Genomic DNA, 60,948 nt, shown 5'->3' on the forward strand with positions numbered 1-60,948 from the left:
GCAGAACACGGTCCCTGGCGTTCCTCCAACAGTGTCCCAGCGTTACTACAACACCTCCTACAGCGAGAGGGAGGAAGAGGAAGGGGAGGTGCGGCTCTTCTTCTGGCGGCTGGACAGCCAGTTTACAGGTGTGTTACCGCCAGCGCCATCTACTGCACCAGAAGCTTGGTTCTGGTTCTGGTTCTTCTTCTTCTTCTTCTTCTTCTTCTTCTTCTTCTTCGCGGTTTTACGGCATCCAAAAGTTGCATTGCTGCCACCTATGGTACTAGCACCTTAGTGCTCTATACTCTTCTATACAGCCCAGTGTCTTTTAAGAATCTGAAAAAACAGCTTTTCCCCTCCTGCTTGATCCCACTTCCAAAATACTTTTAAGAGATACTTCTTTTAATCCAATTTTTCGCAATTCTCTTAGAAGGTCTTGTCTTTGGCGGTCATATTTTCTGCAAGACATCAAAACATGTTGTACTGTCTCAGGTTCCAGACAGGAACACAAGCCACTCTGGTGTTTCCCTAGAATAAACAAAGTGCTGTTCAGATACGTGTGACCAATTCTCAATCTAGAAATAATAACCTCTTCCCTACGTCTTAACCCCCCTCTTTTGCAGATGTTAACTGAGTCAGTTACCCTACTAGATAATGCGAATAGGTGCCTTCCTTTGTTTTCTTGCTCCCAGAGCTGCTTCCATTTTAAAATGGTTTCCTGCCACACTATACGTTTACCCTTTAGAGCAGCTTCCTTGGCCAACTTATCAACCTTTTCATTTGTTGCAATACCGACATGAGCTGGGACCCACAGAAATGATATTTCTACCCCTCTCCTTTTCACATCTCTTATTGCCAGAAGAATGTCATATACAAGGTCTTGACGACTCTTTGATGATCCTTTCCCAACACTATTGATAGCTGACACAGAGTCACTACATGTCAAAACTTTATGGTTCTGGATCTGCTCTGTCCATTGCACTGGCATCAGGATTGCGTATAATTCCACTGTGAACATGCTTAGGAAATTTGAGGTTCTCTTAAAAGATTGGGCATTCCATCCCTGCACAACGAAAGCTGCTCCTGTAACGCCTGTTTCTGGATCCTTTGAACCATCAGTGAAAAATAATATGTGATCTTAATATTGTTCTATTATATGTCACTGGAAGTGATGCACCAAATTTGATTCAGGATTATCTGATTTAATCTCAAGTACCTCTAAGTCGATCTTTGTTACCTCCAGTTCCCATAAATGAACTGATGACCACAGTACTCCTGTACAAAAGTTCCTGTGCCACTGCCTTCCCGGTCCATCCAAAACTTGGGAGTCTTGCCACCTCTCTCTCCCAGCTTTCCTGTATTGTTACTTTAACTGGGTGGTCATCCCTTTGACCCATCAAGCTGACCCAATAGTTAGCCTGAAGCTGCTTTCTTCTTAGACAGAGTGGCATTTCTCCTGTTTCTACCTGCAAAGAGCATACTGGAGAGGATCGCACAGCTCCTGTACATATTCTAAGTGCCATAGCTTGAGCTTTATCTAATCCAGCTAAAACTGATTTGGCTGCAGATCCATAAACCAAACACCCATATTCAATTCTTGCTCTGATTAAATATACATACATTTGTTTCAAAGAAGTTATATCTGCTGCCGAAACTGTTTCAGCAAGACATCTCATTAAATTCATTACTTTTTACATTTATCTACTAATTTTGATACATGATCCCTCCATGTAAGTCCTGAATCAAAAAACACACCAAGAAATTTAAAACTTTTAACCCTCTCCAAATTCCTACCATACAGCTCCAGTTTTATACTGTCATCTATTTTCTTTCGAGTAAAAAAAACAAACCTTAGTCTTCTCAATAGAGAATCTAAAGCCCCATTTCCTTCCCCAGTCCTCCACTAGTGTTAGAGCTTCCTGTACCTACTTCAGGGTGTACTTTATATTTTTCCATAAGCTACCATCTTCTGCAAATAGTGATTTTCCAATACCTGGCTGAACATTAGCAAAAATATCATATTAATATTATATTAATATTAATAGGCCCTCTACCCATAGCATATCATATGCTGTTTCTACATCTAAAAATACTGCCACAACAGTCTCTTTCTTTACCTGTGCTTTTCTTATTTCATCCTCAAGACATGTGACTGAATCAATAGTACTTCTCCCCTTTCTAAAACCACTCTGACAACTAGTCATCACCCCCCTTTCTTCAATAAAGTGCATTATCCTTCCATTCACCAACCTTTCCATTAATTTACCTAAGTGAGAAGTTAGAGCTATTGGCCTATAATTAGCTGGATTACTAGCATCTTTTCCTGGTTTTCTCATTGGAATAATAACTGCCTCCTTCCATCCTGCGGGAATCTTTCCTTCTTCCCATACTTTATTAAATACATTTAAAACCTTCTGAATTCCTGTATCACTTAAATGTCTTAACATGCAATAACAGATTTCATCTTTACCAGGAGCCGAGTTCTTACACTTATCCAAAGCGTTTCTTAACTCTCTCAGTGTGAATGGAACATTATATTTATCCTTTATTTTGTCTTTCTTTTGAATAATCTCAGGATATAGACTCCTTGTTTCTTCCCTATCCCTTCTTTCTTCTTCTGATAAATTACTTGAACTGTACCTTACTCAGTGTGTTCACCATCATTTCTGCTTTCTCTAGGTTTGATATAGCCTACTGTTCTCCATCTGACAGGATTAGATAATTCCATTCTCTTCTATTACCTTCCATTTTCTTGATCATTCCCCATACATCATTCATATCAATAGTACTTCCAATTAAGGTACAATAATCTCTCCAGTATGTTCATTTACTTTGCCTTATAGACCTTCTCACTACTGCCTCTGCTTGTTTATAATCAATCACATGTTGACAGTTTCTAAATGCTCTGTTCGTTTCCCGAACTGCCTCTTCACATTTAACATTCCACCATGGAACATCTCATCTCATCTCATCTTCATCCGCTTATCCGGGGTCGAGTCGCGGGGGCAGGAGCTTTAGCAGGGGACCCCAAACTTCCCTTTACCAGGCCACATTAACCAGCTCTAACTGGGGGATCCTGAGGCGTTCCCAGGCCAGTGTGGAGATATAATCTCTCCACCTAGTCCTGGGTCTTCCCAGAGGCCTCCTCCCAGCTGGACGTGCCTGGAACACCTCCCAACAGTGTATTATGGGCCTTAAAATCTCCACACCATACAACATTATCTCTATCCTGACCTTCTATTTCCTCTAGTTCATTTAATGCTAGCTGTTAACAAGGGTTATAATAATATATAACTACTATTTTCTTTTTATCTGCCCATACTTCCACTACCACATATTCTTGTTCCTTCCCTGTACCAACACCCTATAGGGAACACCCTTCCTTACAAAGGTAGCACATCCCCCACCACTTCCTTGTTCTCTGTCGTGTATGATGAAAGTATAGTCAGATAAAACAAAATCAAATCTAGGTTTTAACCATGTTTCTTGAACACACATTATTTCTGGTTTTATACTCCCACTATCTATAAACCTTTTAAAATCTTGACCATTTGCCAACAGACTCCTTGCATTCCATTGTAAAATGAACATATCATCATTTCCCTACTTCCTGGTTTGAGTGCACAGCAAGACAGTCCCTTACTTCTTCCCATTTTAGGTCTACCATGCCCAAATGTTGAGTTGCTGCCTTTGTAATGATTTGAAATCCTTTCAGTTTTAGATTTAACCTCAGCTGTTGCATTGATTACCCCAGCAATAAAGATAACCAAGTCCCTCTTTTCCTCCCTCTCCTTTTTCTCTCTGAAATGTTCTTGCCTCTGTATCCAGACATTTCTTGTTGGTATTTCCCCTCTAACATTTCCTTCATTATCCTTCTTTGTTTGTTCCACTCTTTTAACTGCTTCGGCATAAAGAACTCTTTTCACACTCTGAATCTCAGTCCCCTTTCTCATTACTTCGCACCCCCAGTAGGCCGCACTGTGTCCCCCTCCACAATTACAGCATTTAGGTCTTACCCCCTCTCCACATTCTCCATAGTCATGCTCCCCACCACATTTCGCACATCTTTTTGTCCCTTTACATAGTTTTGCTACATGACCAAACTTCTGGCACTTGTAGCATCTTATTGGCTTATGAGTGAACACTCTAACCATGTAACTCATAAATCCAGAGTATAGCTCTGCGGGCAACTCTTTTATACTGAACTGTATCAGAACTGACTCAGATTCTTTTTTCTCACCTCCCTTGGTTAAGCGCTTTGCACTCTGAACAGCATCACACTTTACTTTAAAGTTCTTTACCAGCTCTTTCATCTCAATTGCTAACGGAATTTGTAGCTGTATCGTAGCTGCTATTGCCACTACTCATCATTGATCATGTTTGCCACCATAATTATTATCATTTTCATATTCTGTCACCTTAGCTGTGCTTGTTTCTACTATTCTGTTGTATTAACTGCCTTAACATGTACGTTATATTCACATTACTATAAATATTATAGTTACTGTTAGGCTTTGCTTGCATCTCTGGAAGTGTGTCTGTCTGTCTCTCTCTGTCCATCTGTGTGTCTTTTCTCTCTTTCTCTCTCCTTTTCTTCCTCCCCAACCGGTCAAGACAGATGGCTGTCTTCCACAGAGCTGGGTCTGTCTGACGTTCCTGCCTGTTATAGGGAAGGTTTTCGTTGCCACCGTACTCTACAGAGGAATTGTGGGGTCTCTGTAAATCATAAATAAGTCATTGAGTGTGGTCTTTACCTACTCTGTAAAGTGTCCTGAGATAACTTTTGTTATGATTCGACACTATAAATAAAATTGAATTGAATTGAATTGAATCCCATAAGAGCTCTTCCAATCTGCTCTTCAGAGTTACATCATATTAATAAATTACCATCATTAAGAATTCTTGCATATTTAACCTCGCCAACCTGATTCTTAATTATTTTTGTCAGTTTTATTGGATCCAAACTCTTCAAACCTCACCACGACATTCCATTTCTCCTCACTCTCTTTCACTTCCCTAGTCCGCTTTGCTTTATTTATCCTCCTTGTCTGCCATACCCATCGTCTTGTTCCACTTCCTCCATACTACAGCAACTATCTTCCTGATTTTCTGCCATGGTAGAGAATATGTTCACGTGTATCGTATACCGGACCTATACAGGTCGTTGGCCGATACTCCCGCAAAATACTCTCTCCACTTAATCTATTCTACTTCTACCTATCCTTGAAAAATTATTGTGACTTTTATTTGAACAAAACAAAGCAAAGCAATGCAAACTTTCTCTATTTGCTGAACTCAAAAGCATACACCGCCCCTCCCGGAAGTCCTCTCGGCGGAACGAGCCCAGAAGCTTGGTTCTGGCTCTGCTTCTCTTTTGATGTTGTTGTTGTTGTTGTTCCTCAAGATGTGAAAAGTCTTTAAAGCCTTTTCGTTTTTAAAATACTTTACAAACTTTTACCACTGTTATCCCTTATCGCTCCGTATAACTTCTTTAGTTTGTACTTATTTTATTTCAATATGCTGCTAAACTGCACGGTGCATATTGTTGTATATTGTATATACCTACATTTAACCACAATGTCCGTTGCACTCTGTCACATTTCGTTAATTGTTTGATTTATTTGATGTTAGCTTTATTTTGATTTGATTTATGTTTTTATGCTTATTGTCACTCTGACCCTTTCCCATCTTTGTATTGAAACTGTTGCACAATAATTTCCCTCGGGATAAATAAAGCTTCTTGAGTCTCGAATCTTGAATTGACTGTCTTGACTATTACACTGCTGACACATACCAGTTCCATGTTTTCATATTATTTTAAGCATACTTCTTAACCCAGTTTGCCCAAATCTCATCTGGAGATGAGGTCCTCTTCCTTTTTTAGGTACTCCTCCTTCCTTTTGGACGCTGAACAAAATAGTTTCTCTGTTCCGTTGTTCCCGCCACTTCTTTTTCATTTCTACCTTAATTATGCTTTAATTATACTTCAGCCTTACTATAATTAACTGCCATATTTACTTCTACTTTTTTGTCGCACTTTATGCATATTTGCCATTTCATCTCTGTCTACACTGATATGAGCTTGGATCCAGATGAACTTCACTATTATAAACTACGGAATTTGTGGCCATAAAAAACACCATCAGTGGTATGTCTCGCTGTGTCGTAGCTGCTGTTGCCGCTGCTCATCATTGATCATGTTTGCCACCATAATTACTATCATTTTCATATTCATGAAAATGATAGTAATTATAACTATTCTGTCACCTTAGCTGTGCTTGTTTCTACTATTCTGCTTTATTAACTGCTATAACATATGAGTCATATTCACATTACTATAGATATTATTATAGTTACTGTTACTTTGTGGTTGCTTGCATCTCTGGGAATTTCTCTCCGTCTATCTTTCTTTCTCTCTGTCCATCTGTCCGTCTCTTCTTTCTTTCTCTCTCCTTTCCTTTCTCCCCAACCGGTGCAGACAGATATCCGTCCTCCACAGAGCTGGGTCTGTTCAACGTTCCTCCCTGTAATAAGGAAGGTTTTCGTTGCCACCGTACTCTACGGGGGAATTGTTGGGTCTATGTAAATCATAAATAAGTCATTGAGTGTGGTCTTTACCTACTCTGTAAAGTGTCCTGAGATAACTTTTGTTATGATTTGACACTAAAAATAAAATTGAGTTGAATTGACTTGATATTACTGCTGCCTAAACAGAGCTATCCCCAGCATTTTATCCTATCAGGCCTCTGACTGCATGTTTTTGAAACTGGTTTATGAACTTCTAGAATCCGACCCTATTTACATTTTGTTTGGTTTACAATCTGAAAGCAACTCAGCAGTTTATCAGTATCGTTCTTTGAAGCATCAGTATATATTTTAATAAACCCAATATAATGTTCCTCTAGATAATGTTAACCTTCCATTTTAACAGGTGCATTATTTCACCCAATAATCAAGGTGGGACAATAGAGAATGGTATAGTAGGGCTCAAGGTTCAATCCATTACCCTCTTTGGGTGCTTGTGGCTCAGAGGTAGAGTGGGTAGTCATCCATTTTAAGATCAGTGAGTCCATCCCCCACTCACATGTTGGCAAAAAACTGAACCCCGATGGGCAGATAGATGGGCGCTACATAAGTACAAGTCCATTCACCAATGACTGCATCTCCTATATTGTCCAACCACAGCTCTTGACCTGTTGTTTTTCCTTCTCTTGGCAAACTGTCCTTATGGCCCTTTAAGTTTTCCCAGCGAGTGAATGATGGTTCCACCTGATGTGTAACGGCAGTTCATTCATTAATATTTTCATACTTTCTTTCTTGTTCCATATTTCAATAACTCTTACTTCTACTTCTTGTATTATATCTAACCTTCTATAGTTTATACCTTCTTTAATAAATATTGCACCCCCCTCCTCCATTTCCATTGTTTCTATCATTGCGTATTGTAGAATACCTTTTTATAATAAAATCCAGAGTTGTTTGGAGCCATGTCTCCTGAATGCAGATGATATTTAGTTTACTTCTAACCTGTGTATCCTCTTTCCCTTTCATATTCATGAATTTAGCTGCTGCCTTAACTTGTCACAGGGTCACCTGGGTAGGGACTGGTTTATTTTGTTTTACCATCACTACCTCTCCTGTCATTGCAGATCCACCGTCGGCTGCCCTGCAATCACCTCATTGCCTTTACATGTGCTCCACCGCCCACTCCCCCACCTGTGCTCCACCGCCCCCTCCCCCACCTGTGCTTCACCGCCCCCTCCCACACCTGTGCTCCACCGCCCCCTCCCCCACCTGTGCTTCACCGCCCCCTCCCACACCTGTGCTCAACCGCCCCGTCCCACACCTGTGCTCCGCCGCCCCCCACACCTCCCACACCTGGCCCTCATTATCCTCATCAGCCTCCCGTCCTGTCTCCCATTCATTAACGACCCATTCTCATTCACCCTCTGTCAGGTGGTCATGCCACGTGCCCAGCTCTCACCCTGTAGAGGTTTGCTCTGCCTTTCACCCAGACTGCTGCAAAAGTTGTTGTTTTTGGCCTCTCTCCCTCAGTTTAGTTTGCTTCCATTGTTTGCTGCCTTGTTTAATCCGTCTCCATATCTTCATCCTCGACAATCCACTAATACTTGCCATCCCAATCCAGTCACAAATCAGATTATGCCACAAACCACCATCACCCTTCGTATGCACTGGGTCAGCTTTTATCAGGAAACATGACAACTGTGAACATATGACATAAACTGTGAAATACAACTGAGAATGTGATGCGTTTGAACCTTTTTTAAGCAATGCTATGTTTTGATCCTTTCGACTTGCTGCTAGTTTCATCATACCTATCACTACACACATTGTGTCACTCAGTTGTAGTTCCCCTTAAAGAGTTTATGGTTTGTGGAAACGAGGAGCTCTTCAGCGTCACTATGTTGATGACTTGACCAGTGATGGAGTGTTGACCTTATCTTATATCTATTGATTGCAAAGTCACATCAGACCTGATTCTTTTTTTAAAAAATCTAATGTTATCCTCTTGTTGTTGGTCATGTCCGACACTTATTTTGGGTTAGATTTTGGTCATGGTTTATGATTAGTTAAGATTATGATTAGATATCCTATGGGCACTGGGATCAGAGGGGTTCAGACACATACAATTTAACATCAACATCCCTGGTTCAATTCCAGCTGGGGACCTTTTTCTTTTATTGCAATGACGGTGGATACGTATGGGTACCATCCGCCTGTGGATATAACGCATTGGGAAAAAAAACCTAAGTAAGTAAGCATAATATGCAATTCTTGTATGAGGCAAGCAGAGCAGGCTTGCTGGATCTTTACACTTGATGATTAAAATAATAGTGCTACATTAACAACCTTAAATGGACTTGTACTTCTGTAGCACCTTTCTAGTTTTCTGACTACTCAAGGTGCTTTCACACTACTTGTCACATTCACCAAGACGGAAGTGGACATCTACATACCATCTAATTTAACCATTCACACCACTTCGGGGTTCAGTGTCTTGCCCAAGGACACTTCAACATGCAGACCGGGGGAGCAGACCACCGGTCTCTCAAAAGAAGGAAAACCCACTCTTCCACAGAGCCACAGCCACCTTAACTTCTCTTTCATCATCTTGTGTTCAATATCCACCTATGAAGCTATATGGACAGCAACCAGATTGCCCTCAGTGATGCGGTCAAACCAGCAGTGGATGCCTTTAGGAGAGGATGGTGCCTGGCACATGCAAAGAACACCGTTGTTCAAAAAGAAAACTGTGGTCATTAAACAATGTATGTTCTAAAGCCCATAGTTAATGAGGACTGAGTGATTAACTATAGGGTACCTATATCTGCGTTGTCAAGTGTGTTTCTATGTCTGCATGCAACATGAAAAAAAATTTAAACTACCATGTTTGAATAGTCAATAGTCAAAACGGTGTTGGTATGTAACTGATTGTGTATTGCATTTAATAATCAGTCCTGATTCATGTGAATGCATAAAACTCTTTTATATATAAAATAATTGTATTTGTTCAACAAATAAAGGGATATTCCACAGAGTAGTATTGCACTTCCATAAAGGGGCCAAGCTCCAAAAACGCTGGATACACTCCAACTCATACTGCAACTGAATAGAATGATCTGCTCTTAGTGACAACGTAAGTTTACAAACAGGCAAGACAGACTCACTTGTCCCCAAGAATAGGCTCATGTAGCTAAGATTGGTGGAATGGGAAAGCCCCATAGAATGGCCCTTAACATCGTAAAGGCAGGGGTGCAGATCTGATGTCAGGACTGAACTGTTATATTAGTAAATCATCATTTACTGAACTATTATATTAGTAAATCATCATTTTAACTGTTATATTAGTAAATCATCATTTTACTGAACTGTTATATTAGTAAATCATCATTTACTGAACTGTTATATTAGTAAATCATCATTTTAACTGTTATATTAGTAAATCATCATTTTACTGAACTGTTATATTAGTAAATCATCATTTTAACTGTTATATTAGTAAATCATCATTTTACTGAACTGTTATATTAGTAAATCATCATTTTAACTATTATATTAGTAAATCATCATTTTAACTGTTATATTAGTAAATCATCATTTACTGAACTATTATATTAGTAAATCATCATTTTAACTGTTATATTAGTAAATCATCATTTTACTGAACTGTTATATTAGTAAATCATCATTTTAACTGTTATATTAGTAAATCATCATTTTAACTGTTATATTAGTAAATCATCATTTTACTGAACTGTTATATTAGTAAATCATCATTTTAACTGTTATATTAGTAAATCATAATTTTACTGAACTGTTATATTAGTAAATCATCATTTTAACTGTTATATTAGTAAATCATCATTTACTGAACTGTTATATTAATATATCATCATTTTACTGAACTGTTATATTAGTAAATCATCATTTTAAAATCATCATTTACTGAACTGTTATATTAGTAAATCATCATTTACTGAACTGTTATATTAGTAAATCATCATTTTAACTGTTATATTAGTAAATCATCATTTACTGAACTGTTATATTAGTAAATCATCATTTAACTGAACTGTTATATTGGTAAATCATCATTTTAAGGGTCTTTACGGGGCATGTAAAGTATTTTCTCCCAGTGTATTGGACTACTTTATGCATGATTAACTGATATGGATGAATATGAAAATGAAGCCCGTTTTTTAAAGCCTGCTTATGCCTGTCAACATTTGTCAAACATTATTTCTTCCACCATTTCAGTCATTTCTTTTTTAGATGTGAATTTAAAATGTGAAGAAGGTGAAGTCTGAAAATACAGTTGTTCAATTTGAAATAATGTAGGGTCTTTTTATTGGGGGTCAATAAATGTTTTTCAGAAATGTCAAAAAAGAACCATGTTCATATAGTCTGCATTCTATCCTACACAGCCTAAGTACAGTAACTACGGAAAGAATAAGCCAAAAAAGGGCTTGAAGGGTGTTTCCTGTCCCAACAAATGAATATTTGACACATCGATGATGGATTATCTTTTACTAGTTTGCCATTGAATACTTTTTAGCCAAATCAATCTAACCTCCATACTTTCAGGCCCAAAATTGTGCAGAAATCCTGTTGTGAGTGATTTCGTAGTTACTGCACTTAGTCTTTGTAGGGAAGCATTTAGTTCTTCATCTGTAACCCTACTGCAAATTCAAATAACGTCCGACTTGCACTTCACTTAAAGTAGGTTGGTTTCAATCTTTTGTCGACCCTGTTCCCCAGAAACAAGAAAGACCCTCATTTTGCATTTATATAGAGATACAACAAAGCATGCTTCATTTCCTTGAGCTAAGCTGTACTGAAAAAATAACCAGGTGCCACTGACGAGCACGCTGTGTTTGTGTCGCGCGGATAAATTCACGCACGGTCTCGAACCGCGAGCGCGCCGCAGTGGTGACAGTCGCCATTTTATTTTGAAAATCAAAGTGAAGTGGAGGCACAGAGACCCTTCCATTTCGTCAAGTTTGCTGTGCGAAACAAGAAGCGATGAACATCTGAATTACCTTCTTGGGAGCACGGTGAGAGTTCTGATATATTTGGCAAACAAGCGTCGACACATTTATAACACAGGAGCAACGATGTTGATAGGTAGGGTGGCCGTTAGCCACCAGTGCGGGGGAGATCTATTTGCTGAAAAGCAGCTGTCATATTGGTCACATGAAAAAGTAACAATTCTTTAATTTAGCAAGGTTTCTCGTGCAACGGGGGTAACATAATTATATAGTGCTACGTTTGTTCACGTTTTTGCTGGAGACGATATCGGCTTAGACTTTGTAGCATTTGCGCGTCGTAAACAAGATAGTTAGCATTCGCTACTAGCATATAATGTTAGCACTTCCATGGATTAGCCAGAGCCCGTAGACACAAGCTAATATAACAAGGTGAATGCTAACGTTAGCTGGCACGATCGCGCAAAATCCATCCGCAATTCTTGCGGCCTTCACGCTCACGGACAAGGCATGTGTTACGGCGACAAAACCTCAATCTTTTCGCTAACGGTAGTCAAAGCGGCTATTAAAACAGTCAGCAAACAAGGAAACAAAACGCAGTGTTCATTGGTTTTGCCGATTCATACACGCCAGCTTTAGACGGGCTCACGCTGCTAATGTTAGCTTCACGTAAATGCTCATTTGATAGCATTAGCTTGTAGCTAAAGGGAGTTGGTAACATTTCACAGAGATTAATGTTAGTTAGATATTTATCACCGGTGACTGAAGTTAATCTGGTTAGTATAGAGATGGATAAAGTATGATTAATGAATCCACGGTGTCTAACATAACTTAATATTAGCGCTAGCTGAATTATCCAGTAAACATGTTGGCTAACGTTAACTTCAACTTCTGTAGCAAGTGTTTATCAGCGTCATGGTAATGTTAGATTAAGGAGCCAGGTTTCCCCACTTGCCAGGAATATTGTCTCCAAAAGGTTAAAATTAATGTTCAAACGTAGCCTGAAAGCATTGAGGTTGTCTGGTAAAGTAAATGTATGACTGCTAAACGGTACGTATCATGGAAGGTTAGATCGCTTGCAAGTAGTATTTGCTAACTTCGATTAGCTTGCTCTTTGTTTCAATGGGTGATTTCTACCTCTGTCCGTTAGTCATTAGAAACCCCGTTTAAATGTTTTTAATGCCACGTACTTGGAATTGGTTTATAAAGCAGCGGTAGTCGTTGCTCTGTGATTGTAAACGGAAAAGTTGGTCAGTTCGGTAAACGACTAACGTTAGCTTTGAAATAGTGTGCCAGATATTAGGCTACCATCGAGGCCTAGTACAGGCTACTGGCACGGCAAGTTTATATAACCATACACTATAGCTATGAAGGTAGCGAACTGAACCACTTAGCTTTGACTCACATTGGCCGTAGCTTGGAAACGTATTAACAATGAAATGCACGGGCAGTAGACACTAAAATACATTTCACTTCTCCTGAGTCTTGTTCTGCACATAGGCCTCAGAGCTTGTCACAAAATGTTGTGTTGTCAATTGATTGTAAATATTGTCCTGCTGAAAGTAAGGCTACAGAGTTTAGTGCTGCTCACAAAGAATAAACTCATTTTGACCACTCTTTAATTGCTATTGTAAAACATTTTCTGTGTGTTTTAAAAAAATAATAATTTTAACTTGTTGGTCCTTTCTTTACAGATGCTGAACTTGATTTTAAACTGAAGGACTCTACTTAGCACCGGGAGCCACTGATTGGAAAACTTATTTGGAAGCCAACATTTTTAACACCTTTTGGGGGGGGGGGAGCAGAAGTAACCTATCACTGAAGTGATTAAAGGGGAATAATGGTGATTTTGCGCCGTGCTCGGCCGCCTGCTTCCGCCCCAACCAGCAATGAATCTTGACTCGCTCTCGCTGGCTTTGTCTCAAATCAGCTATCTGGTGGACAATTTAACAAAGAAAAACTACCGAGTCAGCCAGCAAGAAATACAGCATGTAAGTGGTAGTGAAGACACAAAGTACATTTTTGTACATTTGTCAATAGAGTTTAGAGTTAGTCTATGAAGTGTCCTAAAATATGTAGTTGTTACACATGTTCTGGATTTTTTGTCTGTGCTTTCCCAGATTGTAAATCGTCACGGCCCTGAGGCAGACAGGCATCTACTACGCTGTCTCTTCTCCCATGTGGATTTCAGTGGCGATGGTAAAAGCAGTGGCAAGGACTTTCACCAGGTAATTTATGATAGGAGACAGATATAATTTTTTTTCCCCAAACATCTTTGTCAGTAGTGTTGCTGCATTAGTTTTGACACTACTACATATACACTACATTGGTTTTCTTAAAATGCGCTCTCAAATTCTGAACATTACTAAATTGGAACTGCTCTTCTTGGAAGTCAATTCATTGGCCATTTTACGGGTCTCTCATTTCACAGGATCTGCAGGCAGCAAAGCACTAGAAAATGCATTAATATAATGTTCAAGTGTTTAGTGTTGGCTTTTTAGAAGTAAATTAGTTTAAGACAGTCATCCTTGCATTCCCACAATATTTTCACCACATGCTTCATGTTGATAGACAGTGGTGAGATCGAGCCAACGTAGAATTCCAGTGCAAATATCAGCTTATAGCAGTCAACTGCTTCATGTTTTCCGTGTTGAAGGAGGTCTGCATGAAGTAGATTTTCGTGATCTTCCCTGCTCGCAAGGACCCTTCTGGATGTCTGCAGTCCAAACTCTGTGACCATGCAGACTGTCATTGCTAGCGTGCGCATTGCTCATGCTCCAGATTTTTTTTTTCTCCATACTGCTGGCCAGTTGGTGGCGTATACACACCTTGATGGTTTGCCAAGAAGAAAATGACAAAATGGAATGTTTTGAAGTAAGTTTGTGTGAGGAGATCCGCTGTTACCCACATTTATAAAACTTCTTTAAAGGAGTACAAAGACAGCCAAATGGCATTGAACTGCTTGCGAGAAATCACACTTGGAGAGATAAAATGCCTGGAATGAAGTCGGGATTGGGAAATGGGCAGGTGTGGAACGCCAGACTGACGCGCACCCTCAATTATAGTATGAATGGAACCACGTGTGTATGACCGGTACAGCTCCACAGCGCTCCATGGAACATGGAAAGTATATCTGAGCCGTCCCCTAAACAGGATTATTAAATGATTTCCTTCAAGTGATGAGAAGTAACCGATCCCTGTTGAACTCACTTGATATGGGGTAAAAAGTATTTCTCAGCTCTAAAATGATTTGAACCATTCCTTAAACTCAAGAGCTTATGTATTAATACCATCACACGTGTATGAATAATGAAAAATTACTAAAAAATAAGGGCTTTACAGAAACAAAAGATACTACAGAAAAAAGGTCAAATTTCCTTAGATCTGTTTTAAACTACAACCCCATTTCCATGAAGTTGAGTTTTGTAAAATGTAAATAAAAAACAGAATACATGCATATATTCAAGTGAATTCACTACAAAGACAAGCTATTTAATGTTCAAACTGAAACTTTATTGTTTTTATGCAAATATTCCCTCATTTTGAATTGATACCTGCTACATGTTCCTAAAAAGCAGGGAGTTCTAAGGACACTAATTGTTGAAGCTTTATAGGTGGAATTATTTTCCATTCTTGCTTGATGTATGACTTCAGTTGCTCATCAGTCTGAGGTCTCCGTTTTCATATTTTGAGTTTCATAAAGCTCCACACATTTTCAATGGCAGACAGGTGTGGACTGCAGCAGGCCAGTCTAGTACCTGCACTCTTTTACTACGAAGCCACGCAGCTGTAAAACCTGCAGAATGTGTCTTGGCATTGTCTCGCTGAAGCAGGGACGTCCCTGAAAAAGACGCAAGTTGGCACATGTATGAGCACAAGCGTGTGTACGTGCACAAGCATGAGGCCTACGGCGGTTCTGACGTCATTTTATGTGCGCCTGTTCGGACATAGGAGAAAAAAAAGATGAACCATTAAAACAATGACGGCGAAAGGTTCACGTTGGTGTGAGGTGGAGTGTTTACTGCAGATTTGGTTGGATGAAAATATTCAATGACGGTCGGACAAGACGCACAAAAACTCAGAGGTCTATGGAAAGATTTGTAAACAAAGCGATGCATCGCGATGATGTCATCAATGTGTGTGACGTGTTACGGCGTGATGACGTATAGGCAGCAAGAAGCATTCTGCCGAGGCCCAGGTAGTGTGTACAAACGGGCCTGGGCCGGGGGGGACAAGTACCCTAAAGCACGGGGCACGGTACGGATGGACAGAGTGAGTGCGCCCTAACACCCCCCCATACCATCACAGATGCTTGCTTTTGAACTTTGCGCTGGTAACAATCTGGATGGTCCTTTTCCTCCTTGGCCTGGAGGACTCAACGTCCATGATTTCCAAAAACAATTGTAAATGTGGACTTCAGAGCACAGCACCCTGTTCCACTTTGCATTGGCCAATCTCAGATGAGCTCGGGCCCAGAGAAATTCTGGGTGATTTACCTTCATATAGTAGAGTTTAACTTGCACTTGTAAATGTAGTGATGAACTGCGTTAACCAAACAATGGTTTTCTGAAGTGTTCCTGAGCCCACGATGTAACATCCTTTACAGAAAGATCTCAGTTTTTAATGCAGTGCTCCCTGAGGGATCGAAGGTCACAGTCCTTCAGTGTTGGTCTTCATTCTCGTCACTTACGTGCAGAGATTTCTCCAGATTCTCTGAATCTTTTGATGACATTATGGACTGTAGATGATGAAATTGAGCCATATTTGCACAGTTATTTCCATTTAACAGCAGTTAAAAGCCTATGTTTGCTGGTTTGAATAAATACTAGTTTTGTAAAATTTAACTTGACCCCCCCCCCCCTTTTCTGCCCTTGTTTACACATACATCTCCAAATGTAGTCACAGGGAAACCTGTAATTCAAAGTGTATAGTACCCTATCTAAATTGGCGTATTTGATATACAGTCTTAAATGTCGATTTCTCATTGTGATTATGGTAGAATTTTCATAATTATGAGGACATGAGAGAATACCGCATATTGATTCTTTATTTACTGTTTTATCTTATTCTTCACCTGCCTCTGTTCTCTTTACTCTCTCGTTCTCGGTACATTTTGCTTTTCAACTTGCCCAAGACACAGTTTCTAATCCAGGAGTGTGCATCGCTGATATCAAAGCCAAACTTTATCGCTACTCTGTGTTACGCCATTGACAATCCTCTGCACTATCAGAAGGTAAGAGGCAGATGCCAGAATTTCTGAATTACTGTGGTAGCCTGAATGTATGATATCTGTATTGATGATGACTTTGGGTTGATTAAATACAAACTTTTACGTTAAAAGCAAGCAAGCAAGAAAAAAAAATCATTGGTTACAATTGGCTGAATAAAAAATGTTTTTCAGTTCTACAGCTCTACAAAAATGCACTGGCTTTCAGTTGACGCATCGACCTTTAAAAAACTTAAGCTGCAGGCCTCATCTCAAATCTGAAGTTTCTCTTAAATTTTGTCTGATTTTTGTGTTGAGAGAAAACAACTCAAGATGCACCAAACAGTCTTAACCCTCAAAATCTGCTTTTACCCAGGTGAACTGAACTATGAATCCCACTGGATTATAATTATTTATTAGCATATGGTAATGCCCTCCTAAACACTATGTAAGGACAGGTGGTGTGTTGTGTGCAGACAATTGCAACAAAAGAATAAAGCCGGAGGAAGAACTTCAGTAGGATACACTCCTGCTGAAGTTCTTCAGTGTGTTAAATAAACTAGAAAACCATGTGTTTACTTTATTTCAGAGTGTCAGTTCTGGTGAAAATCAAATGCATTAATAAAACATAATAGTTTATTATATACACTGAGGATCAAAATTGGAGAACAAATGACTTGATTTCCGCTCTGGCTGTACAACTGCTGTACTAGCATGTTGTGTTTTTATGACTTAACCAAGGCACTTCAACAAAAACCTTTTTTATTTAGTGAAAAAAAACGCATAACTATAACCACTGTGTTAGAAGAGAAGATTTCAACAATGTTTCCTTCTCTAGGATTCAAAAATGAACAGGAAGTGTAGAGGCCACAACTTTGAATAACTTCAGCACATCTGCGCCCACAGGACATCACTAGTTTCTCACACTGCTCTGGTTTGATCTTGGTCCATTCTGACTCACTCTCTTCCACAGTTCACTAACTGGAGTTCACTTACTTTGTTACCAAGGATTTTCCAGAGATTCACTATGGGGTTTAGATCTGGACTCTGGCCATTTCATTTTTTCAATATTCTTAGCTTCAATGAACTGCTTCACCTGTTTTGACATTGCTAGCTAAAGTTCAGTTTATTTGGGTCTGATGGGAAACATTATGTTGGCATTGGACTGGGGAAAGACTGACACTTCTTCCTCCAAATTGAGGAAGATCTTAAAACACTTTGGGTTCAGAGTCCAGATCTAAACCCCATAGAGAATCTCTGGAAAATCCTTGGTAACAAAGTAAAGTCTAAGAAACCCACTCCAGTTAGTGAACTGTGGAAGAGACTGAATCAGAATGGGCCAAGATCAAACCAGTGTGAGAAACTAGTGATGTCCTGTGGGCGCAGATGTGCAAAATGAGTCGAAGAATAGCACTACTGAATTATATAATTATAGGTCTAAATATTAACACAATAAAATATATACATTTTTGTGTCGATAGTATTTGCAAATAAACAGGAAGTTGTGTGTGCCTCTATCTGAATGTATTTTATTTTTATTATGGTGTGACTTAAACTGTCTTTCAGAGTTTAAAGCCATCGGCCCACTTATTCACTCAACTGAGTAAAGTTCTTAAGCTCAGCAAGGTCCAAGAGGTAAGCCAGCTCTGCAATAGGCTTGCTTAATTGTGAATAATAATGTACATGGTTTACTGGAACTGAGGTATATCTTAAATGGGGAAAGCATATTAGAATTGATTTTAATTTATGAATTGATTTCTCAGGTGATCTTTGGACTTGCTTTGCTCAACTCTAGCAACGCAGACCTTCGCGGTTTTGGTAAGTTATATTAGTATTGCTTGAATCATTTATACTTGTGGCAAGGATGACATTCGCCTCACAGCAAGAGGGTTCCTGGTTCGAATCCCGGCTGGGGCCCTTCTGTGTGGAGTTTGCATGTTCTCCCCGTGTCTGCTTGGGTTTTCTCCGGGTACTCCGGTTTCCTCCTTTAGTCCAAAGACGTGTATGTGTTCGGCTCATTGATGACTCTAAATTGCCCGTAGGTGTGAATGGTTGTCTGTCTCTGTGCGTCTATGTGCCCTGCGATAGACTGGCGTCCTGTCCAGTGTGTACCCACCCCCCCACGACCCCGACCAGGGACAAGTGGTTGAAGATGAATGAATTTATGTTCCCTGTGACGGACATTTAGGGCGCAGTCACACTGTCCGTCCGTACTGTGCCCTGGGCTTTAGGGTACTTGTCTCCCTCTCCCCCGGCGGGCCAGGCCCGTTTGTACTGACACTACCTGGGCCTCGGCGAATGCTTCTTGCTGCCTATACGTCATCACGCATTGATTGACGTCATCGCGATGCGTTGCTTTGTTTATAAATCTTTCCATGGACCTCAGAGTTTTTGTGCGTCTTGTCGACTGTTTTTGAATCTTTTCATCGACCAAATCTGCAGTAAACACTCCACCTCCGCATCACACCAACGTGAACCTTTCGCCGCCATTGTTTTAAATGTCCGTGCATGGTCCGTTTTTTTTTTTCTCATGTCCAAACCGGCGCACATAAAATGACGTCAGAGCCGCCTTACTGTGCACTCGCATTGCTCCAAATGATCTGTGCCAAGGAACAATTTCTTCTTGCTTTTACGCCTATATACCTTCTATACTCATGCTTGTACTTATGCAATCAGCACAGTTGCACTCAAACTGGTAAAACAACCTAGACTTGAGTCGTGGATCATTCTTCGGCATGGTATAAATGCAGAGTGTGAGGGTGCCCTAAATCACCTGAAGTAGATTTATGGATGACCACATCACTTCTAATTGACAAAATTGTGGTTAATGTTGGCTCATCAGTACAGTGAAAATTGCACAAAAGCAAGTCTAAGCATTCTTATCATGTTTTTAACCGTTTCTCAGCTGCGCAGTTCATCAAGCAGAAACTTCCGGACCTCCTGCGGTCCTACGTTGACGCAGATCTCGGAGGAAATCAGGAAGGTGGCTTCCAAGACATTGCGATAGAGGTCTTGCAGTTACTGCTCTCTCATCTACTGTTTGGTCAGAAGGGAGCCAGTGGGGTAGGGCAAGAGCAGATTGACGCCTTCCTGAAGACACTTTGCCGAGGTGTGTGGGATCAACACAAATTTGTTTTTCAGGTCCTGAAGCATATGATATCGACAGTCAATGATGCATGTGTCAGACTGAATAGAATGGTACAAATCCTGTCCCAAATTGTTTTTCATTGTTGCTGTGCCACATTTGTTTGTGTTGTATTTCAGATTTCCCCCAGGAGCGCTGCCCTGTGGTGCTCGCACCACTGCTGTACCCTGAAAAACGGGACATTCTCATGGACAGAATCCTGCCAGACTCGGGGGAGTTAGCTAAGACCATGATGGAGAGTTCTCTTGCAGAATTCATGCAAGAAGTTGGCTATGGCTTCTGTGCAAGGTGAATTTATGTTTAAGTTATTCTAAGCTACATCCACAACTAATACCTTCAAGTTATATATATTTTTTAAAAATGCTCGTGTTTACAAATCCTCTTTTGAGGGGTGTATGGTATAAACAACAAAGACAATAGGAATTTGCGCTACGGTATCGATTTTGACTTTACCATGTAACCGGCAGAGCAGCTCTGACGTAATGACAGATGCACAACTTCAGTGTGGTTAAATGCCAGGGTAAATCAACACCACAATGTTTCTTTCTACTTTGAAAAAACAAAAGACTGATACAGATAACGGGCAATTCAACAGAGAATGGATATAGGCTTTACAGTGACGGTTAAACAAATCCTTCTATGTGTTTACTCTGCAACAAGTGTAAATTAACTATTTAAAGATAAATTAATATACTGTGGCAAAATACGTTACCTTCTTCATATTACATGTATATTATAATATTAAATTTACACCATACCGTACAGCCCTACTTTGAACCATGGGCGCAATACACAACTGCGAATGTTTCTAGAATCATGCTTTGGAACAATAGAAGTGTCTGGAATCTTAGAACTATGAACAATGGGCCCAATTTGGGTTGAATCTTTTGATCTCTAATACAACAAGTGTGATCTAATTGATTTACAAATGTTCAAGATAATGGTCAGCACTGACCTGTCCTTTTGTTGTGTCTTCAGTCTGGATGAGTGCAGAAACATAATCCTCCAGTATGGGGTGAGAGAGGTGACTGCCAGCCAGGTAGCTAGGGTCCTGGGCATGATGGCTCGCACCCACTCTGGCCTAACTGATGGCATTCCACTACAGGTGAGTTGCTTTATGTTAATGTAAGGGCCATGAGCTGCCAGAAGTCTATGTCCATGATGACTACTTTAGTTTACCTGATAAGAGACCAAAGGAAAAGACAACATACTATTTCAGTTTAGTTGTAGTGGAGATTTCACTATTCCACAAGTTTCTAGTCTTTTTTTTAAAGTCTAGTAGATGAAAAATAAACTCTCAAAAGTCAAGAAAGGAAATATTTTTACCTCCATCTTCCTTTAAACAGAAAAATACAGCCAATATCTAAGTCTTAATTGCCATCGAAAATGCACTGCATCTAAACTCGACAGAAACATGAAACCCACCAAACCCCTCTTGGTTAGTCTTTCCACTGTTTGGTCAAATTAACCCTTCATTCACAGTTACATGTGAAAACATGTTGGCTCTACACAATTTTTACCTGCTGTCTTTCTGCTGTTTCCCACTGAGCTTTGGCTCTAAAATGTTCTTCAGGGCCAGACCATTTAATTACCAAAATAAAATGACTAACTTCAGCAACCTTAGTCACACACACACAATCCGCCAAATGACATGTAATTAATCATTTTGCGTCATCACACTCAAAAGTTTCAGCATGTCTCCCATGCTTGGAGGCAGGCCAAACACTGTTCATCTGAGCACAATGCCCACATTGCCATGACACTGAACTAAATTAAAATGGATACACTATCTCTCAAAATATATCAAATATTGTTTAATGCAGGTTGAGTTTACTGGATTCTTATCATTTCAGCACAAAAGGGCTTAAATTTTCTATTCTTGTTTTTGTTCAGTCCATCAGTGCTCCAGGAAGTGGTATCTGGAGCGATGGTAAGGATAAGAACGATGGCTCACAAGCACATACGTGGAATGTTGAAGTTCTGATCGACGTTGTTAAAGAGGTGGTAAGTGAACATGTCAACTCATCAACATTTCCATAAATTCTAAGGCATTTCACCTACACAATGTTAAATTTAAATGATCATGAGTCTGATCCTCTTTTCACAGTTAATTCTTTCAAAGTCTTAATATAGTCCCAGAATAATACGCAGAACTGTAGGTTTGTGTCCCGCAGTATAGTGTCATCTGCATCAGTACAGGTTGATACATGCACTAGCGTGTCATAAACCAGACACTGAAGGTTGCAGAAATTGTATTTTTGTACAAGATTACCGTGAAACTATCGCATGTTTTTTTTTGTTTTCTTTCATCTGTGCCTTAGAATCCCAACCTGAACTTCAAAGAGGTAACATACGAACTGGACCACGCAGGCTTTATAATCCGGGACAGTAAAGGCCTCCATATTGTGGTGTATGGCATTCAGAGGGGGTTGGGCATGGAGGTCTTTCCTGTGGATCTCATCTATAGGCCATGGAAACATGCTGAGGGACAGGTAACTAACGAATATCTGCTCCATCAGGATGATGTGATTTAATCTGTTAAATTGTAATGACAATATTGATTGCATTATGATTCTTCGTAAAAATCCCTTCAAAGTAGGAATTGACCTGACGTGTAGACCGTATGGTTGGAGTGGCTATGGTTGCGCCTTGTATTCCTTCTTTAAATGTCTGATTGCTTTATTTTTCAGCTGTCATTCATTCAGCACTCCCTGATGAGCCCAGAAGTGTTTTCCTTTGCTGACTACCCTTGCCACACCGTGGCCATTGACATCCTTAAGGCCCCACCAGAGGACGACAACAGGGAGATTGCCACATGGTATGGAGCTTGTTCCCTGGTTGCTGTGTAGAAAGGTGTCGCAGTTGCCTATATCTCCTACTGGCTTTAGTTTTGAAGTATTTAGGCTTTGAAACTGTCCACTTTTTCTCTTTGCCTGCATGACACTCAGCTTGACATTTCAATGCAATGCTTCACCTAGCACATCAATATAAGAATGTATCACAATAAAAATCCCCGTTGTCAAACATAAATAATCGGTAGTTTATTGCTATAATATGCTGTGGGAAAACAATTTGCTATTTAACCTTCTGAATGTGGTTCAGTGTGATTTACTCAAGAAATGACATGGTTGATGCCGTAATGAATCTACAGTGTGTTTGACTGATTGCTTTGAACTCTTCAGGAAAAGTCTGGACCTGGTGGAGAGCCTGCTTAGGCTGTCTGAGGTGGGCCAGTATGAGCAGGTGAAGCAGCTCTTTAGCTTTCCAATCAAACACTGCCCAGACATGTTGGTGCTGGCATTGCTGCAGATCTCGACCTCCTGGCACACACTGCGACATGAGCTCATCTCTACCCTGATGCCCATCTTTCTGGGCAACCACCCTAACTCTGCCATTATCCTGCACTACGCCTGGCATGGACAGGTTGGTGTTGATGCTTGTTGATTTCAAGTCAAGAGGTCATATTTTTTTCCTCTGTGTCCTTTTGTACTTAGCCAAAGACATCAAATAATCTTCTATCGTCTTATAAAACATGTGTACTTATAAAACCTGGTGGTTATTTTTCCAGGGACAGTCTCCCTCCATCCGTCAGCTAATTATGCATTCAATGGCTGAGTGGTACATGAGAGGGGAGCAATATGACCAAGCCAAGCTGTCTCGCATCCTGGATGTGGCCCAGGACTTGAAGGTTTGTCAGAATAAACTGAAAAATCACTCATCTGGTGACTTATATGAATCTAAAACTTTCAAGCTAAAGCAGACTAGTTGGCCAATAGCATTGTTGTTGTTTAAGTCTATGATGCGTTAAAAAAGACAAAGGATTAAGGGCCATATATCCTGGGGTGGTCACTTAAACCGAAATGTAGGTATCACTTTCATGGTCAATAAGCCAGTGTTTTTTTTTCCTTCTAGTCTCTATCAATGTTGCTGAATGGTACTCCATTTGCCTTTGTTATTGACCTTGCTGCACTTGCCTCTCGCCGTGAATACCTCAAACTTGATAAATGGCTAACTGACAAAATCCGCGAGCATGGGGTAAGTCTTAAATTAATAAGTTATACTCAAAACAAATTTGATGATTGTAGGTGTTCTTGTTTATCATTGTATTTTTAGCATACCACCCTTCGAACATTGCATTTTAAAATCATTTTGTGTTTTCTTCGTCAGGAACCTTTTATCCAGGCGTGTGTAACATTCCTGAAGAGGCGCTGCCCATCCATTATGGGGGGTCTGGCCCCAGACAAGGACCAGCCCAAAAGCGCCCAACTGCCCCCGGAGACCTTAGCCACCATGCTGGCTTGCCTGCAGTCCTGTGCTGGGTGAGAAAATATTCAGCTTTTTTCTTTCTGGTGTAACCTGACTCTTGTCAGACAACTTTCATTCTGCCTTGCCTCCGCCTAGCGCCACTCAACCATCTGGGATTGCTCCATAGGAAAGTGATTGGAGGTGGTTGAGCCAATCAGGACCGCCGGGTGGGGTTTTATAGATAAAAACAACTGCATTAAGGAAACAGGCATCAACATGGATGCTGCCATTTCATCCGTGTTGTCCAATCTAGAGAATCTTTCTTCTTTAAAAGAACACCAGAGAACGGCTTTGAAGGATTTTGTTGGTGGAAACAATGTCGGCTGTTCTGATTGGCTTTTCCCCGCATCGCTCTCATCAGCGTCTCAGATTGGTTTCCATGTGAGTTGTTGAAGAAGCACGTCAATGAAAATGACGGACAAGTGGTTTATCCAATCTTATGCAAGGATTTTTGATAAAGCCCAGCCTCCTGAAATCACTTTCCTATGGAGAGATCCCAGATGGATGAGTGAAGCAAGGAGGAACCAAATTCATCTGGTGGGAGTCAGGTTACCTCTGTTGACCTTGGATTAACTGTCTAATAATGTCTGTCATAGTTGATCCCAGCTTTGGTCACAATTCATGGTGTTTGACCACATAAGACTGACAATCTTAAGAATGGGTATTTGGCACAATATACTTATTTAAAAGAAAATTCATTTATATTTGATGACATAAAAATTCAGCATACAAATGCTTTACCAAAAACAAATCAGTACCACAGTTATTAAAACAGAAAACAGAGCAAAAAACAATACAATGAAAAAAAATCCTTAAAAATAGGATTATAAAACAAGATAATAGACAATCACTCTCACCCTTCCATACAGTGTTATTTTTTTTTTTTGACTTAATCATTTGTCCACTTTTTCCCTCAGGAGTGTGTCCCAGGAGCTGTCAGAGACAATCCTGACCATGGTGGCCAACTGCAGCAATGTAATGAATAAAGCCCGGCAACCACCACCAGGGGTAATGCCAAAGGGACGTGCCCCAAGCACCAGCAGCCTGGATGCCATCTCTCCTGTACAGGTATCTTCATGTGAAAGCACATCATGCCTCTGCAGGCAAAATTAGTAATGCCTTTTTCGTATTTCTAACGTGCTTAAAAAGAGGATTACATTTTTTTTTTAATGTTATTCTCTCTCCCCCCACGCCCTCTCTTGCTCTTGTCTAGATGGACTCTCTGTCTGGCATGGGTTCCTTGAACCTGGGGGGCACAGCCACCTCCCACACTCAAAGCATGCAAGGTTTCCCAACCTCACTGAGTTCGGCTTTCAGTAATCCCCAGTCCCCAGCAAAGGCCTTCCCTCCACTCTCCAACCCCAACCCCAGCACACCATTTGTGGGCATTGGCAGCCTGTCCTCGCAGCTCCCGGGTATGGACTCTGGTACTATGCATTTTTAATTTTTTCCATTTTAAGACAAATAACCAAGGCATATGTTCATACTAGGGCTGTCAGTCAAATCAAATATTTAAACGACCGTAATCACATTTATTTTTATTTGTTCTTAATGTACCTTGAGGGGATTTTTTTTCTTGTCAACATGGTAGTGGACAAATATGCTTGCTTTATGCAAGTGGATATTATTATTATTATTATTATTATTATTATTGCAACAATCCAAAACAATGACCAATACTGTCCATAATATATTCCAGAATATCCTCAAAGGTACTGCATGCTCCAAAAATCTGAAAGGGCATATTGACCTGAATGTAACATTACTTAGTAGGGCTGGATCAGAATATTTGGATATTTATTTGTTGGGTAGGTATTCGGTTCTTCTGACAGTCATGCAATAACTGAGCCGTGGGTGTGCTTTAACTGTAGCAGACTGCTGTTTTCAGAAGATTTAATGAAGCTGGCTGGCTCCTTCCAGTTTCAGGCTGCGACTCAATTCACTCCCCATGCTAATTTCACATCAAAAAATGAGTGGCGTTTAGAGGAATTTGCATTAATGGGTTAAGCAGAACACAGGTCACTCAATACTTCTATGCACATTAAAGAGGACAAAGTGTTGTGGTTCAGAGAGTGACATAGGTGTGGATTGAAATGATTGAAATGTTATTTTACTTTCAGGTCCCTTGTGCACAGGCATCGGCTCTGGTATTGGCTCTAGTCTGGGGATGCCAACTGTAAACACTGACCCTTTTGGCACCAGGAAGATGAGCACACCTGGCCTGAACCCACCCACCTTTCAGCAGAGTAAGATATAGGCCTGTTAGTGGTGGTAGTGGTGGTGTGACTGAGAGCTCCGCCCTGCGCTGCTCAGCACTGTATTTCCTCTGCAGTGATAACAATAGTCTTGATCTGCACATTTACTTCTAATGCACCTTTAGTGTGCCTCACAAATACAGTTTACAAGACATGTTTCACTAGTATTAAACAAGAGCTTTTAAAAGTCTTGTAAACATTTAGGAATATGACTTAACCTTCAATTTCATGTCATACAACTTATAAATGTATTAATCATAGAGGAAATACAGATCAGTCTTCCATTGCTTGTCTGCTTATGTGAACAGCCCCACTTTATTGTAAGTTTTCTACTTTTTAAACATAAAGGTCCAACAGGTCCTTCTGCTGTATCACTTGATTGTTCAATGATGTCATCAATAACTTGGCTCTTGCTCCAATAGTGTTGGATTACAACATTTAACTAAATGAAAAAATGTCTCTCTTTTTTTCCCCAGCTGACCTTTCTCAGGTTTGGCCTGAGGCAAACCAGCACTTTAGTAAGGAGATAGACGATGAAGCAAACAGTTATTTCCAGCGCATCTACAACCACCCACCTCACCCAACCATGTCTGTGGATGAAGTATGTAGTGATACTATTTGTTTGTCTCTGCCAAAAACACTGGGCTAAATCAAACTTCCACATGCTTTTGGGCAACCATTGGCTATTAATTAATTCTGTCATATTCTCAGTAATGTTTTTTGAATTAACTCATCTCCCACTACATCATCATCCCCCTCCTAGGTACTGGAAATGCTGCAGAGGTTCAAGGATTCAACCATCAAGCGGGAGCGAGAGGTGTTCAATTGCATGCTACGGAACTTGTTTGAGGAATACCGATTCTTCCCCCAATATCCAGACAAGGAGCTGCACATCACTGCCTGCCTTTTTGGTGGCATTATCGAGAAGGGTCTTGTCACCTACATGGCCCTGGGCTTGGCCCTCCGATACGTTCTTGAAGCCTTAAGAAAACCCTATGGATCCAAAATGTATTACTTTGGAATTGCCGCCTTAGATAGGTTTAAAAACAGGTATTGAAATGCTTTCTTTTGTAACAAGAGTATTAATGTAACCGTCATCTTGTCTCAGGATTAACATATCTTCTATATTTCTAGACTAAAGGACTATCCTCAATATTGTCAACACTTGGCTTCAATTGCCCACTTCTTGCAATTCCCCCACCATTTACAAGAGGTAATCAGGTTTCCTTAATTTATCTTGGGTCCGCATTTAAATTGGCCATTTAAATTGTCTCAACTAGGAATAAAGATAAGGTTTCCTACATACAGATAAATTAAATCTCTCGCTCTGCTCCTTTCAATATCCTGTGTGTGCAGTATATCGAGTATGGCCAACAGTCACGGGACCCTCCGGTGAAGATGCAAGGCTCCATCACCACTCCTGGCAGTCTGGCACTGGCACAAGTCCAAGCCCAGTCACAGCAACCTGGTGTCCCAAAAGCCCCACAGCCAGGTCAGCCCAGTACTCTTGTCACCACCACAACGACTACAACCACAGTAGCCAAGACCCCTACCATCACAAGACCCACACCCAGCAGCTTCAAGAAAGATGTGCCTGTGAGTTTGGCTTTATTAATGTCTATACACTCTAATATGTTCCTTGTCAGTGCTTTCAATTGGTTTGTTTTTCCGTGTGTACAACTTGCACCCGTTTCAAAGGTAATTGTTCTTGTTCCTACCTGCAGCCCTCTATAAACACAACCAACATTGACACCCTGCTGGTGGCCACTGACCAAACAGAAAGGATTGTAGAGCCGCCAGAGAATGTCCAGGAGAAGATTGCGTTCATTTTCAACAACCTTTCTCAGTCCAACATGACACAGAAGGTAAAGTGCAAACAGACAAAACAGAACTGTATCTATCTTAGGGCTAGTACGGTATATCATCTTTTTAAGGGTTTTATAAATATATTTTCAAACAAGATATAGGAGGCAAGACTTTGCATTTCATAATGTAAAGCCATGCCAGTGTGGATCTCTCCTCTCTCACACTCTTTGTAACCCTGCACCCACTCTCCCTTTGTGCACAAGCCTGGATGTACTCGCTCAGTTCTACTGCAACATAGAGGTGCTGCCCAGAGTCAGAAAGCTTGGTCTCAGTCACAGTCATGGGTCTGACCCAGATCACACAGCTAAAAACACCAGAGAATGGCTAAGAACAAAACATAGGACTGTTCTGAAGTGGCTTTCTATGATCCAAGATCTAAATCCTATAGAACATCTGTGGAAAGAGCTGAAACTTGCAGTCTGGAGAAGGCACCCTTCAAACCAGAGACAGCTGGAGCAGTTTGCTCTCAAGGGGTGGGCCAAAATATCTGTATACAGGTGCAGACCTCATTGATGGTTACAGAAATAGTTTGATTGCAGCGATTGTCTCAAAACGTTGTGCAACAAATTATTAAGTTAAAGGCCCCATCATCTTTTATTTTTGTAGGTTTTTTCAAAAACTTTTCTCTGTACTTTAAAAACTCGTCTTAGAGATTTCAGCAGAATGACTTCAAAGATAGTATGTACACCTTAAAGACATGGGCAACGCTAAACTGCAGAGCATACGCCTTTTCATCAATCAACCTGGTCGTGGTGGGGCCTAAAACTTCTCCACCACGCCATAAACCGGGAAGTGGTCTTAAACATGACTATACATTGTCCAATCTGTCCCAAACTTCTCAGGCATGATTGGACTCTAGGCCTGAACACATCTGAGACAATATTTATGTATAGCCATAGAGCCCCCTGCTGGTAACAGGTAACATGTCTTATACTTTGAGTTCCTCGTCCTAACTGGTTCATCACATCCGACTCAAAAGTGATGATGAGAGCCGTAAGACGTGAATTATGCTTCATTGTGAACATGAGCGGCACAGCTGTGGTGGCACGGGGTATTTCGATGAAACACCGTAACAAAAGACACTGCTGGAACTGCACACCAGGTGTTCAGATCTTTTCCAAACTTCACGTTTAATAAGAAACCCGCCCTGAACAGTAGGTAGGACAATTTTGAATCGTGGTGATAACGCCCCCTACTGGTGATGGGAAGTTACATTTTATATATTTTCATGTTCTTTTCCTAGCCGGTTGAACACATCCACCTCAAATCTGGTCAGCACAGACTTAAGACCTTCATGATGCTTGATCATGTAGCTTTTGGCTTTTCATCAAATTCTGTTGTCGTGGTGACCATCCTTTGTCGTGAAACAGGAAGTGGTTGTAACTTCGACGTACATTGTTATATATCATGAGAATTTTGGGGCATATTCGACAGTCGAGGCCTGAACACATCTGCATCTCAATATTTAGTCATAAGCATAGTGCCCCCTACTGGCAACAGGAAAATTACATAACCGATTTACATGAAACGTACACTTTGGGTTCTAAACTTGACGTAAGGAAACACAATGTAAGTTTTGTGTATGTTGGGTGATGGCATGGCAGGCCATAAACAGGAAGTCGCTCCAAATTCAGCAAACATCGTCCAAACTGCACCACATTTCCCATAGATGATTAGAGTCTAGGCTTGAGGACAACTATATGCCAATATCTACTAACAGACACAGTGCCACCTACTGGCAACAGGAAATATGACTTGTATGACAAAAGTAATCAGATTAACATTAAATTCTCAATAGCTGAAGCACACTGCCATGAGTGGTGGCGACCAGCCACCTCCCCGACATGCACCGGATGCGAGGGCCAGTTCATCGCTGCTTGCAGCTTTAATTTATTACTTTTGTTAGTTTCAAGATATTTCAGTGATCATTGTAGTGTGATTGGTTGGTATCCTTCCATTTCAAAAAAAAAAAAAAAAAACCCAACAATTTGTCAAGGTGTATATATTTGTAGGGGGTTGACACATGATGAATATGTCATGAGGATTAGTTCATTTTTTAATGTTAGTGTAGCCTCCAGAGGGTGAGCAGCTATTTAGCAGAAATGTCTAATGGTAGTAAATGTACACACTAGGTTTAAGTTTGTGATCTGTTGAAGGTCTGGATGAAGTTGAGGGTCAGCACAGACTTTTCATGCAGGAGGGTGACATGCCGCCTGGTGCCTTCCTAAAGAAATAGCGGACACATCTTCACAGATCCTGAGTGCGGTCAGGGGGGAGGGTGTGAGAGAACCGGAACGAACACACAGAAACGTTACTGTCTCACCTTAAACAATGACGACAACAATGAGGAAGTCTTGGCCCAGATATCTGCTGCCGAGGCCCAATTATCGTCAGACCTGTAGCTAATCGGTTCTGAAATTGGCTCAGCCCTACTGTATCTCAAGAAGCTTTATAGTATAAGAAGCTGTTTTAAAACCAAATTTGCTTTTTTTTTCAGGTTGAAGAGTTGAAAGAGACTGTGAAGGAAGAGTTTATGCCATGGGTGTCTCAGTACCTGGTGATGAAGCGTGTCAGCATTGAGCCCAACTTTCATGGTCTCTACTCTAACTTTCTGGACACTCTCAAGAACCCTGAGTTTGTGAAGATGGTCCTCAATGAGACTTACAGGAATATCAAGGTAAAGCAGTTGGGGGTATGATGGTAGCTTGTGGGTGTTTTGCCTGCCTTGCCTTGTGTAAAATATCTCTCAGTACCCCTTTGCACACAAGGATATTCATAATTGCTGGATTTCAACATGTGAGACAGTGTCTTATGGCATTTTACACTTTAGTCGCTCACATTGAACAACTGCATGTCAAGTCTTCTGACCTTACATGATCATGCCAGATACATTTTTTGTTTCTGATTACTACAGTTGCAGCACTGCTTAAGAACTCATAATTTGCAAAAATACTGACACTCTCCTCCATCTCTCCATTTCTTTCAGGTTCTGTTGACCTCTGACAAGGCAGCTGCCAATTTCTCTGATCGCTCACTGCTGAAGAACTTGGGCCACTGGTTGGGCATGATTACACTGGCCAAAAACAAGCCAATTCTTTACACAGTAAGAATCTGTAACAATTTATTTAGTTGCGTCATTTCATGTAATTTCATGATTCCAGTTGACTAACACATTTTTCTCCTTTTCCCAGGATCTGGAAGTCAAGTCTCTGCTACTGGAGGCCTATGTGAAAGGCCAGCAGGAGCTACTGTATGTGGTTCCCTTTGTGGCCAAAGTTTTGGAGTCCAGTCTACGGAGCATGGTAAGTGAAATATTTGCAGACGAGAGGTGTCTCCATGCCATTGGCATTACCTCATACCACTTCCCAGTATGTCATGCTGTTATATTTACTTCAGACAAAAATAACTGCTACTATACTAATAAAACTCTTATACATAGCTTAACTTAGTCAAATCACTCTGGAAATCAGGTAAGTCTATCAATATTTAATTTGACTTGTGCATCTCTGATGTTGTAGGTCTTCAGGCCCCAGAACCCCTGGACCATGGCCATCATGAATGTTCTCGCTGAGCTGCATCAAGAACATGACCTCAAGGTAATAGATTATTCTTCCCATATAACTTCTTAAAAGGCTCCCCCTCAACATTTTTTGGTTTAGTAATATGAATATCCAAATAGGCCATGCGATACAGAATGTGTTGGTTGACAATCGCATTATTGTCCACAACCTGTATATTGCCACTTCTAGCTATAAAAATAAAATGTATTTACTCATACCTACAATAGCATCTTGGTAAACTTAAACATTGAAATTATTTCTCACTTTTCTTTTGTTTACTGTAGCTCAACTTAAAGTTTGAGATTGAAGTTCTGTGTAAGAACTTGTCTCTGGACATCAATGACCTCAAGCCAGGAAACTTGCTCAAGGACAAAGAGAAGCTAAAAAGCCTGGAGGAGCAGCTGTCTGCACCAAAGAAAGAGACAAAGCCTCCAGAGGAGATGCTGCCAGTTTCTACCACAGGTGAATGCTGCATGTGTACTTTTGAACTGCAATACTGCTTTCAAGTAATGTACATCTACATTTTGAAAGACTTGATGGGAGGGAGCGGAGGAGCTCGGTTGTCGTTGGGGAGGGGTGTGAGAGTTGTAAACAATCGATATTTGACTGAGTCGGCTCGATCTGCCAGAATTGCCAACTGCAGCTTTAAAAACCTTAGTGTATTACTTGTTTGTTTTTTGGCATGCTTTCAGTTTATGTTGTCTGAATGTCAGCTGTTTCATGTGATTTTAATCCAATCATTGTTTTGTGACCAACAGGAGACTTTGTTCCATTCGCAGCCCCTCCTTCAACACCAGCTGCCACCACCACCACTTGCACAACCACTGGGCCCCCCACCCCACAGTTCAGTTACCACGACATCAATGTGTATGCCTTGGCCGGCCTGGCTCCACACATCAATATAAATGTCAACGTAAGTGTTTGGTACCTGCAGACCACTGACAGAAGTCATTGTTCCACCTAAAAACAGTCACACACACACACACACACACACACACACACACACACACACACCGCTTTTGTATATTTTCTTTATCCTGTTGCTATTATTCTTTTAATTGTTTTTCCTTTCTTGAATTTTCTGTCATGCTTCTCTTTATAGATTTCTCTGCTACAGGCTCATCCTCAGTTAAAGCAGTGTGTAAGGCAGTCAGTAGAGCGAGCGGTTCAGGAGCTGGTGCACCCAGTGGTTGACCGCTCTATCAAAATAGCCATGACGACCTGTGAGCAGATCATCAGGAAGGACTTTGCCCTGGATTCAGAGGAGTCCCGCATGCGTGTGGCTGCTCACCATATGATGAGAAACCTGACTGCTGGCATGGCCATGATCACCTGCCGCGAGCCCCTGCTCATGAGCATTGCCACCAACCTTAAGAACAGCTTTGCAGCTGCACTTAGGGTAAGCTCAATCACTACGTGAGGGGCTTATGCCAGTGTTCCATAAGATATAATAAAATATAGACGAAGCATCAATAAAGCTTTCCCTTGTACAATTCCTGCTTCTTTAACTTAAGGTGTATATTCCCTCAGGCACCAACTCCCCAACAGAGGGAAATGATGGAAGAGGCTGCAGCCAGGATTGCCCAAGACAATTGTGAATTGGCTTGCTGCTTCATTCAGAAAACTGCTGTGGAGAAGGCTGGCCCTGAAATGGACAAAAGACTAGCCACGGTGAGATTTAAAGAAGACTAGCTCAACAGCTGTAAATATCAATGGGTTTCTGATACATGAACTAATGTCAGCTCAGCATGAAATATGTAAAGATAATGGGTAAGCCTAAATAAATATTATCAAAGGGAGGTTTCTGTACTAACTTCAAGACATTTACTACAGCTACTTCAGAATTATGAATGTTGCATTTGATTGGGTACTTGTATGTATTTTTATTGGCCCTGATGACTAAAAAAACCTGCGACTTTTAATTTAAAAATACGGTACATTGAAATGTCTAGTGTCTTTTTAACTTGACTCTTCTAGGAGTTTGAGCTGAGGAAGCATGCACGCCAAGAGGGACGGCGTTACTGTGATCCTGTTGTTCTGACTTACCAGGCTGAACGTATGCCTGAGCAGATCAGACTCAAGGTAAGACCCCTGTAATATCCAGTCATTTAATGCATCAAAACATAATTTACGGTTACTGGATCTGTCCATTTCCAATAGGATCATGTTTCCGTGTAGCAAGACTGTAACTGTTATTTAACAAGGTGTGTACAAAGTAAGGAAATGCCTTTTTGTGTTGTAGGTGGGAGGAGTTGACCCAAAGCAACTGGCTGTATATGAGGAGTTTGCCAGGAACGTTCCAGGTTTCCTACCCAGCAATGATCTCTCCCAACCCACTGGCTTCTTGGCTCAGCCCATGAAGGTTGGTTTTCTTTTCTGGATCCGAAAAACAAAACTTAAGAGCTAGAAAGACTGGTGAAGGTAGCATTGAAAGGGGCTACAGTGTTATTGTTTATATTCTGGTTTTGTCCAAATCTAGAACAAAGAGATAACCTTATATAATTTCCGTGGGTCCTTTTTAATAAAGTTTTTAAAAGTTAAAGCAGCCAGCATTTGAAAAAGTTCCCCTGCTAATGTCGTCAGTGTCAGTGATAGGTGTTTTCGTTTTAAACCCACAGAATATAATCTAATCTCTCTGTATCTCTGTTAACAGCAACAGGCATGGGCCACAGATGATGTGGCTCAGATCTACGATAAGTGCATGGCTGACTTGGAGCAACATCTTCATGCTATCCCTCCAGCCCTGGCCATGAACCCCCTGACTCAGGCTCTGCGCAGCCTGCTGGAAGCTGTGGCCTTGGCTCGGAACTCCAGGGACGGCATTGCTGCACTTGGCCTTCTACAGAAGGTAGGGCAGTTACTTTTACAATTGAAATCTTTAAAAATTGTGTGAGGGGAGGCAAAGTGGAGGGTTAATTCGTGCTAACCTGTGTTTTACTAAATTAGTTTCTCTTATTTCCCAGGCTGTGGAAGGTCTTCTGGATGCTACTAGTGGTGCTGATGCTGACTTACTGCTCCGCTACAGGGAGTGCCACCTTTTGGTGCTTAAAGCCCTACAGGATGGACGTGCCTATGGACCCCAGTGGTGCAATAAGCAGATCACCAGGTGAGTCAGAACACATTTAATTTCAAGCCATTATTTATGCTTTGTTGAAGTTTGAAGCCCCCCTCACCCTCACTGATTTCAAAAATTGATTCGTAAAGACCAATTTAGCCTCTGGGTAGATTACTGTAAATCTGAACAGTTAATTGATATTAGGGTTGTTGAAAATAAGTAAAAATGTCCCCCTGTGGTGCATGACATAAGGTGGCTACATGTATAAGATATTTAGCAATATTTCAGTTTGCTGTGTTTGTTTACAGGTGTCTGATTGAATGCCGTGATGAGTACAAATACAACGTAGAGGCAGTGGAGCTTCTGATCAGGAACCATCTTGTGAATATGCAGCAATATGACCTGCACCTGGCACAGGTACACTTACAAATGGAGTCATTCACTCTTATATTCTGGTTTGGCGTAAATACTTACGAAGGGATTTTTTTCAACAGTTATACTAAACACATTATTAGGAAATAGTTTTCACTTTTGACTTTGAAGTTGTTGTTTTTTGTTAAAGCCATTACAAGCTTGCGTTGCTTTTTGTTTTCTTCTAGTCAATGGAAAATGGACTGCACTACATGGCAGTTGCATTTGCCATGCAGTTGGTGAAGCTCCTGCTGGTAGATGAACGCAGTGTCAGCCATGTCACAGAGGCTGACCTCTTCCACACAATTGAGACTTTAATGAGGACCTGTGCACACTCCAGAGCCAACGCACCAGAGGGGTAAACGGCTACAATGTTAACTTTTCTTTTAATGCCTCGGTAGCATCAAAAAAAATAAATGAATGTGGTCGAAGGCATTATGTTTTTCTGGTTGCCCGTCCATGCAATTCTTGTGAACATGAAATCTCAGGAACCCAGATAATTAGTTCAAATTTGGCATGAATGTCCACTCAGGGATGAATTGATTAGATTTTGGAGGTGTCAAGGTCACGATGACCTCACAATTCCTGCACGAGTTATGACAAAAGAGCCTGTTGCACACACTGAAGGGTCGGCGTTTCCTCAGGAAGAACAGTTTGCTCTGCCCCTTCCTGAAGAGGGCTTCAGTGATGAGTCCAGTTCTTCTGTTATTTGGACCACTACCAAGTACAGATCCAATATCAGTGTGCTAAAAATATATATATATATATATATATATATATATATATATATATATATCATAACTGAAAAAGAACATAAAACTACTTTAAAGTAGATTTCTTTCAGGGCTCTGTGTTATCAAATCTGTGCAGACTTGTGAACTCTCTTCCAATACAGGTATCAGAACAACTCTTAATTGTTGTTGCCATGTGATGAAGCTCTCTTTAAATCCTCCTCTGAAAAAGTCATCTCTAAGTGGAGACCTGTTTGTCACTGGAAACTATTTACTGGAATCATACATGTTGATCTAGTGATGATTTTCATTTTGTCAAAAGATAATCTTAACCTTTTCATGAAATGACTTCAAAATAGTCACTGCATATAAAACTGCAGCTTGACTGGTCTACTGCAGAATTGCTTAATTATGTTGAATTAGAAATATATCAAATAAGACAGTGGAGGTTCAAAATCATTACAACTTGAAAACAAACATGAAATAAAATACCACTTGACCAGATTTTGCTTTTACAACCTGCATGTTATCAGTGTTCTGTTTTATCCAGTGTTGCCATACATTTATTTAAGGCCATTTTGAAGTTTTTACTATTTGACTTAGGAATCAGCATCTTAAAGAAATAAAACTGACTTTCCATCACCTCTTTGTCCTCAGTCTTCCCCAGCTGATGGATGTTGTGCGCTCCAACTATGAGGCCATGATCGACCGGGCCCATGGAGGACCAAACTTTATGATGCACTCTGGGATCTCACAGGCTTCAGAATATGATGATCCTCCAGGCCTGAGGGAGAAGGCGGAGTACCTCCTGAGGGAATGGGTCAACTTGTACCATTCAGCTGCTGCTGGCAGGGACAGCACCAAAGCTTTCTCAGCCTTTGTAGGCCAGGTAAATACTCTCATCAGTTAATTCAAGTGCAAAAGATCCAAAGCCACTCTGACCCTTGTTCCTCATTTTTATCTGTTTTCTTTTTCCTCCAGATGCACCAGCAGGGCATCCTGAAGACCGATGACCTGATCACAAGGTTCTTCCGACTGTGCACAGAAATGTGTGTGGAGATAAGCTATCGGGCCCAGGCTGAGCAGCAGCACAACCCAGCAGCCAGTGCAGCCATAATCAGAGCCAAGTGTTACCACAATCTGGATGCCTTTGTTAGGCTCATAGCCCTGCTGGTCAAACACTCTGGAGAGGCCACCAACACAGTGACCAAAATCAACCTCCTTAACAAGGTACAGCAATAAACAAACCTCATTTAACATCCGTGAAAGAACAGTCCATTACATGTGCATTATTAATCATTGTTTTTTTGTTGTGCTAAGCATTTTCTACGTAGGTATGTTAGCTTAAATGTCGAACTGGAGCTGTCTTTTTTCAGAGCTTTTCAATCAAATTATAATCTCAAGAGCCCACCAGTTTGACGATGTTTATTCTGCTCAAACTAGGAGGGCTACAAAGAATGCTACATAAATAGACTTTTAAATCCTTTAATTTAACTTAATTCAACTACCTTTTTAAAACCAAGTTTGGAGAAACTATTTTCCTGAAATGCCTGTCAGGGCATATCAGAATCCTTCATTGTTGACTGGAAAGCCTGATCATAATTTCCTTTTTGATTATAAAGGGTCAACGGCCACAGGCAATATCAATGCTCATCTCCTCTGTATATACTGCCGACAGCCTTTTACTGACTGCTTTACTTGATTCGGATTGTGCTCAACATTGTTCTTTTAGGTGCTGGGTATCGTAGTTGGAGTGCTCATTCAGGACCATGATGTTCGTCAGACAGAATTCCAGCAGCTGCCATACCACCGCATTTTCATCATGCTGCTGTTGGAGCTCAATGCTCCTGAACATGTTCTGGAGACCATCAACTTTCAGACACTCACCGCCTTCTGGTAAGACATCCACATGGATCAATCATAGCTGAGGGGTCTCCTTCCAGGAACCTGTGTTAAGTGTGGGGGGGAAAGAGAAGGCTCACTCGGGGCTGATATTGTGCTAATGAAGATATTTTAATGTTTTGGTCTGTGATTGCTGCACTTTGTTTTGAACTCACTTTGTCCATATTATGTACAGCAATACTTTCCACATCCTGAGACCTACCAAAGCTCCTGGCTTTGTGTACGCATGGCTGGAACTCATCTCCCATCGCATCTTCATCGCCAGGATGCTAGCACATACACCACAGCAGAAGGTATGCAAGAATAAGACATTAAATACCAAACATATAGTCTTGTTGATCCATAAATTTAGCTGCTTTCCCCATTTGTGTTTTTAAATTTTTGGTCTAATCCACTGCTGTATTCTTCAAGGGTTGGCCCATGTACGCACAGCTGCTGATTGATCTCTTCAAGTACCTGGCCCCATTCCTGAGGAATGTAGAGCTCAACAAACCTATGCAAATCCTCTACAAGGTGCACTCTCATTTTCTCTCAATGCTGTTGTTGATGAATGTATATAGTGCCAAAACTGTCATCAATTTCAAATCCTAGTATCGATTTTATTTCTGTTACTAGAATAGTATTAGATTGCAGGACGATTCCTCATGGGGCTGTAAATGTTTTTATAGACCTAGTCCTGCATAATAATAGTTCTTTATGTACAAATGTTTTGTGGTAACTGTTCGGAATACCTAAAACTAATCTCTTTGCTTCCCCTGTCTGTTATCTCTGTCTGTTTCAGGGCACACTGCGAGTGCTCCTGGTCCTGCTGCATGACTTCCCAGAGTTCCTGTGTGACTACCATTACGGCTTCTGTGATGTTATCCCACCCAACTGCATTCAGCTCCGCAACCTCATCCTCAGTGCCTTTCCACGCAACATGAGGCTCCCTGACCCTTTCACACCCAATCTCAAGGTAAATGGACACACACACACACACACACACACACACACACACACTTTAAAATCAGCTGTTAATATACATTCACAGTAGTGCTGGGAGCGTACCAACACATTTGAACCACAGTATTTTTTAAGTCTGACGGTTGAACTGTATTTCAAGCTCATTTTTTTACAGCACTTTAATTTGTAAATGTACAATTATTATTCCTTTGTGTCATAAATAGTTGTGTGCGATGTTTTGTCCTGTTAAAGAGGTATTTATAGGTTATTTGTTATAGTTGTTGAAAGTTATAACCATCAGTAAGAAGAGTGCACATTTAATAGGTGCCCCCCTATTAAGACGCACTCACAGCTTGCCCTGACCATAGTGTTCAATAGGTAGCAAAATATTTGTCCTCCATGATGAAGTGTTTCAGCTATGTACTCAAAGTTAAACTTGGTATACCGACCAGCAATAAAATCACTGGTGTTTCAAAGTGTGGCTGAGATCAGCAGAACCTTTTTATGGACACCATACCATTTTGATTTGACTTGGTCTACAGAATCAGTTTCTTCAGCCTTGTTTGGGCTTTGTTTAGACTGATAAATGATCTCACAAATCTGTGTTTTATTAAAACCCCGGCTGCAGGTGGACATGCTGAGTGAGATCAACATTGCACCCCGTATCCTCACCAACTTCACAGGTGTTATGCCTTCCCAGTTCAAGAAGGATCTGGACTCATATCTGAAGACTCGTTCACCAGTCACCTTCTTGTCTGAGCTGCGCAGCAACCTGCAGGTTGGAGCATTGTAGACCCTTTTTAAATGATTAGCATCAGACTTCTTCAAAGGTCAACTTGGTTCATTTGTCTCTTTTTTTCTTTTTTTTGTCTTCAGGTGTCCAACGAGCCAGGAAACCGCTACAACATCCAGCTGATCAATGCTCTAGTGTTGTATGTGGGCACACAGGCAATCGCTCACATCCACAACAAGGGCAGCACCCCCTCCATGAGCACCATCACCCACTCTGCACACATGGACATCTTCCAGAACCTGGCTGTGGACCTGGACACTGAGGGTAAGGGGGCAGCATCTCAAAATAGTAGACAAGTGCTGGGCAATTCAAAGTTTTTAGCTGTTTTTTCTAAGCCAATCAATACTCAAGACATGAGTTGCCCTACATGGGTTTCCCCTAATTCTGTGGATTGTAGGTTCATTTTAACATTTAGTTAGGTTTTTGGGAAACTTAGGGCCTGTCCTCATGGAGGTGCGTTTTCCTGTAACTGCACAACTTTTGTATCGTTTTGGCCGACCATCCACACCGGGGGTGCCCAATCCTGCTCCTGGAGAGCCACTGTGCTGCATGTTTTAGGTTTCTCCCTGCTCCAAACACACCTGAGTCTAAAGATTATCAAACCTGTGACAGGCTTCAGCTGCTTAATAACGAGCACATCATTAGACTCAGGTGTGTTTATAGATGATCCACACAGAGCCGGTGTTATTCAAGCCTGAAAACAGGATCTTCTAAAACCAGGTCCCAGAATGGGAAGATTTGAAAACGGAGAGAAACTCTCCGGTGTTTGTACTCTCCACAGCGTCTCCCCGTCTCTTCTTCTTTGTTGGCTTATTTCTGTGGCAGTTACAGCGCCACATCCAGGCCTGGCATGTGTACTACAGCGTCTTTAGCTGGTTTCACTGGGTTTTGTTTTTTTTCTTCTGTGGACGCAGATATTTCTTTAGTCTAGGCTGTGTGGACGGAAAACGTTTTAAGAATGACTGAGAGAAAGGGCAGAGCACTCTAATCAGGTGTCCATGTCTTTTCAGGGCGCTACCTGTTCTTGAATGCGATCGCCAATCAGCTGCGCTACCCCAACAGCCACACTCACTACTTCAGCTGCACCATGCTCTATCTGTTTGCCGAGGCCAACACCGAGGCCATCCAGGAGCAGATCACCAGGTGAGAGGAAAGGAATACATCAAAGCATCGGCAAGGTGAAGATATTACTACAAGTGCTGTTTAACGCTTTCTCCTCTTCCAGGGTTCTGTTGGAGAGGCTGATAGTGAACAGGCCTCACCCATGGGGTCTCCTCATCACATTCATCGAGCTGATCAAGAATCCTGCCTTCAAGTTCTGGAGTCACGACTTTGTGCACTGTGCCCCTGAGATTGAGAAGTAGGTTCCCTATTTGACTTGTAGTTCTGTCATATTTGTGTACAATAACTGAGCTTGAACATTCAACACTTGATAGCAGAAAGGATTTCTTTTACATGATGCTCTATAAAACGATCTAAAATAAAAAGTATAATATTTAGAGCATTCATTCTTCTGCAGCAGGAAGAGAAGGCTTCTGTTTCTCCTGCCACCACGTTAAACATTCATGACATCATGTTACGTGACATTCAAAGCACTTGCAGAAGAAATTATCAACATGATCATGTCTTAAAAACGAATAGATGTTTATAGTTCAAATATCGCAGAGTGTGCTGTGCCACGGTACAGTTGTACTCAGACTGGTCAAACAAACTAGACTTTAACCGTGAAGCGTGCTTGGGCACGGTACGGATGGACAGTGAGAGCTCCCTCTATTGCAGAGTTCCAAGGATTAACAGACGTTGCTGTTCTTACAACTCCCCTCTCCTCAGGCTGTTCCAGTCAGTAGCCCAGTGCTGCATGGGACAGAAGCAGGCCCAGCAGGTGATGGAAGGCACCGGTGCCAGCTAGCCTGTGTACCAGCCAGCTCGTAGCCCTCGGGAGAGACGGCGCGGCCTTGTCCCACTCCCCCACCACACACACCTCCCTATTTACTGTTGGCACTGGAGAAACCTGCAACCACAGTCATTTGAAATGTGGATGGAATGACTACTGCTCACGGATCTAAAGAGTTAGATTTTGGTTTATCCCTTGGGGACTGAATTAAGATGGAGATAATGGATTGGGACATGCTGTTTAATATACTTTTTTTGATGCTTTGATGTAAATATTGGAAAAAAGGGAGAGCGGAAGAGTAGATGCGTGGAGAGCAATGCACATGTCAAAATGTACCCTGACATGTAAAGACATCAAAACATATTTCCACTCACTACCAAAGTCCTTGGTTTGCTTCCCTCCCCCACAAATCCTTTTTTCTGACTTTGTTTTTGCTTTCAGAGGCTGAATGGTAGATGAAGAGAAAAGCTGCCTGCTACTTTAATTTGATTCTTTTTTTATCCCTGAGTGGGACAGGAAGATTAAGTTTAGTCTCCCAGGTGGGGTGGGGGTCTACTCCTGGTGTGTCGGTGGAGACAGTTTTCTGATGGTTTGTCCATTTGAAACTGGCTCTGGAAGTCTCTCCCTGGCACTTGTAAATTGTGCAAAGTGGTGGCGATATCGTATCTTGACGATTTGTACAAAGATCCAAATTGAAGAACAACAATAGAAGGACCAATACAGCCCATTTTGTAACATTTTGAATGTTTTGTAAATGTATTGGTCCATGTGTTGTATTTTGTAGTCCTTTCTAGTTTGCCTTTAGTTCTTGCTACTTAACTGCAGTATGCATACATACAGGAAATAAAGCATTCAAACTGCAAGGCATCTGTGTTCATTTAGAAATTGATGGTGCTAATATACCAGCGGTTTCAGAAGTAGGTATCACTTTCTATCAATGCATTTACATTGAATAATCATTTACTGTTTCAATATTCTTTACAGTTTGCTGTAAAACCTCAGAACTTCATACTGTACCTACTTTTCAAACACTCTTTGTATTTATTAGAAAACATAATCCTCTACTTTGCAATGTACATCCAGAAGAATGGGAGGCCTGCCCTGCCTACACAGGGTTAGAAAATGTTACCTCTCTAACGGTAAATGGCTTGGAACAGATCTCCGCACTGGGTTACAGGGAGCAACGCTCTGCACACTGTCAGGCTCCAGTATCAATCAATTACTGACTATAGAAAGACATTTGATTGTTTACATCAGTGGTACTCAAACTCTCTCTGGTGGTACTTGAAGAAATCTCCTAAACAAAAAAAGGAAACATTTACTAAATGAATATAATACTGAGAAAATACTTATACTTTTAAGATCCTTAAAATGTAATTAAATATGTTTAGCATTTCCTGTTATATCTTGTTTCAGTATCAGTCTGCTACGTAGTCACATTCATGAATTACAAGCTAAACTGTCATGGAAAGATTGTGAGCAGAGGCAAAAAGATTGGTTTGAAAACACTGACATGTCAGTTCTGATGCTACCCCTTCATACAGCGTGACTGTGGCTGAAGACGGTTAACAATAAATAATCTTCTGATTAGGAATAAACCTTCCTGTCTGTAGCTGAATAGTGCAGGCCTACGCCACTGTATTTTAACATCTGTCTTAGTGGTGGGACTGGAGAGAGCCTGATATTTACTGAGGTGGTACGTCAGGGACAAAGTTTGAGAACCTCTGGTTTGCATCTTCCTCAGGCCTTTTACAGTAAATTCTTTACATTGGAGCCTGACCTGCAGACCGCAGTCTGTAGTTCTGTATTTTGGCTCGCACCTATAAACTGCAAAATAAGATCTTTCCTTCAATCATTCAACTGGATGCAAGTCAATATTTGGAAACATGTTGAGTAACAAACGTTTTATTTGGTTGCTTTTGCACATTATGCACTTAGCATAGCTATGCAATGTACACAATGGCAAAACCTCTTGCATTTGAACACTTTATTAACAGGAGTGCAGAGCACGGACTGTTCTAAATAATTTCCGTCTTCACAAAAACATTTGACAGTGTATTTGGAGAGACACTTCAGCTTGCCCCCCACTCGTCCTGTGGCCTGGCTCCTGCTGCAGCCAAAGTCACGACTTTGTGAGCTCAATGAGTCTGTGCAGGATGCTCTTCTGGCCACAGCGTACCTGCAGGGCATTCTGCTGCCTGCTGCTCAGTCCTTCAAGCGCTACCGTGTCCTCCATCAGCGCCTGCTCGTTGTTCTCACCCTCTCTCTCCATCTTCCCCTCCTCCCAGCCTCCGTAGGACATACCAGTCAGATGGGCAGCTTTGTGAAGCAGCAGTTTCCACGAAGCCTTTAATCCAGGTAGACTGTCGTTGGGAAAGCGAGTGACATGTCGTCTTCCTCATCCTCCTCCCATCCCTCGTTATCTTTGATCTCTGAGAACTCCTCCCTTGACATGCACAGCACCTGAAGATGCACCAAGCAGGAGTTGTTTCCAAAGGCAGACATTCCTCAAATATTCCATCTCGCAGGGTGTCCGCGCATCCTTAAAAATGTTAAATGCTAGTTTAAATACATTACACAAAGGTCTTAAAATTGTGGTTATATATTTTTTTCTTTTTCTTGCGGGACTTTTCGATGAGATGTAGAGGCTACTTTACTAGGTGCTGATATAAATGGTTATTTGCATGCTTGCTAGTCTACGACGATGAGTTAGTTAAAATAATTGAGCGTTGGCTGGACTACATCCGTTTGCTCACATCTGTCGCCACCCGAGACGAGGTCAGTATAACTCGTTTTGGACGCCCTTCCTCAGAAGCGAGCTATCTGCAGCGACAACAGGTCTTTTTTGTTCAATAAAGAGAAAGTAAACTTGAATGAGTCTCATTGAGTGACACATGCTATGCTTGGGTTGTAATACAGCAGGATCCCCCAACCATCGCCTAGATTTATAGTGTTTTCGGTCTCAAATTTCATTGATGATGGCAGTAAAAAGGTCTTAAAAGTCTTAAATTTGATTCGCTGAAACCTGCAGATACCCTGTCTCGGTCTTCTGTGTGTTTCCCAGGTTTCATGTAAACAGCACTGTTGCATGTACCCCCTTACCTTGAGCACAGTATGTAGCTCTGTGTCTGTAAGGCAGCCCTGTTTACTGAAGACCAAGGCTCCTTTGTGCTGCATCATCTCCCACAGCATCTCCCACTTCTCCTCCACCACCTGCCGCTCCAGATCAGATTGAATACCTGGGAAGAGGAGGGAGGGTTGAGAGGAAGCGCACATTAACAGGGCTGTACTTGAGGCCACATCAGAAGAAATGTATTATCTTGGTTCTTTTACACTTCTCTCGTCCTGCTGTAATTGTGTCAACACTCTTGTCACCTTGTGTGGCGGCTCTGTAGAGGTTGGTGATGGGGATGTCGGCAGTGTCGTTGCTGTTGCTTTGATGCGGCTCTGTGAAGCCGTACATATGCAGCAGCTGCCAGTTGGCCATCTGCCCGTAGGTGTTAAACACCTCCTGGCCTTTATGGATGGGCCGCACACAGACCATCTTCAGACTGTCCTGAGGAAGATCACGTGTAGAGAAATGAAGAGTTAAAACAAAGTGAGAAAAAAAAACTGTTTTTACAGATAAGTAAGTTCTGGCAAACTAAACAACACTAGATGTGTGAAACCAAAAAAAGACCATTATTAAGAGATGTTTCCCTTCATTAGGGACATCACCATATGAGATTTTGATAATATGATTATTGTCAGGAAATTTCAGTTATCACGATTATTAATCAGGGACATTATTGGAGACAATGGAAGGAAAGAGACACACAAGCATTGTTTTGGTCCTGAACATAAAACATGTCAGCCTACTTACTATAGGAAATAGAGGGAACCTACTCATAGAACTGGAGTTCCATCCAGGTGACTACTACATCTCTCCACCAGACGTAGACAGTAAACAGGAAGATGTTGTGAACTCCTCCAGACCAGTTTAAACTGGTTTGGTTCAGACCTAGTCCACACGAACACAGGTAATTTTGAAACTGAACTTTTATGGCCCCCGGTTAACAGAAAAAGTTCCCGTCCACACCACCGGTGTTATAAATATCTCCGTCCACATGAAACCGCAAAATCTGCCTCACACAACGTCATGAACATGTCAAAGCAGTAGGTAGCGATAGCACTCCTAACAGGAAGGCCATTTTAGCCAATCACAAGGCTGGAAACATTCATACCAGAAAAACAACAATGTTGAAGTGAGGCCGGGCATTTCCTTCGCGTGGACTGACAGTGAGACACACACAAAGTGCTGAGAAGTTGCTAAATAGTACCAGTATTTTGGCGAGGTCTTCCATAACAGCAACTCCATCAGCTGATCATGTCTGAAGTGCTCCACACGTCTCCATAGATACAATTTATTGTTTACCGTCGCAGTGTGCCGTCAAACAATGTGGACAAGAAATTGCGCTTTTCCTGTCCACACATGCTGAACTGTCTGCTGAAACAGAAAAAGTTCAACCTGGACTTCGGTTACAAAGAATTTCAGTTTCAGGAGCCCCCAACTGCGGTAAGTGCGGATGAAAGGCCAAACCGTGCAGAGAAACACACGCTCTCAAAAATACACACATTTTTGTGGACGGCCCCTTAATTTAGTAATGTGACATTAACTAGTTCACAGTTTTCACACAGACTTGAGCAGAAAGGGCTGGATGATTATCTCCAACATGATGGAAGGTAGTGGTAATCATTCCATTCCATTTCATTAAGCTGACGCCTTGATCCAATAAGTGCATTAGTGATATGTGTTGGACCCTTTGCACTCACTTTTAGACGCTACACAAACTGGAGATCCATGTTCTCCGACAACTCCCTGCTCAGTCTGCAGATATGCGTAATGCTCCCATGCTGCAGATTTAAGGAGCTTTTATGGTGGATATAAGGCTGGAATGTCAGTCGCTCTGACATGTTTCAGCTTTTCTTCTTATGTTACTTGACTGGTGAGAATGGTTTCCACAGGTCAGCAGTGCAGGGATCACGACACCACAGACATCATACCTTATACAATTCTTATGGTTATTTAACAAAGTCGGTTTATCCTGACATCCCTACCCCTCACCGGTGTAAACTCCAGATTAGCATTGTGATTGGACACGTGGTTAAGCATGTCGGCCATGGGAACCATCATTGGTGGATTTCGGGCCTTTTCTTCCTCCTCCTCCTCCTCCTCATCATCATCATCATCACCACTGTCCTCTTCGTGTGGCTCTTGGAAGCTACAGGCAGGAGGAGGAACAGGGGAGGGGGTGGAAAGGAAAGAGGGGATCACGGGTGACTTTAAGGGACAACGAGGAAAAGAAGATCCAGATACTTTGTGGATCTTTTGTCTCATGCTCACCGACCTATAGGCCATAACAAAGGCCACCAGCTGTGTGTACAGCTCCAGTGTGTGTGTATCTGGGTTCCAGAGGTCAGGATGCTTGGTGATGAAGGGAAGGACCACGTCTGTGTATTCCCTCTGGATGTTAGTCAAGTCTGTATCCACAGCCTCTGGGACGCCTGTTCCCCTCAACAGTCTGTCTCTCTCCTCTTTAGACCTGAAGGCATCAACTGTACATGACTAGAAAATTCACACTCCATTAACAGAAAATGAAAGGGAAAAAGTTGTTACTGTTTGTCCATGTAATGGCTTTTTTCCTTGACATTGACCGGTGGAGAGGGTTGGGACACTGATTTGACACCGGTTCTTACCAGAACATGGGGTGGTCCAGCATCTTGAAGTCAGTCCACAGAGAGAGGTAGGGTTTCCAGTGGGACTGTGAAGATGTATATTCATAAAGCAGAGCCAGCAGCAGGGGCACCCACCCGGACGAGCTCTCCAGCTCTGAGCTGTCTGAGAGGGGGAGAGACAGGTTACAGAGGGATACAGGCAGCTTCCATCTTGGGGAAACTTCTGTGGAATAACGTTCACCTTTCTCCAGCAGGGCAGAGACCTTACTGGTGTCCTGGTGGAGAAGAGCAGACCTGGGGATGGTAAATAAGACCTCCCCCTTCTCTATGTTCTCCTTAGCCAACATCCCATACTCTGCCACTGTTCCCTCTTTACTCACACAAACCTGCAGGGAGAGACGGCCAGTATGTTTAGGTACAGTGGGATAAATGCACCTTTTTCAAAAACTTTCGTCAAATAATGAAAAATGGAAAAATGTCAGGAAAACACAGCTAATAGCCTGCCCCAGAGACCGATTCATGAGCAAGGCAGTGGCAGAACACTAGCTGTGTGAAGGACATACCTTAGTGCTGACGACCAAGCCGACCGTGCTGCACCACTGGAGGAAGATCTGCAGCGGATTCATCTCTGAACCATCATCTACCTGTCAGCGCATGGATACAAACTTCACATCAGCATCTGAGCAGGCATGAGTAGCCGACAGTGGAATATGGAGCTTTTGGTTTTACTGTCAAACTAATATATAGCGCCTTTCTAGTCTTCTGACTACTCAAGGCGCTTTCACACTACTTGTCACATTCACCCATTCACAGTGATGGCAGTGGATCTACATACCATCTAATCTAACCATTGACACCGCATTTACACACCCATGTGCTGCACGGGGAGCATTTCAGTGTCTTGCCCAAGTGTCTTCCACATGTGGACCGGGGGTTCAAACCACCGATCTCTCGAATGGAGGACGACCTACTCTACCACTAAGCCACAGCCGCCTGAAACTACAGTGACAGTCACCACTGCCGCCGCGTTAACTTCTTCCTCTAAAAAGGAACAGCAGCAACAGCTGGATACAGACTCACTGCGAGAAGAAGTGGCTCATCTACGTTACGCAGATTGGGTCTAACTGCCACACAGAACCTCAACGTTCTGTAGTCGGAAACCTCGGCAGCAGTCAGCTAAGTTAGCGCATACCGTTACACAAACAGCTCCAGCTGTACCGTGTGTGAAGTTTTAGTTCAAACGGATTCACCTTGGGTCGTTTCGCTGTGGTTGCCATCTTGTAAATGTAGTTCCGAGGCACCGATGCTAACGTTAGTTAGCCCAGAGCTAACTCGAGGATGCGGACTGTTAAGGAAACGTGGTTGGTTGGAACATGTGGGTTGGACCCAAACAGACATGAAGCTGAAGTTAAAGGAGGAGCATATACTATTGAGAAAAAGCAGAATGTGTATGAATATGGAGCAGACACGTGACAATTTGGGAGGGGTCTGAGCCCATCCGCCATATTGGAGTCCCACACTACAGGTTGCCAGGGCAACACTGCACCAGAAAGTGCTACAGTACGGAGTTGGAATCACAGCTTGAAGCCCATAGAGACGGAATCACTGCGTTTAAACTGAGATATGACGAGACAATGCAAACTACAACCAGGGCCGAGCAGAGATATTTAGAATAAGACAAAAGAAAAGGGTCCTCACAGGGACAAACTTACAACCAGGGCCGAGCAGAGATATTTAGAATAAGATAAAAGAAAAGGGTTCTCACAGGGACAAACTTACAACCAGGGCTGAGCAGAGATATTTAGAATAAGACAAAAGAAAAGGGTCCTCACAGGGACAAACTTACAACCAGGGCCGAGCAGAGATATTTAGAATAAGACTAAAGAAAAGGGTCCTCACAGGGACAAACTTACAACCAGGGCCGAGCAGAGATATTTAGAATAAGACAAAAGAAAAGGGTCCTCACAGGGACAAACTTACAACCAGGGCCGAGCAGAGATATTTAGAATAAGACAAAGAAAAGGGTCCTCACAGGGACAAACTTACAACCAGGGCCGAGCAGAGATATTTAGAATAAGACAAAGAAAAGGGTCCTCACAGGGACAAACGTACAACCAGGGCCGAGCAGAGATATTTAGAATAAGACTAAAGAAAAGGGTCCTCACAGGGACAAACTTACAACCAGGGCCGAGCAGAGATATTTAGAATAAGACAAAAGAAAAGGGTCCTCACAGGGACAAACTTACAACGAGGGCCGAGCAGAGATATTTAGAATAAGACTAAAGAAAAGGGTCTTTACAGGGACAAACTTACAACCAGGGCCAAGCAGAGATATTTAGAATAAGACTAAAGAAAAGGGTCCTCACAGGGACAAACTTACAACCAGGTCCGAGCAGAGATATTTAGAATAAGACAAAGAAAAGGGTCCTCACAGGGACAAACTTACAACCAGGGCCGAGCAGAGATATTTAGAATAAGACTAAAGAAAAGGGTCCTCACAGGGACAAACTTACAACGAGCAGAGATATTTAGAATAAGGCAAAGAAAAGGGTCCTCACAGGGACAAACTTACAACCAGGGCCGAGCAGAGATATTTAGAATAAGGCAAAAGAAAAGGGTCCTCACAGGGACAAACTTACAACCAGGTCCGAGCAGAGATATTTAGAATAAGGCAAAAGAAAAGGGTTCTCACAGGGACAAACTTACAACCAGGTCCGAGCAGAGATATTTAGAATAAGGCAAAAGAAAAGGGTCCTCACAGGGACAAACTTACAACCAGGGCCGAGCAGAGATATTTAGAATAAGACAAAGAAAAGGGTTCTCACAGGGACAAACTTACAACCAGGTCCGAGCAGAGATATTTAGAATAAGGCAAAAGAAAAGGGTCCTCACAGGGACAAACTTACAACCAGGGCCGGGCAGAGATATTTAGAATAAGACTAAAGAAAAGGGTCTTTACAGGGACAAACTTACAACCAGGGCCGAGCAGAGATATTTAGAATGAGGCAAAAGAAAAGGGTCCTCACAGGGACAAACTTACAACCAGGGCCGAGCAGAGATATTTAGAATAAGACAAAGAAAAGGGTCCTCACAGGGACAAACTTACAACCAGGGCCGGGCAGAGATATTTAGAATAAGACTAAAGAAAAGGGTCTTTACAGGGACAAACTTACAACCAGGTCCGAGCAGAGATATTTAGAATAAGACTAAAGAAAAGGGTCCTCACAGGGACAAACTTACAACCAGGGCCGAGCAGAGATATTTAGAATAAGACAAAGAAAAGGGTCCTCACAGGGACAAACTTACAACGAGGGCAGAGCAGAGATATTTAGAATAAGACAAAGAAAAGGGTCTTTACAGGGACAAACTTACAACCAGGGCCGAGCAGAGATATTTAGAATAAGGCAAATGAAAAGGGTCCTCACAGGGACAAACTTACAACCAGGGCCGAGCAGAGATATTTAGAATAAGACAAAAGAAAAGGGTTCTCACAGGGACAAACTTACAACCAGGGCCGAGCAGAGATATTTAGAATAAGACTAAAGAAAAGAGTCCTCACAGGGACAAACTTACAACCAGGGCCGAGCAGAGATATTTAGAATAAGGCAAAAGAAAAGGGTTCTCACAGGGACAAACTTACAACCAGGGCCGAGCAGAGATATTTAGAATAAGGCAAAGAAAAGGGTTCTCACAGGGACAAACTTACAACCAGGTCCGAGCAGAGATATTTAGAATAAGATAAAAGAAAAGGGTCCTCACAGGGACAAACTTACAACCAGGTCCGAGCAGAGATATTTAGAATAAGACAAAAGAAAAGGGTCCTTACAGGGACAAACTTACAACCAGGGCCGAGCAGAGATATTTAGAATAAGGCAAAAGAAAAGGGTCCTCACAGGGACAAACTTACAACCAGGGCCGAGCAGAGATATTTAGAATAAGACAAAAGAAAAGGGTCCTCCCAGGGACAAACTTACAACCAGGGCCGAGCAGAGATATTTAGAATAAGACTAAAGAAAAGGGTCCTCACAGGGACAAACTTACAACCAGGGCCGAGCAGAGATATTTAGAGAAGCTTGCAGATAGACGGAGTTGACCCATACGAGCTGGCTGACATGTTTGCAGCTTGTAATGCTTATTAATGTAAAGTTGTAATTTGATTTTAGTCCAGTGGGTGTTGTCTATCCTGCCATAGATTGGTGTCCTGTCCAGAGTGTACCCTCCTCCGACCTGATGTCAGCTTGGATTGTCTTCAGCTGTCTCGATTTATCTGGGCATGATGCTAACATGGAATAGTCAAGTTGTTTGAACCTCTCCCCTCCGGCTAAAGGCTGTGGTCTATCAGAACCAAAACCTCCCGCCACAAGGACAGTTTCTACCCCTCTGTCATCAGGCTCTGGAACACAGCTAAAGACTCGTCAACTCACATATGCGTGGCAACAACACCCCCTGATCACTGGACACTTTAACTACACACTACCTCCTGCACTACTTGTGTAAATACATATATGTATATACTTTCTATTTTTATGGGTAATGGTTTATTATGCTTAGGTTTATTTTATGCTTATGTGTATGTCTGTTTCCATGTAAGCACCGTCAAATCAAGGCAAATTCCTTGTAATGCCAATGACTTGGCAATAAACCTGATTCTGATTGATTCTTAAACACAAAAGGTAAAAGCATACTTCTAATATCTTTGGGAAAATATATTCCTAATATACTTAAGTATACTACTTTTTCACATGGGTTTCCATCTTGCATCAGTCCATAATAGGACTGGGGGATAATTCCATGACAATTTATTATCTTTTGTATCGTGATGAAATCACATGAGATATCAGATTCACAATTATGTCTGTATGTATTATTTAAATGTTTTTATTGGGTTTTGAATTGTAAACCCTCACAGAACAATTGACAAGTCCCCAAATAGCAACTCCAACATATACAATAATACAATTCAACAACAAAAAGGACAAAAATAACACAGAATAATAATTAAAAAAAACCTGACATGTTACAGAGTTTCAGAGCCTGTGAATCAATTATATCCCAGGGTTTCCAGCAGGAAATTGTAAATTAAAATAATTCAGAAATGGCTGCCATACCTTTGAAAACCTCAGGGTTGAATCCATGATTGTGTGTTTCAACTTCTCAAGTTTCAAGTGTGCCATTACATCCTCTACCCAGCGCCTGTGTGTGGGAAGCTTATCTGACTTCCAATAACACAAAATAAAAGGTCTGGCCAATAGAGATGAAAAAGCAATGGCGTCTGATTGCGCACTCGATATCGCCATCTCAGCAGGGGTCACACCAAATATTACAATTTCAGGAGCCAGCTTATCTCTGAAAAAGTATCAACTTTGGGCAAGCCCAGAACATATGATAGAGGGTAGCCGGAGCCTGACAGCATCGGAAGCAAGTTGGATTGACATCTGGATATATCCTGGCAAGCCTACTCCTAGATTTGAAATACAATCTACAGTATAACTTTAATCAGTAATTGCCTGCTTAACATTTTGCAGAACTTTTAAAACTTTGTACAGAATTTTTTTTAACTATGCACATGAAGCACTTTTATGGTTACACTATGCACCTTCATTGACTTTTTACGGATCGCCTGTTTTAGGAGTGTTGATATTCTTTCTGCACTTGAGTCAATGCAACAAAATTTTATTTCAATGTGCACTGTGTCTACGTGTATATCTGAATGACAAGTTATAAAAAAAAAAGGTAAGAAGACACTGATCTGCAGAGGCACTGCAATAGACAGAGTGACACAATGAAATGTCTAAATCACTGGACGACATACAATAAATGCAAAGGACCTGAATGCGCCAACATGATTGTCTATGTAAATCTTGTTTTTTTATGTTGGGCCTATGTAAATCATAAAGAAGTCATAGAGTGTGGTCTATACTTACTCTGTAAAGTGTCCTGAGATAACTTTTGTTATGATTTGGCACTAAAAATAAAATTGTGTTGAGTGTTTTTTTATTAGGCTTTAAGTGAAAGTGATGTGAAATGAGACTGAGTTATAATATCTTCTGTGAGTCTATGTTATAAACTCTTGAGAAAGTCTTGAGACAAGTCTCCAAACTAATAATGATGTGCTGCAGTGCAGTTGAAAACAAAAGTGCTGACACCATTAGGCATTTCCTATTGTGTCATAAAAATCTGCGCAAAAAATGAAGGGAACACTTAATGGTCACAGTATAGATGAATCCGGAGAAGTTCCTTAAGTGAAGAAGCCGCCATTGCTGCGGTGGCGTCTCCCTCCAGTTTGATGTGATTGATTGGGAGCTGTCATTAGAAGTGAACCGTTTCTACAACCTTCACAAACCTTTACCTCATGAAGAGAGCATGTGATTATTTACCTCCATCACTGATGAACTCGGATACTTGATGTTTACATTGTGCTCATTAAGTTGCCCTAGATGTAGCCACTTGTGTTATATTTCACAATAACAGCACATTGGTTTAATTTACTGTGTGTGTGACCACGGCAGCCTTGATAGAGGCGTCTAATGTGAGCTAGCTAAGCAGTGTTAGCTTAGCTGACATTACTTCTTCACTGATTTAAGCTAAAACTTAGTGCGCTGTTGGGAACAAAGTCCCCTCTGTTAATATTCTTGATCCACTTCTGGAGAATGTCTTGAACCTCTGCACGTTCAGGGAATCCATGTAGACTGTACGGCCTCAGATAGGGGCGCTCTTCATGAGGTAAAGGTTTGAATCCATGTAGACCGTACGGCCTCAGACAGGGGCGCTCTTCATGAGGTAAAGGTTTGAATCCATGTAGACCGTACGGCCTCAGACAGGGGCGCTCTTCATGAGGTAAAGGTTTGAATCCATGTAGACCGTACGGCCTCAGACAGGGGCGCTCTTCACGAGGTAAAAGTTTGAATCCATGTAGACCGTACGGTCTCAGACAGGGGCGCTCTTCATGAGGTAAAGGTTTGAATCCATGTAGACCGTACGGCCTCAGACAGGGGCGCTCTTCATGAGGTAAAGGTTTGAATCCATGTAGACCGTACGGCCTCAGACAGGGGCGCTCTTCATGAGGTAAAGGTTTGAATCCATGTAGACCGTACAGCCTCAGACAGGGGCGCTCTTCATGAGGTAAAGGTTTGAATCCATGTAGACCGTACGGCCTCAGACAGGGGCGCTCTTCACGAGGTAAAAGTTTGAATCCATGTAGACCGTACGGTCTCAGACAGGGGCGCTCTTCATGAGGTAAAAGTTTGAATCCATGTAGACCGTATGGTCTCAGACAGGGGCACTCCTCATGAGGTAAAGGTTTGAATCCATGTAGACGGTACGGCCTCAGACAGGGACGCTCTTCATGAGGTAAAGGTTTGAATCCATGTAGACCGTACGGCCTCAGACAGGGGCGCTCTTCATGAGGTAAAGGTTTGAATCCATGTAGACCGTACGGCCTCAGACAGGGGTGCTCTTCATGAGGTAAAGGTTTGAATCCATGTAGACCGTACGGCCTCAGACAGGGGCGCTCTTCATGAGGTAAAGGTTTGAATCCATGTAGACCGAACGGCCTCAGACAGGGGCGCTCTTCATGAGGTAAAAGTTTGAATCCATGTAGACCGTACGGTCTAGGACAGGGGCGCTCTTCATGAGGTAAAAGTTTGAATCCATGTAGACCGTACGGTCTCAGACAGGGGCACTCCTCATGAGGTAAAGGTTTGAATCCATGTAGACGGTACGGCCTCAGACAGGGGCGCTCTTCATGAGGTAAAGGTTTGAATCCATGTAGACCGTACGGCCTCAGACAGGGGCGCTCTTCATGAGGTAAAGGTTTGAATCCATGTAGACATACGGCCTCAGACAGGGGCGCTCTTCATGAGGTAAAGGTTTGAATCCATGTAGACCGTACGGCCTCAGACAGGGGCGCTCTTCATGAGGTAAAGGTTTGAATCCATGTAGACGGTACGGCCTCAGACAGGGGCGCTCTTCATGAGGTAAAGGTTTGAATCCATGTAGACCGTACGGTCTCAGACAGGGGCGCTCCTCATGAGGTAAAGGTTTGAATCCATGTAGACGGTACGGCCTCAGACAGGGGCGCTCTTCATGAGGTAAAGGTTTGAATCCATGTAGACGGTACGGCCTCAGACAGGGGCGCTCCTCATGAGGTAAAGGTTTGAATCCATGTAGACGGTACGGCCTCAGACAGGGGCGCTCCTCATGAGGTAAAGGTTTGAATCCATGAAGACGGTACGGCCTCAGACAGGGGCGCTCCTCATGAGGTAAAGGTTTGAATCCATGTAGACAGTACGGCCTCAGACAGGGGCGCTCTTCATGAGGTAAAGGTTTGAATCCATGTAGACGGTACGGCCTCAGACAGGGGCGCTCTTCATGAGGTAAAGGTTTGAATCCATGTAGACGGTACGGCCTCAGACAGGGGCGCTCCTCATGAGGTAAAGGTTTGAATCCATGTAGACGGTACGGCCTCAGACAGGGGCGCTCCTCATGAGGTAAAGGTTTGAATCCATGTAGACCCTACGGCCTCAGACAGGGGCGCTCTTCATGAGGTAAAGGTTTGAATCCATGTAGACCGTACGGCCTCAGACAGGGGCGCCCCTCATGAGGTAAAGGTTTGAATCCATGTAGACCGTACGGCCTCAGACAGGGGTGCTCCTCATGAGGTAAAGGTTTGAATCCATGTAGACAGTACGGCCTCAGACAGGGGCGCTCTTCATGAGGTAAAGGTTTGAATCCATGTAGACGGTACGGCCTCAGACAGGGGCGCTCCTCATGAGGTAAAGGTTTGAATCCATGTAGACGGTACGGCCTCAGACAGGGGCGCTCCTCATGAGGTAAAGGTTTGAATCCATGTAGACAGTACGGCCTCAGACAGGGGCGCTCCTCATGAGGTAAAGGTTTGAATCCATGTAGACCCTACGGCCTCAGACAGGGGTGCTCTTCATGAGGTAAAGGTTTGAATCCATGTAGACCGTACGGCCTCAGACAGGGGCGCTCTTCATGAGGTAAAGATAGAAATATTATTAGGAAGAACAACTGGCTCTCCTCCTGATTAATGTAACAACAAGCAACATATAAACGCCACTGACACATTTACTCAAACCAAACTATAAAGACTGATCAGGAAGGTGACGTTATGTTTAAAAGTGTCATAATAAGTAAACAGAGGCATTCACAAGGACAGCTACACATCTGCCGTCACTATGGTAACCGCGGAAGCTTTCAGCTGAAAGTGCAGTTAACGGGTTAAACCCAAACACCGGGTCAGGAGAGAAAACGTCCGTCAGAGCAGTGATGTCTTCTAGATTGCACAGTTTCAGGAGACCTGCAGTGGATTCAGCCCGGTCCACTTGACATCGGGTCGGTGCATGTCAGTGTTTCTGAGGCTGTAGGCTGTTCTCATGTCTCATTCTGGCTGCTGGTGTCTGTGCTGACCTAAACATTAACCTCCTCAGTAGACCTGCCCCAACAGGAGTCACACATGACCAGATCTTTCTTTTAATTCCCAAACTACCTCCAGCAGGCTGCTGGTGTGTATGTTTCTGACCAAACTGTTACTTTGATTTTTTGTGTGATTTTGAATACAGAACTAAGTGGGTTGAAGATTTGGTGTGTGTGTGTGTGTGTGTGTGTGTGTGTGTGTGTGTGTGTGTGTGTGTGTGTGTGTGTGTGAGTGCGTGTGTGTGTGTGTGTGTTAGAATCTTACAGAAAGAGGATGTGAGACTAATAAAGTGTAAAGCACTTTTGGTCCTTCAGTGTGTCACTCTGTTGACACATTGGTGTGATCGGGAGGCTGAGGTCAGTCAAAGACCTCTTTTTCCAGAAACATGATCATCCCAGCATTCCACAGCTCAGCATCACACTGATACAAACACTGTTTTCCAGTCAGGCAGATGAATTCCCAGCAAGGCACATATTTACTCAAGAAAATGTTTTCCCTTCTGCTTAATGTCACTGTCTGATCTGTCATGGGTATGTAACAGGAAGTGTTTCTACCGGTGTATTAGTTGTCAACTATTATATAAATCACCAATTATTTTGATAATCAATAAATCAGTTTGAGTAATTATTTTTAAAAATGTGAATATTTTCTGCTTTTCTTCCTCCTCTATGACACTATCTCTGAGTTGGGGACAAAACAAGACAACTGGTCTACATGTCGAAGTGTCCTTGGGCAAGAGACTGAACCCCGAATTGCTCCCTGTGCTGCGCATGGGTGTGTGAATGGTTAGATTAGATTAGATGGTATGTAGATGTCCACCGCCATCAGTGTGAATGTCTGTGTGAATGGGTGAATGTGACAAGTAGTGTGAAAGCGCCTTGAGCAGTCAGAAGACTAGAAAGGTGCTATACAATTATTTTACAAGTTTTACAAATTACAAGTCCATTTACCATCTTGGGCTTTGGGAAACACTGATCAAGATTTTCACCATTTTATCACATTTTATAGACCAACAACTAATCCATTAATGGAGAAAATTATCAACAGATTAATCGACAATGAATACAATCATAAGTGTCCTGTTTGTGACGAACTGCAACGTCCATCACAAACAGGGGGAGTATATGGTGTAGATACAGTATATCAAGTTATCGGTGAAAGTGTATTAGTGTGCATGGCCTATAATGAAGCACCTAATGTGTCAGTGTACGTCACCACTATATCACTGTGCTGACAACCCTCCAGGCTAGTCAATGTCTGTTTATGTGTGGACTTCGTGGCTTGTGTTTATCATCTGTGCTATTTATCACACTGTGCTCATTGTGTGTGTGTGTGTGTGTGTGTGTGTGTGTGTTTATTCTTAGTTCTGTCAGTCTGCCACATACCTCATTATCTTCCTTTTTCTGAGCTAGACAATAAAGCTGCCACCAGCGGCTATCTACATGCACTGAGATATGTAACATGATGCAGTAAGCTCTCAAGTCACACCTACAGATTATGTGTATCTGTCTGTGACCACACAGTTCAGTTCACAGATGATCTACATGTTATGCAGGCATTACAGACCAAAGACAAAGTGACTCAACTCAGTCCATTGAATCTAGGGGGGTTTGGTCCGGATATTCTATAGTGTGCAGATTAATTATTTAGTACAGGGTTTGTTATTTTTGATATATCTGACTAGCACCTTATACTATGGAAGTTCCTGAAAACAAAGCAAACACCAATGCTTCATGTTAGGTAAGGTAAGTTGGGTAGTTCAGCCAACAGAGAAATGCCAGTGGAGAAATGCTACTTTATTTGAATTGAACTGAAAACAAAAAATATCAAGGTAGTCTGCTTAGCAAAAAATAAAAAGCATTTAATAAATGGGCTTAGCGTCTATCCATTTCAATTCACTGCCTTTTTCAGGGCATGTAAAAACAAGTGACAGCTCAGGTAAATGAAGGCTACAAGGCAATCAGGGTAGCACTGGATAACTATCACAGGCACAGTCAAGGAAGTGGCTGTATTAGGTCAATTCTAACAAAACATCAGTATATTTAAGGTTAGAGAGTCCATCATAAGTCATCAAAAACATCACATGCAATAAAAATACATTGATGAAAAATTAAACAGAAAAATACCAATAGTATAGGGCAGAGTAAAGAGAGCAGACAACACTATCAATACTAGGGCCAGCTGGAGTTGTGACAATTTCAGGTTTTCCAACCTTTGTTTTGCAACACTGTTATTACCTTATACTCATGTGTTTCAGTAGCAGTTTCACCTCGTCGTCAGCCCAAATAAATAAATCTCTGGTCTTATTTTTCATCACTGACGTTCTTCCCCCGAAGTAGATTTCAACCGCAGAGTAACATTAGACAATCTGCTTCCTGTTTGCTGCAAATGGTCAAGTGCTATGTGTTTTCAATCATGTATATATGGAGTTTGTTGTTTTTGTTTTGAAACGCTGTTTTGAAATGAAAACGTAGTCGTGTGGATGTAGCATTAGTCGAGTCTGCCTGACTCATTAATCCTTTATTTAATTGAGGTTTCTATGGCCCAGACCACGATTTTGAAATATCAGTAGCCTTTTTTAATAAATCCATGACTCTATCCGTGGTGCTGAAGTAACAGACAGATTTGAAGTTAAGACTTCTTCTCTGAGTCTCTGTCAGTTTTCTTGTTAGTTTTTCTTGGATTTATAAACTATATCACTAATGTGGTAAAATACAGACCCAAAAGAGTTTTTCATGGGGTGGTTCGCTGGGTGAACAAAACAAGCCAGATCCCCCTTTTAAAAATTAACAAATAACACACTTGTTATAACAGACCCACCTGTTGTGTGTGGGTATGTGTGATTATCTTGTATCCTGCAGTTGTTTGCATGTAATTTAATGGTAAACACAGTGAAAGTTTGTGGGTAATGGCACTGCACTCTGATGTGGCACTTATCAAAGTCAGAGGCTGGAGATTTATCAACACACTGTATGTGTCCTGCTGCTTTCAGATGGCTGATCAAAAACCAACCATAGTGCATACAGTATCCCACACTAAAAAAAGCTGTACATATCACACACCTTCAAGACAAGAGGGGTGCAACCATTCATTTGGTCCCAAAAAGGGTCGTGCAGAAACAGCGGCCCCTCTGTCTTCTAACTCTTCTTTTGACTTTTCTTCTTGTTTTTCTACGGTTGAACACAAGTACAGTCGACTGATTTTGCTGGACATTGGCAGAAAGGTTGGCCATAACTTTTCAGAGAACATTCTACCCGACAGACTGAGACACAAGCTGCAGGAACTCAGATTACTTCGTCGACTGGCTTATCCCCCAGTGAGGAGATGCCGAAAGCAGTGCGAGAGAGAGCAGAAGAGAAGCAACCATGGAGGCATTCGAGCAAGGCTGGCAAAGAGACCAAACCAAATTATTCCAACTATCCTCTTGGCAAAACGTAAGTTCTCTGGACAATAAAATACAGCTGGTGAGGTCTGCGCAGTGCGACATGAGGGAGAGTTGTCTTTACATTTTTTACAGAGACATGGCTGACCGACCGCATCCTGGACTCCACCGTTCAGCTGGAGCGGCTGACATGCCACCACTCGGACAGAGTCCTTGTTAAAGGAGGAAAGAAGAGAGGTGGCAGAGTCTGTGTGAACATCAGTGATGGTTGGTGCTGGGACGCCTTTGTGGTATGCAAACACTGTTCGGCGGAGTTTGTGATTAAAAAGTGGCATCCTAACTTCCAGTTTTGCAGAGAGGGAGTAGACACGTGTCAAGTCTTGCTCCCGCAACTTTTGATAATTTCACGTTTTAGGACCCCGAAAGTCACGACAAATAGTGATATTGGTGTTGTTTGACGGATACACCACCTGAATATGTCAACGTATGCTACCAGACAGACTGTAAAAGACCAGGGGCGCGAATAGATGAGGCAGGTGGGGAGATTAGCATCGTGGCTATTGCTAACCTCTGGGAAGAGCACCGCACAGCCCTCTCTGCCGATCTTAAAGCCTTCATTTCAATGCTCGAAGCAAAGCTGGACCACGTCCACGCCACACTATCTGACCATGCTCAGAAGATAGGCTCCCTCGATGTAAATGCAAATCTACAAGACAAGTTTCTGCTGAAGCTGGAGGCCTCCTGTGCCATGCTAACAGAGAGCAACGCTAAGGGGCTGGCTAAAGTCAGTGACCTGGAATCCTGCAGCCGGCACATTAATATCAGGGTCATTGTCGTATCTGAGACAGTGGAGGGTCC

General features: G+C 41.9%; 3 protein-coding genes across 7 annotated transcripts in view; 1 reads left to right on the top strand and 2 right to left on the bottom strand.

Moving 5' to 3' along the window:
- LOC310949231 (uncharacterized protein) overlaps positions 1-46 on the bottom strand; it is a 13,939-nt gene extending 13,893 nt beyond the window's left edge. The window contains exon 1 of the mRNA XM_083916594.1: positions 1-46. This exon is cut by the window's left edge and continues 116 nt beyond it. The gene's annotated coding sequence lies outside the window, so the exon portion shown is untranslated.
- Positions 47-11,440: 11,394 nt separating this feature from the next.
- cnot1 (CCR4-NOT transcription complex, subunit 1) lies at positions 11,441-42,409 on the top strand. 5 transcript variants are annotated; one of them, XM_083916181.1, is made up of 49 exons: positions 11,441-11,558; positions 13,184-13,480; positions 13,610-13,717; positions 16,624-16,722; positions 18,262-18,330; positions 18,459-18,513; positions 19,601-19,804; positions 19,960-20,128; positions 20,819-20,945; positions 21,734-21,844; positions 22,162-22,332; positions 22,531-22,658; positions 23,023-23,263; positions 23,409-23,528; positions 23,753-23,875; positions 24,008-24,159; positions 25,063-25,213; positions 25,359-25,572; positions 26,266-26,391; positions 26,877-27,001; positions 27,164-27,450; positions 27,535-27,613; positions 27,757-27,996; positions 28,125-28,265; positions 30,764-30,943; positions 31,253-31,369; positions 31,458-31,568; positions 31,785-31,862; positions 32,111-32,288; positions 32,585-32,739; positions 32,929-33,225; positions 33,357-33,497; positions 33,804-33,908; positions 34,069-34,188; positions 34,480-34,674; positions 34,790-34,932; positions 35,190-35,298; positions 35,481-35,650; positions 36,681-36,912; positions 37,005-37,253; positions 37,756-37,919; positions 38,101-38,218; positions 38,337-38,438; positions 38,707-38,880; positions 39,496-39,645; positions 39,744-39,924; positions 40,671-40,803; positions 40,886-41,020; positions 41,491-42,409. In XM_083916181.1, exons 2-49 carry the CDS (start codon positions 13,379-13,381, stop codon positions 41,567-41,569), a joined length of 7,158 nt encoding a protein of 2,385 aa, XP_083772307.1. In that variant the 5' UTR covers positions 11,441-11,558; positions 13,184-13,378; the 3' UTR covers positions 41,570-42,409. The 5 variants fall into 5 exon arrangements, with proteins under 5 accessions (XP_083772307.1, XP_083772305.1, XP_083772309.1 ...); XM_083916179.1 differs by having other exon boundaries at positions 27,535-27,612; positions 27,747-27,996; XM_083916183.1 differs by having other exon boundaries at positions 25,359-25,560.
- A 1,166-nt stretch (positions 42,410-43,575) lies between these two features.
- setd6 (SET domain containing 6, protein lysine methyltransferase) lies at positions 43,576-48,621 on the bottom strand. Its single transcript, XM_083916054.1, is given in 10 exon segments — positions 43,576-43,927; positions 43,930-44,017; positions 44,657-44,793; positions 44,930-45,110; positions 46,659-46,815; positions 46,942-47,136; positions 47,291-47,432; positions 47,511-47,655; positions 47,833-47,913; positions 48,520-48,621. Coding segments are annotated over 10 exon segments (1,404 nt in total). The 5' UTR covers positions 48,547-48,621; the 3' UTR covers positions 43,576-43,676.
- Positions 48,622-60,948: the final 12,327 nt, after the last annotated feature.

Source organism: Echiichthys vipera (genome assembly GCF_963691815.1).
Source record: "Echiichthys vipera genome assembly, chromosome: 7".
Classification (NCBI taxonomy): Eukaryota; Metazoa; Chordata; class Actinopteri; order Perciformes; family Trachinidae; genus Echiichthys; species Echiichthys vipera.

What these genes read in the sequence shown, in the direction of transcription:
- cnot1 (XM_083916179.1), top strand. Translation starts at nt 13,379, where the DNA reads ATGAATCTTGACTCGCTCTCGCTGGCTTTGTCTCAAATCAGCTATCTG. An exon ending in TCGACGTTGTTAAAGAGGTG is followed by an intron (nt 21,845 to 22,161) that starts GTAAGTGAACAT and finishes TCTGTGCCTTAG; the next exon opens with AATCCCAACCTGAACTTCAA. An exon ending in AGACTTACAGGAATATCAAG is followed by an intron (nt 30,944 to 31,252) that starts GTAAAGCAGTTG and finishes CATTTCTTTCAG; the next exon opens with GTTCTGTTGACCTCTGACAA.